General features: G+C 42.4%; 1 protein-coding gene across 1 annotated transcript; it reads right to left on the bottom strand.

Moving 5' to 3' along the window:
• Positions 1-11325: 11325 nt before the first annotated feature.
• Positions 11326-26920, bottom strand: LOC139545754 (hyaluronan and proteoglycan link protein 1-like). Its single transcript, XM_071353878.1, has 4 exons — positions 26648-26920; positions 16392-16763; positions 13649-13951; positions 11326-13021 (listed from the first exon to the last, which is right to left on the bottom strand). Exons 1-4 carry the CDS (start codon positions 26745-26747, stop codon positions 12732-12734), a joined length of 1065 nt encoding a protein of 354 aa, XP_071209979.1. The 5' UTR covers positions 26748-26920; the 3' UTR covers positions 11326-12731.
• Positions 26921-66331: the final 39411 nt, after the last annotated feature.

Below are 66331 nucleotides of genomic sequence, written 5' to 3'. Positions count from 1 at the left end.
ATTGAGACCGGTATTAATCATATTTTATCCAAGTTTATAATTGTGTGTTGTTGGCCGGGTCTTGCTCTTTAAAATACATTACACAAATCCTTGATATTTGACAATGTAACTGAATTAATTTGAAAAAGATGCCAAGATAACAGGGTGGACAGCTATAACGGGACAGAACATAAATTAAACCCTGAACACTGAATATACATCTACATAGTAATACATGTAGTAACAACATTGGAACTGCTATTTAGTTACATATTCATTGTGAAAAACAACAACACAAAAATACATTGCCGGTACAAAATCATTGGAATTAGCATTAAAACACATTCCTGTCCCTCTCTTCCTCTCCCCCTCTCTCGCTCCCCCTCTTTCCATCTCTCCCCCCTTTCACCCCAAATGCTCTTCCACATACTTCCAGGTGGATTTTTCCATCTTCACAGAGCATTTATTAACAGCATGTGGCTCTGGCATCAGACAAATTATATGTCCATCAGAGTACCAAAAAATATCTTCCTTTGGACTTGACAAGAAGAATTTGTTGATGCCATTCCGGTGCATGCACTCCACCTTAATCTTATGTTCCTCTACATCCAGAAAGTTTAGCAACTAAAAATCTTACATGCCTTATCTTAAGCTTCTTCTAACCTTGAAGGCCCAGGCTGATTTTCAGGAGTTGAGGGGAGTGTTTGGGAATGCAGCAACGCACTAGCCTTGGACTTGAGTATGCTTTTTGAATATCTCAATTTCTTCCTTTCTGCACACTGCACTCTGTCACTGAGTTCAGCTATTGTCTTCTTCATCCCTGTCTATTTATCTTTCCTCCATCTCTCCCTCTCTTTCTCGAGATACTCTCTCCTTCTTTCTGGGTCAGCATTACGTCGTTCTCTGTCGTTCTGTGTATTGCCGCTGTCACGACTTCCGCCGAAGTCGGCTCCTCTCCTTGTTCAGGCGACGTTCGGCGATCGACGTCACCGGCTTTCTAGCCATCGCCGATCCATTTTTCATATGTCCATTTGTTTTGTCTTGTTCCATACACACCTGGTTTTCATTCCCCAATCAATCTACATGTATTTAGCCCTCTGGTTCCCATCATGTCTTTGTGTGTAATTGTTTCATGTTATGTGGTGTTTTATTACACGCTTTACTTTTGTTATGTTTCGTGTTTTGAGCGCGTTTGATTTATGTAGTGCTCTCGGTTTTGGAACAAAAAATAAAAGTGCGCCTGTTTACTATACTCTGCTCTCCTGCACCTGACTTCGCCTCCCGTACACTCCCTGACAGCCGCTGTCTTTCAACTGCACTAAGAGGAAGTGCCATTCCTTCAGAAAAACATGATTCAATTGATATTTATTCTTAAAATACTATACCTGCTATGTATACTGTAATTATTTATTACAATTTATGAACAAAAACACATATTTTCCAACACATTAGTGAAAGATATCCATTTGTCCACCCTGTTGAGTGAATGTCCGCCCTGTTAAGTGTACAGTACATAGATAACAGGGTGGACATTTTGAGCTAAAATTAGCAACTATGCTCCAAGTGATCGTGACGAAGCTAGGATAATGGTATGCTAGGATAATGGCCACTTGAAAAGGAATTTGCATTGTTTCACAATAATATTTTGAAATTATGAAATTCGATTAACGTCTCTTGTATTTTTGCATAACAGTGTGGACAAGTGATGCTTTCCCACATCACCTCACCAACATATAATGATGAAAATGTAATAGTATGAAATCTAGATACTCACCAGGTTCACCACAGTTGTTTTCCCGCCAAGGAAGTGACATTATTTCCTGTTTGTGATGTCATTGTAGAAAATGTTCACAGGGTGAACAACGACTTTGAGGAAGTACAGAAAATAGTCAATATTCTCATAAAAAGTGCAGCATTTAACATAAAAAGACTAAAATAAGATAACATTTAATGAAGAAAATTTGAAAATATTTTTTTATTCATAATTATTCTTGTTGAAGATGATTGAACAGCACTTGGGACATTGAAAAATTGCCTCCTTCCACTGAAATTAAATAGTCTAAAATAGTGATGCACCGATATGACATTTTTGTCCGATACCGATATCCGATATTTTCCTTGCCCAAAAATAACGGTACCGATAACCAATATAAAAAAATGTTGCGGCCTTTTAAGCATTCTAGTACAGTTAAATAATTAACACACACACATGGACAAAGTGGTCTAAGGCACTGCATCTCAGTGTAAGAGGCGTCACTACAGTTCATATCCAGGCTGGTTCATATCCAGGCTGTGTCACATCCGGCCGTGACTGGGAGTCCCATAGGGAGGCGCATAATTGGCACAGAGTAGTCCGGGCCGTCATTGTAAATAAGAATTTGTTCTTAACTGACTTCCCTAGTTAAAAAAAAGGTTACACAAACACACACACACCACACTGAACAAAAAGTTTTTTTGTTGGCATTTACGTATGTACCCCATACCAGTAAAACATAATCAAAACCTATTTCTTTCACTTACTTGCTGTGCTGTTTCGTTGTTCATTTGTTCAGTCGTTTTATTCTCAACCAGGATTTCTATGGAACACCATTTGGGTCTTTGCGTGTCAAAAAAGATACACATCAAATTACACAATTTGACATGTCAAATAACACAACATAATCTGTTTCAGTAGCTATAGTTAGCTAGCTGATTATATAGCTAGGTGTCATCATCTAAAATCACCCTAATTTATAAGACAGTTCTTATTTGATTAATGGTGGTCGGACCCATCTATGTGAAGCTAGCCACAATAAGGATTAGCCACAATGGTGGACTTTGCAGTTAGCCTACAAAATAAAAGTACAGCATAATTCTACTATTTGTATTCATTTGCATCACTGGCAATGACACACTTTTATTTTGAAGGCAAAATGCAAATTCTACTACTGTGCCTAATCCTTATTGTGGATAGCTTCACAACACATAACCCGGTCCGGTCGAGCGTCACTAGCCAATTGACGCTAGCTGGCTGCTTAGTAGCTCGCTAGCTATTTATTTTCATGAACTGAAGTTCAATTTCAATAGGCTAACAACAAGTGGCAACCTAGCTAATACTTACTCACAAGAATTCCTAAATCATTGCTAAGAATAATGAAAATGACTGCAGTTTCTACTGGTCAATGTTTTCAGGCTGGTTGTATTGGTGTTACCTAGGTACCAAGCTAAAGCTAGCTTCCACAGAAGTTGCGGTTTAACACATTTTGCTTTATTACCAATGTGGTATTGTAAACACATTGTTTGTGACCGGTGTTTGCTTGATTGCAGACTTTTTTGTACAGCTTTGACAGTGCTACTGTATCTTTAGTATGTGCAGTTGAAGTCGGAAGTTTACATGCACTTATGTTGGAGTCATTAAAAATTGTTTTTCAACCACTCCACAAATTTCTTGTTAACAAACTATAGTTTTGGCAAGTCTGTTAAGGCACCTAGTTTGTGCATGACACTAGTGGGGGCAGCTACTGAGGCTATACCTAAGAGTTCAGGGAGGAGGAGGAGGAAAACAGTCCCATGGTGGACAGAGGAGTGTGGGGAAATGGTGAGGAGTAGGGACAGGTCATTTAGAGTACTGAAAAATATGCATAACTTCCAACATCTGTCAGGAAAAGTGTTCACAAGTGAGAAGGATGTGGCAGTAACAGATGACGAGAAGGCAGAGATGATGGCCAACGCGTTTGTAGAAGTGCATAGCTCTAGATATTTGTCAGAAGAGGGGGAGAGAGAAAATGAGAGAGAGGCATCCTGAAGTACTGGAAAGGAGGGAGGATGTAAATGATGCGTTGAATGCACCATTTACCATAGCAGAGGTGAAAAGGGCAATAGTTAAGGCTGGGTTAACTTCAACTGGTAAAGATGAGGTGTGCTATGTTATGTTGGCCCATCTTGGTGATGAGACACTGGATAAGGTTTTGGTGTTGTACATCACCGTGTGGGAGGAGGGGAAACTACCAGACAATTGGAAGGAGGCAGTAGTGGCACCAATCTGGAAGCCAGGGAAGGACCCAATGAGGCCAACAAGCTATCGGCCAATAGCTTTAACTTATTACGGAGAGGCTAACTTACTTCCTGGAGTGCAGGGGGCTAGTATCGCCACATCAGAGTGGGTTCAGGAAGGGAAGGGGAACTATGGACCTAGTGCTCTGCTTAGAAACAGAGGTCAGGAAGGCTCAGGTGAACAAGGATACTGTTCTGATACTGTAGCTGTCTTTTTTGATGTGGAGAAGGCGTATGATATGATGTGGAAGGAGGGAGTGTTAATCAAGCTTGATATTATGGGGGTAGGAGGGAGAACCTAAAAATGGATGAAGGATTTCCTGTTTGGAAGGTCTATCCACTAGAGGGTTTGGAAGGTCTATTCAGGTGAGGGTGGGGAAGTCTCTCTCAGGCAGCTACATGGTGGATAACGGTACACCACAGGGGAGCGTGATTAGTCCTTTGTTGTTCTCAATCATGATCAATGATGTTTACTCTCAGGTACAACCGGATATTGTGAGGTCGTTATTTGCAGATGATGGGGCCTTGTGGAAGAGGGGAAGAAAGGTGCCAAACAGAGTCAGGAAGGTACAGGAAGCAATTGATGAGGTAGAACGGTAGGCATTATTGTGGGGATTCAGGTTCTCTGCAGAGGAAACTCAGTGGTCTTTACCAGGATGAAGGTGGGAGATGAAGTATGCTTGAGGTTATATGGGAGAGACTAAGAGAGGGTGGGGGCCTTCAGGTTCCTTGAGGTATACTTTGACACTAGACTAACCTGGGCAGAACACATTGAGAGAGTGTTGGGAAAGTGTAAGAAGGTGCTAAATGTGATGCGCTGTCTGACGGGAAGGAGTTGGGGGCTGGGCGTTCTTCATTGAGGATCATGTATGTTGCATTGATCCGATCTGTAATAGACTATGGCAGTATAGCGTATGGTTCAGTAGCCCAGACATCCTTACCAAGCGGCAAGGACTCAGAATATGTAGTGTGGTATTTCAGACTTCCCCGGTGGCTGCACTACAGGTGGAGATGGGTGCTATGCCATTGCATATTAAGAGACAGCAGCTGGCAATTCATTATTGGGTCAACCTACAGGGACATGGGGTGTCTCATCCTGCAAAAGGGATTTTACAAGCATGCTGGGAACATAAGCAAAGACAGAACACGAGCTTTGGGTGGGTAGGTAATACCCAGGCGAAGGAGATGGGACTGTATTGAAGGGAGTTTAGTCCAACGGTAGCTGTTCCTGTAAATCCACCATGGCTCCTCCCACCTCCAGTAGTTGATCTAGAAGTGTTGGAGAGACTATAGAAAGATATGGAGGGAGGATTTTGGGGCCATTTACACAGACGGTTCAAAACATCCAAGGACACGTACTGGGTAAGCATTTGTAGTGCAGGAATGTGGGGTGGAAGTCAGGAAACGTATTACAGATCGTCTGGCTGTATATACGGCGGAACTGATGGCCGTACGGTTGGCTTTGCAGTGGGTGGAGGAAGTAAAGCCAGACAGAGTCGTTATTTGCTCTGATTCATGTGCAGTGTTAATGCGTTTCCAGTCCTTTAGGTCACGTAGCAAACAAGACCTGCTTTATGAGGTGCTACAACCCCATGGCAGGATTAGACAGATGGATATACAGATAAGATTTACTTTGGTCCCAGCCCATGTGGGGTTGGAGGGGAACGAGGCAGTTGATGTACTGGCTAAACAAGCACTTAGAAGTGGGGATGTTGATGTTATAGTTTCAATGAGCAGGGCAGAGGCAAAAAGCCTGATGTGGACAGTGATGGTGCAGAGATGGCAGGAGCAGTGGAATAGAGATACTAAGGGGAGGCATTTATTTAAAGTACAGAGGAAAGTCAAGGAGGGGAGGACGGCAGGAAGGGACAGAAGAGAGGAGGCTATTTTTACAAGATTAATGGTGGGACACAGCTAGTTTAATAAGAACTTAAATGTGATAGGAAAGCATCCAACGGGAAAGTGTGATTTTGCCAGGAAACAGAGACCGTGGAGCATGTATTGCTACAGTGTGGGCAGTATCAGAAGGAAAGAGAGAGGCTGAGTTCTAGTATGAGGGAGAAGGGATACAGGAAATTAATTTAAAGAGTATATTGAGTAGGACATCATTACATATAGTCTCAAATATTTTGTTATCCTTTTTAAGAGCAACGGGGCTGTCAGGTAGGATTATTTTTCCCCGTCTCTGGCCCACACTCCAGTACAGTAGGTGGCAGTAATGCACCATACCGTTGGATGCCAACCGCCAATAAACCCCACAGAGGAAGAAGTAGACTAATTTGCCTCATGCACACCCCCACTTCAACAAGGAAACAGCGTCGCGCTTCAGACTAACACACGAGGTAGGTTAAATTATATGATTATACTCTACCAACACTTCAATCGTTATTCGAGTAATATTTCACATCGCTAGATCATGTACGTTTAAATGGGCAGGTTTATACATGGGACTCACAGCAAACACTTGACTTTGGCGCCTTATGCCAAAGTATTGTTGGCAAACGAATGCACTACTCAATCCAACATTCTCTTTTGTTTCAGGATTCTTGGCTATACCTTGAAGAGATACAATAAAGAGTCTAAAACCAATAATTTGTTTCAGTTTCATTGTCTACAAGTCATGGACATGCGCTCCATGACAAGGTGCTTGTTAGGTTCTCATTGTGTAGACTGCTGCACTGTCATTAGAGCAGACTTGATTTGTGATTACAGGTCTCTGGCTGGGAAAGAAATCCTTCAATCTTCCTCATGAAACGCAGATGTCCCGCTGCTAAGCTCCGGAAAACAAGACTCTCACACGGTTTCTTTGGGATATCGGATGCTTTCTGGGACCTCTTCTGTTTTGGAAAGGAAATGTGCTCTGGCGTTCTCTGGTTTCCTGGTCGTCTCAGGCTCCGTCTGAGTCTAATCAAATTGTATTGGTCACATATACATATTTAGTAGATGTTATTGCGGGTGTAGCGAAATGCTTGTAAACACACAAAAAAACTAAATACTGCGAAGTTGCTTATGAACTAGAAGCAGAGCTGCCATATCTGTTGGCGCCATCTTAAGATCACCCCCGCGCCATGTACATTGTTCATTCATTTCTGTGGCATCTCCTCATCCTTAATCTGGATTTCAGTAATGAGCATGAAACATGGGCTCCCGAGTGGTGCAGCGGTGTAAGGCACTGCATCTGAATGCAAGAGGTGTCACTACAGTCCCTGGTTCGATTCCAGGCTGTATCAAATCCCGTGATTGGGAGTCCCATAGGGCAGCACACAATTAGCCCAGTGTTGTCTGGGTTTGGCTGGGGTAGGCCGTCATTGTAAATAAGAATCTGTTCTTACCTGACTTGCCTAGTTAAAAAAAAAATATATATATATTGAAAGAAATGTAACCCCCTGACACACGCACACACACACACAGTCTGCATACTCATGACTGTTTTGTAAACATCACTGTCCCTATTTACCTCTACATAGTTTTTTATGGCCTTATTAATGCTATTTCCAGCCATCTCCCTGTCGGTTGCAGTGTGTTAAGTAGTCTTGGAAGTGGCTGTCACATGACCTCTTAAAGTGGCATGTCAATCGGTTCATGGGATGGTAATTAACACCCTTAAGTTCTTCTGGGTTTTCTTTTCACTTACACAAATGTATCCCCATTCAATTTCACCACAGTTAGAACCACTTGGAGAAAAAGCTCCCTTTATTCTACTTGGTAGGCTAGGGGACACTTACACTTAGCATACCAAAGCAAAGAAAGTAGAAGTGTAGTCTGTCCTGCTTTCTCACTTGTTAGATAAGAGTAAATTGAAGCACAGCTGGCATGTCTCCCATGGAGAAGTATTAACAGCCAGAGGAGATAAAGGGGAAATACACACATTTCCTATAGGTTTGGTCTTGATAGTAAGTAGATGTCCCTGTTTATAACTTTGTATTTTTTCAAGTTTATTATGGATCTCACTATCCTCCGCCACAATTTAAGTGTTTTATGTCAAATCCATGCCAGGATTGCACAAAGTAGAGCCTTCTTTTACAGTGCCTTCAGGAAAGTATTCAGAACACTTAACTTTTCCACATTTTGATACGTTACAGCCTTTTAGAAAATGTATTAAATTGTTTTTCCCCCTCATCAATCTACACACAATAAGCCATAATGACAAAGCAAAAACAGGATTTTGTACATTTTTGCAAATGTATTACAAATAAGATGAAATATCACATTTACATAAGTATTCAGAACCTTTACTCAGCACTTTGTTGAAGCACCTTTGGCAGGGATTACATCGTCTTCTTGGTTGTGATGCTACAAGCTTGGCACACCTGTATTTGGGGAGTTTCTCCCATTCTTCTTTGCAGATCCTCTCAAGCTCTGTCAGTTTTTATGGGGAGCATTGTGCACAGCTATTTTCAGGTCTCTCCAGAGATGTTTGATCGGGTTCAAATCTGGGCTCTGGCTAGGCCACTTAACAACATTCAGAGACTTGTCCCGAAGCCACTCCTGCGGTGTCTTGGCTGTGTTCTTAGGGTAGTTGTCCTGCTGGAAGGTGAACCTTTGACCCAGTCTGAGGTCCTGATCGCTCTGGAGCAGGTTTTCATCGAGTATCTCTCTAATTTGCTCCGTTCATCTTTGCCTCGATCCTGACTAGTCTCCTAGTCCCTGCCACTGAAAAACATCCCCACAGCATGATGCTGCCACCACCATGCTTCACCGTAGGGATGGTGCCAGGTTTCCTCCAGACGTGATGCTTGGCATTCATGCCAAAGTGTTCAATCTTGATTTCATCAGACCAGAGAATCTTGCATCTCATGGTTTGAGAGTCCTTTAGGTGCATTTGGGCAAACTCCAAGCTGGCTGTCATGTGCCTTTTACTGAGAACTGGCTTTCGTCTGGCCGCTCTACCATAAAGGCCTGATTGGTGGAGTGCTGCAGATATGGTTGTCATTCTGGAAATGTCTCCTATCTCCACAGAGGAATTCTAGAGCTCTGTCAGAGTGACCATTAGGTTGTTGGTCACCTCCCTGACCAAGGACATTCTCCCCCGATTGCTCAGTTTGGCCGGGCGTCAAGCTCTAGGAAGAGTCTTGGTGGTTCCAAACTTTTTCAATTTAAGAATGATGTAGGCCACTGTGTTCTTGGGAACATTCAATGATGCAGATTTTTTTTGCTGACTCTTCCCCAGATCTGTGCCATTACACAATCCTGTCTCGGAGCTCTACGGACAATTCATTCGCCCTCATGACTTGGTTTTTGCTCTGACATGCATTGTCAACTTTGGGACCTTATATAGACAGGTGTGTGCCTTACCAAATCATGTCGAATCAATTGAGTGTACCACTGGTGGACTCCAATCAAGTTGTAGAAACATCTCAAGGATGATCAGTGGAAACAAGATGCACCTGAGCTCAATATCGAGTCTCATAGCAAAGGGTCTGAATACTTATGTAAATAAAGGATTTGTTTATTGTATTATTGTAGTGTAGAACCTATCAAAAGGTTCTACACTGTTTTCACTTTGTCATTACGGGGTAGATTACTGAGGATTTTTTTGTATTTAATCCATTTTAGAATAAGGCTGTAATGTAACAAAATGTTGAAAAAGTCATTGGGCCGGAATATTTTTCAAAGGCACTGTATATCATTCTCTTTTGTAAACTCAACTGCGTGTTTGTGTAAATATTTGTATGAACATAACATGATACAACAACAGACATACATTGAACAAGTTCCACAGACATGTGACTGGAATAACAGAAATTGAATAATGTGTCCCCGAACAATGTGTGTGGGGGGGAGGAATCAAAAGTAACAGTCAGTATCTGGTGTGGCCACCAGGTGCATTAAGTACTGCAGTGCATCTCCTCCTCCACAGGTGCATGTGTATCAGTCTATTTAACAGTGTATTTTATCTAACTGCAGTTAGTAAACCAGGTTCAACCAAAATAACCACATGCTACCTATGTCAATGCCAGATCTAGGAAAGAGAAAAAGGTAAGCCGAAATATAACACACAAAAAAAAAGAAAGATGACCACCATAAATTGTATGATCAGTTTTATTGGCAAATATTGGCTTCAATAGGCTAGTGGTTGTGATTTCAGTCAACACAGATCTCAGTTGTCGACCTCCTGCATGTCCTAGGGGCCCATTACTATTCTAATGCTAAGAGAATACCAAGCAATAACATATATAGACCACAAGTCAGATGCAATATTTCTAGTCTCTCTTTTTTCCCACTTTATATTTGTTTTGAAATACTTTGTGACTCGTTTGATCTTCGAGTCTGGACTGGACCAACCTCTTCAAGCCAGGATTTAAGTCAGACCCTGCGTTTTTATTTGTGCGTCAACGTCATTTTGCCTGAATTATACAATTGGCAGTTCTCAAAGCAGGTCTTGGGTGGCCTGGATGGATCACCCAAAATGGTCACCTGGCTTAAGGCACTGTCTTAAAGCACTGTCACACACTAGCAACGGGGTCTCAAAGGGGGTTGCATGCTCTGAGAAGTGTAATGTAAGCCCTTTGTTTGCAGCTCGTAACTTCGGTGATGATTTACAGTCAACCCAAATCCTTTGCAACAGCAGCAGTTTGTCAATATGGATCCCTATTTGGCTGCCATTCCAGTGTTACAGACATACAGCTGTTTCTGTACTGCTGTTGAATACCAATATCAGAGTACCGCTTAGTTTGCAAGGATTCACTCCAATTGTATTGCAATCCTGATATGCACTTGGCTGTGAGTGGATGGCTAGGTCATTGTGTTTAAACACTAGGCCTATAGTAGGCCTATAGTACGCTGAGATTTTTCCAACACTGACTTTTAGCTGAAATTTGGGTGAGGGGCAGGTATGTGGAGTATGTCTTTCTCTCGAAAGAGATGCAATATGCCACACATAGTGACATAAAATGATCATTAGAAAAAGATAATGAAAACAAAAAATGTATATTAGTAACACTAATTGCTCTGTATGGCTATTGATTTAAACTAGCTATGATGAGTGAGTGACAGTTCTGTCACGTTCCTGACCTTATTTTTCCTTTGTTTAACTTTGTTTAGTTGGTCAGGACGTGAGCTGGGTGGGTAGTCTATGTTTTGTGTTTCTATGTTGGGGTTAATGCGTTGCCTGATATGGTTCTCAATTAGAGGCAGGTGTTTGACGTTTCCTCTGATTGAGAACCATATTAAGGTAGGGTGTTCTCACTGTTTGTTTGTGGGTGGTTGTCTCCAGTGTCTGTATATGTCTACCACACGGGACTGTTTCGTTTTGTCGTTCGTGTCTGTTCCTGTTCGTGCGTTCTTTGTTATATGTAAGTTCTCAAGTCCAGGTCTGTCTACGTCGTTTATTGTTTTTGTAATTCTCTAGTGTTCTTCGTGTTTTCGGTTTCGTTTAATAAATCATTATGTCTACCTTCACCACTGCATTTTGGTCCGACCCTTACTCCTCTTCCTCATCCGAGGAGGAGGAATTAGACGATCGTTACAAGTTCGGCACGCATACATTCATTTTATGCCTTAAACAGAAATGTTTTCATGTCGGATCACAGTTAATAAAGTTGAAAAGCACCCCAAAGAATTGTTAGTAGAGGTGTAAGGGGGAAGTCTTTAGACACAGAGTAGAGAAAGGTATCATTAAAATAAAAGCAACAATACAAGGTGTTTTTCAGAGATTAGGGTCTGTAAATTAGTAGCAAACTTTTCTGAAATTCTGAAACTTTGGAACAATATCCTAGTTTGCTGTTTCAGGAAAGTTAGCTTGAATCTCCTTTGTGAAATGCCCCTCTGCTCAGATGAATATTCACTTCAGATTCGGATTGAAATATATATTTAAATTTTTTTGTGGTAGCATTACTGTGCAACTGTTACTGAAATAGACTTCTGCCATAGTCAAACAGTGGTCATTATGTTCATGAAATTTAGCTCATAAGCTGCTAGATAGGCCACAGTACATGTTAGTTAGGGCTCTATTCAATCAGATCTGCTTTAGCCGACATCCGCATAACGGTTGTTTTTGCGGTGTTGGGGGTGGAACTGTGTTAGAGCTGTCAAATCCACAAGTGGCTCCTGGCATTATACCTAAAGAGGATGTTGCCATTGGCTGCACGGAGTAGAATTAAGAGAAATCCCTTGTAGCCTAGTTTCCAGGTTCAAACACTGGAATGTGATCTACACCTTGATTAGGGTGATGGAAATCCTCATTTCATTGAATGATTTTCAATTAGAGCATTATTTCTATGTAGCCTACAATTTTAATGCGACTGGATGTGGCTTTGGTTGTGGCTTTGCAACAATGATCAAGACCAGCTGCTCACCGGTTTGACAGCTCTAATGCAGTTCCACCTCCAACACACCGCCAAAACAACCGCTATATGGCTAAAGCGGATCTGATTGAATCTAGCCCTTAGAAGACGTAACTCATCCAGTCCATTTCAACCATAGTGCTGTGTTATTATATGACCAACATTTTGTATAACTAAAAAATGGTATTGTTATATTATATGAGCAACATATTACATGACTGAAAATGTTAAGGAATAACGCTTGTTTCAGCTTACAAAAAAATTGAGATCATAAATGAGATTTTACAGTATTCATTAAAAAAATGTATCACAGTATTGGTAAGGTAATGAGCTGATGCTTCGACATGCATCTTCTGTTTATTGGTGTTGTTGTTGTCGTTGTTTTTCTTTGATGGGTTATATGGGTTTGGTGCTCAGGGCTAAGCCCTTTCCTCTTCACTGCTGGCCCTTGAAGCAGTAGACGCCAAAGAGCTTTTGCTTCTTGTCGGGGAATCCCACGAAGCGCACAGCCGCCTCTGTCGGGCTGCAGTTCCTGCGGGGTCTGGAGATGGGGTAGCGGACACTGCCGTCAGCCAGCCAGCCAGAGTCGCAGCGGTCATAGCCGTTCAGCTTCCATGCAGCATACATCTGGCCCACCTTGGCGATCTCAGCTCCATCATCCTGGCACGCCTGAGCAGCCTCGTTGAACGTTAGCTTGTCGGGCTGCACCAGCCAGTAGAAGCGGCCTGAGGTCAGAGAGGGGAAGACGGCCATTTTAAAGGGTTGCCTCATTTTAAAGAGAGGCCAATTGATATGCTGATGAACTCTTCCCTACTGTAATGTATGTCTATCTATTTCTACTACTTTTGTTCAAATAATAGATACTGCAGTGGTCTAGGGAACTGCATCACAGTGCTAGCTGTGCCACCAGAGACTCTGGGTTTGAGCCCAGGCACTGTCGCAGCTGGCCGCGACCGGGAGGTCCATGGGGTGACGCACAATTGGCCTATCGTCGTCCGGGTTAGGGAGGGTTTGGCCGGTAGGGATATCCTTGTCTCATTGCGCACTAGCGACTCCTGTGGCGGGCCGGGTGCAGGGCACGCTGACCAGGTCGCTAGGTGTACGGTGTTTCCTCCGACACATTGGTGCGGCTGGCTTCCGCGTTGGATGCGCTGTGTGTTAAGAAGCAGTGCGGCTTGGTTGTGTTTCGGAGGACGCATGGCTCTCTTGACCTTTGTCTCTCCCGAGCCCGTACGGGAGTTGTAGCGATGATACAAGACAGTAACTACTAATAATTGGATACCACGAAAAAGGGGGTAAAACAAATTATTAAATTTATTAAAAACAACCATATAAAGCAGACACAAACTCACCGTTGACGGCAGAGGTGAAGCAGAAGACATCGTAACGGCTCTTGGACTTGTCACGCTGGCCGTAGCTCCTCAGGCCCGCACCGGAGTTGACTCCTCCACAGGCCCGTCTGGGGTTGGTTATGGGGTACTGCACGGAGCCGTCGTTCAGCCAACCGGCATTGCACCAGTCAAGGCCACTCCTCCAGGCCTCGTAGAGCTGGTCGAAGGAGGCCACCACAGAGTCCTGGTCCAGGCAAGCCTGCTCAGCATCGTGGAAGTTGAGGTTGTATCGGCCCAGCCGTGGGGAGTAAGGGAACACCACACCTGGGAATGAGCAAGGATCTGGGGTTAATATCATAGTTAATTTGGCTCTTAGGCTAAATGGAGCACTCGTTCAGGAAAGTGCCAACTGAACTCACTATTCTATTGTAAGACAACTATTAGTGAGTCGGAATTGATTGTTATCCTTTTTATGACATGCACTTTTTTGAATGTGTCTTTACGTGAATGTTTCTTTTATGTCTTTAATTGAATCACCACAGTGGATAGAAACCCATTGCATAGTTATGCATGTTATATAAATACAGTTCATGGAAATCTACCGTAAATTAAAACATACAGATACACATAAAACACGGTATATCACAGCATACTCTAGGAGAGGAATGTTATTCTAACACAATACAGTCCGTCTGAATACAGATACATTTGGATTTATGTTTTACACACTCATCCTCCTGTGGGTTTGCAGACCCAGCCAGCCAGTAGGATGAAGAATGTGTGTGGTCCTTGGGTCTAGACTGGACCAGCCATGAGGGATTGGGGGTTTCTGACATACGATCTGATAGTATATGTTAGTGAGTGTAAGCTATTGCTGTTCTTGGTCCTGCAGCTCCTGGTGAGCTGCAGAGAGGATTGAGACTTCGCTAACTGATTAATTATGTGGTATTCTGCCCCTCAGCAGGGAAGGGAGATACATCTCATGCTGTTTATGTTTTAATTAGGCTGTAACAGCCAAGCTAGCAAATATGTTAGGCCAGAACAAGACTCCAAAGCACTATAATACAAAGCACAATCATCAACTGTGTACAGCAAATGGAACCTCTGGTGTCAATCATTTGGTGGTCCAGTTATGTGATTTTACAGCCGTAAAACAGCCCCTTAGGTGTTATGGTTATGTAATTGAATTAATTATCTTGACTCAGACTTTGCTGGTCCACTCCTCTATTGTCCTGACCAGTATTTTATGTGTGTCCGGCCTACAAACAAATGAAATTTAGTCCAGTGTGGCTCAGTTGGAAGAGCATGGCACTTGCAATGCCAGGGTTGTGGGTTAACTTCCCATGATGGGGGACCAGTATGAATATGTATGGTCTCACTACTGTGACTCACTACTGTGACTCACTCTGGATAAGAGTCTGCTAAATGCCTAAAATGTAATGTGCTGTGAGGGAAAGGTGGCTATCGTTTGGCTGTAGGGATTGTTGACATACTGTTTAAGAGATGCAATGTTCTTGGAAAGCGGCAGGTAGCCTCGCGGTTAGAGCGTTGGACTAGTAACCGAAAGGTTGCAAGATTGAATCCCAGAGCTGACAAGGTAAAAATCTGTCCTTCTTCCCCTGAACAAGACACTTAATCCACTGTTCCTAGGCCATCATTGAAAATAAGAATTTTGTTCTGAACTGACTTGCCTTGTTAAATAAAGGTAAAAATATAAAAAGCACTGAATTGGACTTCTTCATCCCTTGTTAATGTACTTTGTGCCACTGCTAGCTAACAGAGAGGGTTGCATTTGGCCCTTGGTGGTTTAGAAACAACTAAGAGCTGATAAAGCAGAAACAATCCCCTGTAACACACTAGATTGTTACATCAGCGTCGGTAGTTTCATCTTTTACACAAGCCTGCATCCCGTGGTAGCCTAGTGCTAGCTGAGTGCTTGACTGTCAGATGTATACAGCTGCACACAAGAGAACATTCAATTGGATTACTCTGAGGGAAAATCACAACCAGCACTGAGGCTTTTCATCGGGCATGACTTTGTTCCAATGTTAACAATAGACAGTCGTTCCAGCCTGTTTTCATTATGGCCAGCTAGCTAGCTGTTCTCTATTCAAGATCCCTTTTATTAACCTGGAGCAAAATCTGCTCAGGCGGTCTTGGCCCAGATGGGAACTATGACCGTGTAATAGTATTCAATAGATTCAGGCTGACTCAGTTTTATCAATAGAATGCACAAAAAAAAGGTTGTATTTGTGCCACATATTAAAAGGAAGAACAGGACTCCTTTCACGATTATGCAAATAGCACTGTATGAGCAAGGAGGATGTTAGAATCGATGCGGAGTGGGATTAGTTCAGATGGAAAATGTGTTTTCATGTACTGCAGTGTAAGGCTGTGTGAATATAATCAGCACGGACTCTGGAAAATGAACAAAAGCTGTCTTCTTTTTTGTCTTTTGTCTTTCTACACATACATCAATATAATGGTGGTGAGGTGTTGAAAATAAGGAAACAGGCTCTGGTCTTGAAACCATTATTTCCTGGTTCTGGTCTTGAAACCATTCATTTCTACCAGACAGTAGTTTATGGGTCAGGTCATGAAAACCTCCTGTCCTTATTTACAGGGTAACAAAAGTATAACAACACCATAAAGACACAACAGTGAAGAGAACATGAAATGGAGGGTGGTGACGTGATGTGCGGGGAGGATGAGATGAGATGGCCATCGCTGAGCCGGGGAAGGAAGTAAAAAGATAATGATTTACCATCGCTGTAGCCTGCACTACCTTGCACCTCCAAGGTAACCTCATGAATGACATCCTCCATGCCATCAATGACCTCACAACGGAACTTTCCCATGTCGTCCAGGGACACGTCGTTGATGAGCAGTGAGGCATCGTCATCGTCGGCCTCCAGCAGGCGGACACGGCCCAGGAAGCTGCCATAGCTCTTCTTGTGGAAGCCCATGGAAACCAGCACATCTTCCTCCAGTGACTCATCCGCGGACAGCTTGGTCCACTTGATCCTCATGCCCATGCGGCCGAAAGATGTCCCGTGCTGGCGGTGGAGCCGGCATTGTAGAGTGATGTTGGAGCCGCGACTGGCAAACACACGGTTCTGATCACCAAGTTCAGTCTCTGGGAAGGACAAGAAAAGGTGAGTAAGTCAAGATTTACTAAAGCATCAGAAGAATACAGTAGAATACGTAACAAAGTTGTATTAACTTCGTCCAAGGGACGGTTGAGCTAACATAGGCTAATGCGACTAGCATGAGGTTGTAAGTAACAAGACAATTTCCCAGGACATAGGTATATCTGATATTGGCAGAAAGCTTAAATTCTAGTTAATCTAACTGCACTGTCCAATTTACATTAGCTATTACAGTGAAATAATACAATGCTATTGTTTGAGGAGAGTGCACATGTTTTGAACATGAAAAGTTATTAATAAACAAATTATGCACATTTGGGCAGTTTGGATACAACATTTTGAACAGAAATGCAATGGTTCATTGTATCAGTCTGAAACTTTGCAGATACACTGCTGCCATCTAGTGGTCAACATTTAAATTGCATCTGGGCTGGAATAATACATTATGGCCTTTCTTTTGCATTTCAAAGATGATGGTACAAAAAAATACAAAATAACGTTTTTTTCCCCCCTTTGTATTATCTTTTACCATATCTATTGTGTTATATTCTCCTACATTCTTTTCACATTTCCACAAACTTCAAAGTGTTTGCGTATCCTTGCTTCAGGGCCTGAGTTACAGGCAGTTAGATTTGGGTATGTAATTTTAGGCGAAAATTTAAAAAAAGGGGCGGATCCTTAAAGGCGTTTAATTACTGGTGTCAGTTCAGACGTGTCACATCTTTTAATGTTTTGAGTAATGAATTGATTTTAAAGATCGCATGTGTTTGATTGGCAAGCAAAAAAGCAGTAAAAGATCTCTGAAAAATGCCCCTCTCAACATTGCCTAGAAACACACACACACACTCTCCCTCTTCCCCTCTCTGTAGTGGCCAATCAGCTATATTATCAAAGTAGCCCTTCAGTCCTAAATAGATTCAGCTTTGGGAACCAGCCAGTCTCCCACCTCCGCAAATCATCTGCACCTAGCTCTCACCAAACTATATACCATGACCAGCTCTGGCAGTTAACACATTCAACGTTACTCCACATTAACCCCCAAGATGAAATGTTTATCTTTCACCCGCCCCAGCTGACTTGTCTAAAACATGAGTTGGGCATCCTACTATTCAGGATTTACAAAAAAAGGTGACTATACGGTTTGCAAACAGACACGTTTTCCCTCACGTTATGGCCATCATCATTCTTTCCCATCCTCCCTCCCTCCTGGCCTCCCTCCTAACCAGGCCACCCTTCAGTTCAGATAGGTAGCTGCTATCAGTCACTCCACGTGAGTTCCCACAATCTCCCTGACCTCCAGGCCCTTTATGAGAGTGTTGCTTTGTTGGGACCCCACCCAGTGGTTGCCTACACACAGTCCACTGAGCCCAGGCAGGGACATGATGGATGCACTTGACCCATGACCCACTCACCACTGGTGCAGCCGCAACCAATAAAGCTGTGTGTAGAGCCCCAGGATATACAGCCCCATGGGCCGGACAGAGCAGCCAATGGCCACCACACATCAGCCTCTTCTTAAATATATGGTGCTGACACATCACACTTCAATGAACTATACAAGCATGGCTAAAAGACAAACAGTTTGTCTATATGATCGAGAGTAAGAGTAAAATAAGCATTTCCTGTAGTATATGCAGTGGTGGAAAAAGTATTCAATTGGTAAACTTGAGTAAAAGTCAAGATACCTTATTAAACAGAAAATGACTCAAGTAAAAGTGAAAGTCACCCAGTAAAATACTACTTGAGTAAAAGTTTTTGTTTTAAAATATACTTAAGTATCAAATGTAAATTTAATTGCTAAAATATACTTAAGTATCAACAGTAAAAGTAAAATATAGTATAAATCATTTCAAATTCCTTATATTAATCACACCAGACAGCACAATTACATTTTTTTTTTTAAATATATGGATATCCAAGGGCACACTTTAGTGAGTGCCCCAGAGAGGCAGTAGGATGACCAGGTATATTCTCTTGATAAGTGTGTGAATTCAACCATTTTCCTGTCCTGCTAACCAATTCCAAACATAACGAGTACTTTTGGGTGTCAGGGAAAATGTATGGAGTAAAAAGTACATTATTGTCTTTAGGAATGTACTGAATAAAAAGTAAAAGTAAAAAAAAAAAAAAAGTTAAGGACAGATTTCCCCCCAAAACTACTTTAAAGTATTTGTACTTAAGTACTTTACACCACTGCCTGTATGTTACCGTACATAACGTTCTCAAACAAAGCAGAATGTTCACATCCCCTCCCCTTTGAGCAGAGTATGCCCGTAGAAAAAAGCAGCCTTTGGTAAGAACCAAGTCCCGTTTCGAGTCATGAGCAACTGTAGGTTTCCATCCAATTGGCGACAGATTTAAATGTGAATATTCTCCATAAAAACAATATGCACATTTTCTCACCAGATATGTGTTTCCATCAAATTGACTTGTTTGTAGATAAAAGGCTTTGCGTGATGATGTAGTGCACATGAAACAACTTTTTGCAGTTAAATTCCCACGTACCATATAAAAAATACAAGTTAAAAGGGTTTCCATCTCATTTTCAACTCTACTGGTGGTTTTCTCACACATTTTTTTTGCTTTATATAGCGCGTGTGCCCACTCTGGTATTGGCACATGTTGGCCCACTAGCCAACAGCGCAGGTATAGCCTATGTCAGGGGTCTACAACCTTTTCTAGCATGAGAGCTAGTTTTTTTTAAATTACGTTGCGAGCTACTAGTTTATTTCTAGCTTTCAAAGAGGCACATTGTTCTCTTCTCCTCTCCCCTGCAATTCTTCCCCGGGTCCTTAGTGTACAAGAGAAAGTAGTGCACTATGTTTTCTGCCCCTTCAAAATCTATATAATCAGTGATTATTTTCCCAAATTATGTTTCCTCATTTTTATTTTTAATTGCTCATCTAGCGAGTGAGAAATGCTATTCATTGACTACAGCTCAGCGTTCAACACCATAGTGCCCTCAAAGCTCATGACTAAGCTAAGGACCCAGGGAATAAACACCTCCCTCTGCAACTGGATCCTGGACTTCCTGACGGGGCGTCCCCAGGTGGTAAGGGTAGGTAACAACACATCCGCCACACTGATCCTCAACACAGGGGCCTCTCAGGGGTGTGTGTTCAGCCCCCTCCTATACTTTCTGTTCACTCATGACTGCACGACCAGGCACGACTACAACACCATCATTAAATTTGCCGATGACACAACAGTGGTGGGCCTGATCACGACAACAACGAGACAGCCTACAGGGAGGTCAGAGACCTGGCCGTGTGGTGCCGGGACAACAACCTCTCCCTCAACGTGATCAAAACAAAGGAGATGATTGTGGACTACAGGAAAAAGAGGACCGAGCACTCCCCCATTCTCATCGACGGGGCTGCAGTGGAGCAGGTTGAGAACTTCAAGTTCCTTGGTGTCCACATCACCAACAAACTAACATGGTCCAAGCACACCATGACAGTTGTGAAGAAGGCACGACAAAACCTATTCCCCCTCAGGAGACTGAAAAGATTTGGCATGGGTCCTCAGATCCTCAAAGTTCTACAGCTGACCATCGAGAGCATCCTGACTGGTTTCATCACCGCCTGGTATGGCAACTGCTCGCCCTCCGACCACAAGGCACGACAGAGGGTAATGCGTATGGCCCAATACATCACTGGGGCCAAGCTTCCTGGCATCCAGGACCTCTATACCAGGCATTATCAAAGGAAGGCACTAAAAATTGTCAAACTCCAGCCACCCTAGTCATAGACTGTTCTCTCTGCTTCCGCACGGCAAGCAGTACTAGAGCACCAAGTCTAGGTCCAAAAGGCTTCTTAACTGCTTCTACCCCCAAGCCATAAGACTCCTGAACAGCTAACCGAATGGCTACCCGGCCTATTTGCTTTGACCCCCCCATTATTATACTGCTGCTACTCTGTTTATTATCTACTGTATGCATTGTCACTTTACATGTACATATTACCTCATTACCTCAACTAGCCGGTGCCCCCGCACATTCACTCAGTACCGGTACCCCCTGTATATAGCCTCGCTACTATTATTTTATTGTTGCTCTTTAATTGTTTGTTATTTTTCTATTTTCTTATTTATTTATTTTGTTTATTTAGTAAATATTTCTTAACACTTATTTTTTCTTAAAACTGCATGGTTGGTTAAGGGTTTGTAAGTAAGCATTTCACTGTAAGGTCTACACCAGTTGTATTCAGCGAAAAAATTCCATGTACATTCGGAATTGTTTGGCGAGCTACTCATAGGTGGTCTGCGAGCTACTGGTAGCTCGCGATCGACTTGTTGGAGACCCCTGGCCTATATGATGAGATTATTGTTATGGACAAAAGAGCACGATTATTTTTATTTTTCAATCTGCAGCAAAGCATCCATTATCATGTTACCAGAATAAAACCCTCAATATTTTTTGAAAAGGACAATCAAGCTCATCACCTTGTAGTTTCACCACCCTGTGAAGTTCATCATCATTTATATTGTCTGTATCCTAATAAACTGCATGCTTTTCCGACAACTCCATGTGAGTTCCCACAATCTCCCTGACCTCCAGACCCTTCACAACAATATTTGTGCGTTTCCACCGACATTTCTCGCATTCTTAATTTTACCGACACGAAAAGATGCCACCTTGTCTAGTGTATTTTGTTTCGTCGACATTTGGAAAGTTTACGGAAAAACGTTTTGTTTCCAATAGGCCTGTAATGACATGTTTTTATCTGACATGTACTTTACTCATAAAAAGGTTGGATAGATACCTGGTTAGTGATCAAATTACATCAGTAGCTACTAACTAGTGTCCGCAGTCGTCCTAGCCAGTGTGTAAGCTTAACAAAATAATATGCTTCTCTCTCTCCCGCTTTCCCTTCCTCCCTTTTGTGTCTGACTGTCTCTCCTGGTTTCTCTATTCCTCTTTCTCTCCTTCCTTTCCTCTTTTTTTGTCCTTGTCGGGTTCTCCTTGAGCCACACCAAAGCCATGACTGGAAAATGGTTCTGCCCTCTCTTCAATGGGTAAAACCTTTTCCACATGTGCCATTTACAGATGCAGGAATCGCTACCAGGTACTCCAGGTTAACAGCCTTCCGCTCTGATAATTTCTCCCCCACACCCCAATTTCCTCCACCCCTGCTTTTCACCCAACCTCTCTAAACCCCATTCTACCATGTACACAGAGCAAATAGTCGACACGTGGCTCAGCTTAATAGAGTGGCCTATACGTTATCAGTTGCACGCTATCCTGCAGAGGGGTTTAATGAGCAGAAGCTGTGCTGCCTGACAAATGTAATCTCACCCTATATCTCTAACTGCTCTTTAATTTCCTTCCTTTCCTCAGGGCTGCAACTCACTCACCACCATCCCTCCCCTCCATTCCCACCCAGACACCTCGCCTCCATGCAGGCAGGCAGGCAGGCAGGCACACCAGACGCATGCCAAAGGGTTTACGAGGCAGAATAAAAAATCACACTTCTTAAAAGAATGGGGCATGGAGAGTTTCATGGAGAGGCCCAGCATCTTTGTATGAATTCTCCCTCTGTCACTGGCTTATGACTCACAGCTTCTCTCTGCCTCATAAATTCTGGACTTGGGAAGCCGTTGAGTGAAGTTTCATTGGAAACTGAAAGCCCAGAATGACACAATCGCTCCTCATCAAACTGGGAGCGCATGACAACGTCAACGGCAGTCGGCCAGATGTGACGCCATCCAGGATTTATCCCTAAACGTTTCTGATTCTTATTCAACAGATACGAGGCAAAATAATAAAGACCTCGTTTGTCTGATTTATAGAAACATTGTTCTAGCGCTCGTAAGCCACTGGCTGAGGTTCATAATCCCTGAACATATGAGGCTGGGGATGGGGTGTACATGGTACAAATAAGAGGTCTCATAGCTACCAGGAAACACTATGCGGTTGAACATAAACTAAAAAACCCTGTACAAGGAGACCCCATACAGCACATAGACTGGCCACATGCATCTGAAACATCAAGAACAGACAGATCCTGTACAAAAAGATGCAAAGAATGCCAATGTAAAGATATATTGGTGAACAATACCCAAAAATGCCTAATTTCAGTAGAGATGTGAGTGTAAGACTGCTCTCTTACCCCTGTCCCTGCTACCTGAGTTACCAGTGGAGATATATTGCCCTTGAGTGTATGTGGCCCCAAGTAATATACACTGCACTCATAAAGCGACAGCTTTGCATGTGTATTTAAAACCACTTGGCAAGCAGCTAAATATTTTTTTCTGTCTGTCATATATCAAGTCTTAGCTTATTTATACAAGGCTATTTCTGTGGGGTCAAAGGTTCCCCCTAATTGTCAGATGTAACGTATAGAAACGGCTCATTAAACCATTACCTACCATTCCCCCCCCCCCCACATATTTTGTTAAGGGTGGGGTGAAAATGAAAGAGGAGAGAATAAGTAAATGAACACATGTGCGTGACAATTAAAAAGTACAGCAGAAGCCAAGACCTACTGCCATTTCTACGATCGTACACAATTCTCTCTCACTCCATAAAAGCTTACAGTACTGCGCTATTGGAAACAGCTGTGTCTTTGAGAGTGTAGCAACGTAGGGCAATAAATGAACAGTAACATCATAATGGAATAAATGAACAGTAACATCATAATGGTCCAACGTTGCCATGCGGCATATACTGTATGTTCGGCGTCTACAGAAGTTTAATAATGTTATCCTAACCTTATGTTAACTGGGTGTAATTGTGGTCTTTGAGATGTTGAAGGAGCAACCGAGCAAGTTGAATAGTCACTAATTAGCCTATAAGCCTACATCAGTATGTATACAGAGAGAGAGTATGTTACACAGCTGTAACTACATGTGTATCGTTGAGTGAAAAACCACACCAACCCAGGCCTGCTAGACATGCTATCCTTTACAACATCCTACAGCTCTGCACAGCTAGCCTGAATCAATAAGAAGATGGAGTTAACAGGCATAGCTGTGACCAAGGCACACACCTACACACACACCCCTGGCACGTGCCCAAAAAACGTCCACTCACTCTCACACACACACGCATGCATGTACGAGACACTGAAAAACAGCTTCTATCTCAAGGCCATCAGACTGTTAAAACAGCCATCACTAACATAGAGAGGCTGCTGCCAACATACAGACTCAAATCTCTGGCCACTTTAATAAATGGACTAAATAAAAGGTATCACTAGTCACTTTAAATAACGCCACTTTAATAATGTTTACATATCCTACATTACTCATCTCATATGTATATACGGTTCTATTCCATCTACTGCATCTTGCCTATGCCGCACGGCCATCGCTCATCTATATATTCATATGTACATATTCTTATTCATCCCTTACATTTGTGTGAATAAGGTAGTTGTTGTGAATTTGTTAGATTACTCGTTGGTTATTACTGCATTGTCGGAACTAGAAGCACAAGCATTTCGCTACACTCGTACTAACATCTGCTAACCATGTGTATGTTTTTGATTTGATTTGACAAACACTCACATGCATGCATACACACAAACGTCAACTCCCCCCACATACATGTTTATGGTGCGGGTAACAATTTCATATTTTCAGAAGTCTCTACCAACCAAGGGAAAAGGGAGCCAACCTGATCCCACCTCCACTTTTACCTTGCAATCCTATTGGACATCATTCCACCTGCCAATCAACATTGTCCATCGTGTTATGTTGTCGTATGCTTTTGACTCTACATCCATTGCTACACGGTAATATATGTATACCTACGAAAATAAGAGGGATCACCTAGTTAGTGTTGAATGTGCAACATAACGTCCACTTCATGAGCTAAACTATGTAACAAATGTTTCATTAGATTGTAACTTTCCTACAGTAGCCAGCTGACAGGAAACATATCCTTGTACAATATTTTCCCCGCTGCAGATAGGCTATAATAGCATACTGATGCGTGCATCTATCGAAATGCGATTTATACTCACTCTCCAATTTTTGGGGGGGTTAAATCAAATATGCTATTATTAGGCCAACAATTATTAATTGCCTACATTTACAAATCGGTAGACGAATGACAATCATTTACAGCATGATGCAAGATATTTCGTTTCCAAGCCAGGGCCAAATTGCCTTCTTTGAGCGAGAAAGAGAATGTGATAATTTTATAAAATAGAAAATAGAAAATAGAAAACATTTTTGCATGAAATACCCTACTTCCTGAATGTTGTGTATTGATTATATACTGTATAGTATACGTGATGAATGATTATTACTGGCAATCTACAGCTGCAGTGTTCCTCATTTGATTACCACATATAACAGGTTTCCCCAACTTGTGGTTAATTTGGCCCACGGGTGGTTTTATTTGGCTCTCAATTTTTCTGAGCAAAAAAAAAAAACACAAATCCCCCCCCAAAAAATGTTTCATTGCTTTCTTTTTTCATTGTTAGACATGAAAGCCTGTAAAAACACTAGGAAATCAACTCCAAGCATCCCCACGGATAATAGAAGGACACGTGATCATATACAAATGTAAGCAAGGTTTGAAATGATTATGTCATTGTCAATTCATATATCTGTTTGGGCTTCTTGTGGTCAATTTGCAGTCTAAAAATAATGTGTAATTGTTTTTCAGCCCCCCGACCATCTGCTCAAAAAAACAAAAAACAGAGTAAGGCTAAATGTAGTTGATGATCCCTACCATAAACTTTAACTCACGTAGCCTATTACATTATGTAGTGAACGTTTATGAAGACAGACGGACACATGGAATTATTTGACTTGGATGGATGGTTGACATGACAGAAAGGTAGGAGAGACATGTTCTTATCTAAAAGGTGGGTGCAACTTTGCTTGAATATTTCTTGAGTGCATAAAAGTTACGTGCGTTGTGTCACGCACAGCACAGCACTGGTCTACCTTTTTGAAAATCAGCGTGAAATAAAACAAATAAACACGCACAAACCTCTGACATCATCAGGCCACAGGAGGAGAACAAACGTTTACACAGACAGAAAGACAGAACAGCAGCATCTCATCTACAGGAGGCAGTGTATTTGTTTGCCTTTTGCCAGGATTTCTCTCTCTACCGTGATAGAGCTAACACGTGCTGAAACTCAAATCCCCTGAGTCAGCCTACCGGGCTGGACAAATTCATTCAAATACTCTTCACTTTGTACATTGAGACTCTAGTTTGAGCTAGAACCATATGTTTCTTAGTTGTATTATAGTATTGCATTTGGCAGTAAGATATCTCACAGTATTTGGTGTAGGCCACAGGTGCTATTTAAGTAGCTTGAGCAGGTGCAATCTGAAAATGTCCCCCTCCAATTTTCCACTTCTCACTCCCTCCTAATAAATACATTGTAAAGGAACAAAAAAGGCCAAGTGGTCCATTTGTAGACATAATAATCAATTATCTACAGTTTATCTGTAAACAATTTTGAACTGGAACCCAATTTGAGCTACAATGAAAACGGACACATTTTCCTTCTAAAACTAGTAGTTTGGTCCATATGCAGTGTAAAACCGTTAGTTTGTGATGTGTGGAAGCAAGCCATTGTGACTGACAGGCTGATTTATGCTCAGCCAGTGGCTAGCCGTAAACCGTTAGTCAGTGGTGTGTCAGACTGTGAATGGCATCCCAGAGAGGGTTCTGTTACCAACCACTATAATGACCCTGCTGTTATAGTAGTCTATGGTCCCCACTTTACTGAGGCCTCATGGCATGCACATGCACACCCCTGCACGAACACATACACACACACACACACACACACACACATGCACAAACCCACAGAGACACATCACACAGACACACACATGCACACACACACACACACACACCCACCCACCCACAGAGACACATCACACAGACACACACACTTACCTGTTGCGTAGACTGGTGCAGAAGCAGTGCTGTTGGTATCACTGTACACACTGCTGGCCAGGGTCAGAGAAAGCAAAGCGGTGCAAAGCAGAGCTATCATTTTCTCTTTTTCACACCAAGGGGCCTCTTCACTGGAAATGCAAAGAAATTCTAAATGAAATGTCTCACTAATTTGCTAGGTAGCAAATGTATCAGAATCAAGAGTTCTTTGTTTGAAGTGTGCCAGTAACCCTGGTGCAGCAGCCGCCGGTAGTGCTACTGGAAAGTTTGGGCTCCTTAGAGGTCCACACAAGTGCCTTTTATTGTAGCCCAGCATGGCTGAGACCACTCCCCCTCAGAGGGAGAGAGAGCCCATCATCCTGGCTCTCCTCCACCTCCCCACAATGTTAGGTGTCTCCACGCTGGTCTCCCCGAGGAGCAGAAAAGGTACACTATACTGTCCTCAACGTGTCCCTCAGGGGAGTCCACTGAACAAAGAAACATATTCACAAATATTTGTATTGTGTCCATTCAGGTCCAAAGCAAAAAACACCTTTATCCACTCATTTTAATTACTTTCTGCTTTTTGGTGATCGTTTTCTTCCTGTGACCACAATGCTGCTTCTTCCATGTTCTTTGTAGCGAGCCTGCAGCACAACCTAAACTATTATAGTACTTTTGCTATGGCTGTAAGTCCTGCTGTAATGTTTTACCTCTGCAACTGAAATCCAAGCACCTTTCCAGTTGAGAGGGGGGAGAGCATCATCTTAAATAGAGACTGCACCTGCCTGGGGTTTGTGTTGGGGTGTGTGAGGCCCTCCATGTGATTTTACCTGCTCTTTCTTGGCTGCCCTTGCTGATATTTCATTTATTTCTACATCCAGTGATGATACAAGAACCTAAAAACCTGCCTGGCTGCAAATCTGTACAGTGCTCCCAAAGTTCACCTCACTGCAAATCCCTCTCCTTGCCTTCACGTTCTTTATTTCCCCTAATCCCCTCCTTTCTCAGTCTAACCTTCTCTGTACAGTGAAAGCCTATTTTCATTTCCTGCCACTTAAAGTTGTTCTATGGCAGATGTGTGCAATAATAACTGACTAGATAGGAACACTATACGTAGATAGTGCCCTCTTCAATGAGGAGGACTCATTTAAACTCTAATCTGGAAACCTCTTCAGGTCTTTCTAAACTGATTCGATAGGGCTGCTTAGGCTATTCCGGGGTATGGCGGGTGAGGGGGAATGTGTGGTCTGTCTTAATCATTTTCTCAGCCGTCCGGATGGTCCTTGAGTGACGGCAGCACTAGGACGGAGGGACAAACCACAGATTGTGTCCTGGGCCCCTCGATCACAAGAGTTGTTACAGCTGGGGAAATTCAAACCTTTTTATATATTTTTTCCTCTCGGTCTCTCTCTCTCTATCTCTCTATATTTGTTTAAACACCCTGAGATGTGACAACACCCCTGTCACAGAAGACCCTATGGGCCCTTGTCGTATAGACTAAAGCCCCAGCTAATCACATCTTCCACACCTAAACCTCCATCCACCGGAGATAGTACATAAGGTTTGATGTAAGTCATAAGTTTACTATAGAGATGAGCGTGGGGGACGCATAAACACTATAAACCCTTAGTCTCATGGCAGAGATAGGAACTCGGAACGTAAGCTAGCCAGGTGCAACTTCAACCATCCACTTTAAGTTGGCAGCATTAGGATTTAGTAAAGTTTTTATCTAAAATGCAAGGGAACTCAATGTATGGTGCAATATCGCATAGATGAATACCTTTGGCTATACTTTCAACAGATTCTAGTCCTGTGGTAGTTAAAGATTGAGCAATTCCGAAGTAATTACAGGGACAATGTTTGGCAGATCGTATGAGCTCTACATACCTGCTCTAGGCTGGTAAGTAACTCTAATGAATGGCTCTGTAACCACTGGGGGATTTCACCTCAACATACAAGTCTATATAGTGTTTTCCTCTAATCAAAGCAAGCACCGCTATGATTGTGATAATTTTCACCCCCATTGAGAGAAACACTTACAGACAAACCGCAAGGGCAAATGTAGATCCAGCGAACACACCCACCATTCTGCATACAAACTTACAATGCTATTGAATCAGTTTATCTTGGATGTGTGCAGATTTGAACAGTATTGTTTTACTCGAATTTTCAACGGGAAAAATCATGTAAGTTTGTTTGGAAACACAATCAACCTTTGAGGACACAACTGATACCTGACGTTCCCCAACTATTGGCTTTCTCGGTTCCTTAAGCATTCCATGCTTTAAAAAAATAAAAAACAGATTTTCCCAAGGGTTTTCCTTTCCAATGGCAGCCTTCCGCATCTAAGATGGAAGGTGGCTGAGCTACAGCAGTGTTTGTCAGACCATGAGACATCGCAGAAACTTCTGTAGCGTACGAACGGTGCTTTACTTTCCCCCACAAGCGTCACAGGACTCGTCTGAAGTTAGTACCGCCGATCTGACAACTTCTGCCTATAGTGTCCGAACAGTTTGGGCTAGAAACTAATATGACCCCTCTATGGAAAGGGGAGACTCTTACGAACACGTACATTTTTTGATCTAGGACACCCACAAGCCTCACAAGACTCGTCAGAAAGTCGCCCGGTACCAGTTTCAAAAAAGTTCTGGAAGTGTATATATGAAAGTAGTTTAGTGCAACAAAAATAAGGGGTTAAATATGGGTAAATAATGTCCTATTCTTTCTTATATCTCTCAGATATAGGACAGACACTTTAACACAAACTTCCTTTTAATAAATGTTTTGACGATCTGTTTTTCATGTTTGAATCTGGTATTCAATGTGTCTTGAATATTTAATATGTCCTCCTCTTTAGGCTTAGATTCTTAAGGTTTAACCACGTTTCCATCCATAGTTTTATGCAAGTTCAGTCTAAACCATATAAAAAAAATCACGACAGCTGTGATGGAAACAGGAAGTGTCAGTACAATTTCAGAAATGTCGACAGACAATTTGCTTACTCGACATGGTGGGATCGTTTTGTGTCGGTAAAAGGAATTTGGTGACAAATTGCGGGGTAAACGATTTCTTGGGCAAGTATTGATAGACCCGAGATTCTACATTGTGGTGTCCTCTAACCACAACTTGAAAAAGCATGCACTGTTTTTTTAACTACAGATTAAATAAATGATGATGAACTTCACAGGGTGTTGAAAGTGCAAGGTTATGAGCTTGGTGCTCCTTTCCAATAAATATTGAGATTTTAATCTGTATGCTAGTGACATGATGATCAGTGTTTAGCTGCCAAATAACAAATAAGAATCTTATACATCTTATAATATAACCTAACCTGTCAACCTTATCAACAAACTGTTGTATGCATGAAAACCAGATTGGGCAAGTGTGCCATTTATCTCAACATTTTGCGTGACAAAACAGTAAATCGATAAATTGGAAAATGCAAATGAAAAACATTGAACTTACATTTTATATTTGGCACATAACTTTTTTTATGTGCACTACGTCATCATGCACAGCCTGTAACAAATCTGTTTTTATCGAAAATGCAAAAAAAATTAATAATGCAGATTTTATAATAATCTCATGAAAATCTGTCGCAAATTGGATGGAACCTAGCTAGTGTTTCGAACTTAATCACTGGCAATTGGCCTTTTAACACAGTTCTGTCGAAAGACTGCTTCATTTGGTATTTATTAGGATCCCCATTAGCCGCTGCAAAAGCATCAGCTACTCTTTCTAGGGTCCACATGAAAACGTGACATAATACATAGCACAGAACATTATTAGTCATGGACTGAATTACATACATTTTAAATGTCGCACACAGCCTATTGTACATATCAGTACATGCACACAATATCTATGTCTAATACAGAGTACAGTACAAATTACAAAACAATATATATAAAATGGCTGTGTCTCTTCACAGTCCCTTTTGTGTAGTAAGCTGTTCATTTATCATTTTTTTAAACTGGTTTTTGTCACATGTGCTCCCTCTCCGGCCTCTAGGTCACCAGGCTGCTCGTTATCACCATCGTTACGCACACCTGCGCGTCATCAGACTCACCTGGACTCCATCACTTCCCTGATTACCTTCCCTATATATGTCACTCCATTTGCTTCCTTCCCCAGGGCGTCATTGTTTATTTTATTAGAACACTCGCTCCCTGAACTTGCTTCCCGACTCTCAGCGCACATCGTTACAGTTTTATTGGTAGCTTGAGTTACCTGGGGTGGCAGAGAGTTCCATGTAGTCACCATGGCTCTGTTTCCCAGTGTCTGTTCTGGACCTGGGGACTGTGAAGAGACCACTGGTTGCATGTCTTCTGTTGTACGGATGAGTGTCCGAACTGTGTGCCAACTGCTTGAACAGACAGTTCGGTACCTTCAACACATCAATACCTCGCATGAAGACCAATAGTGATAGTCAATGTCTTCTCAAATTTGAGCCAGAAAAGACTGGCATGCATGTTACTGACACTTTCCCTCCGTGTATAGTGCCTTCGGAAAGTATTCAGACCCCTTGACTTTTTCCCCATTTTGATACGTTACAGCCTTATTTTAACATGGATTGAATAAATAAAAGTCCTCAGCAATCTACACACAATAGCCCATAGTGACAGAGCAAAAACAGCGTTTTAGAAACTTTTGCAAATGTATAAAAACACAAACAGAAAACTTTTGACATAAGTATTCAGACCCTTTGCTATGAGGCTTGATATTGAGCTCTGGTGCATCCTGTTTTCATTGATCATCCTTGAGACGTTTCTACAACTTGATTGGAGTCTACCTGTGGTAAATTCAATTGATTGGACATGATTTGGAAAGGCACACACCTGTCTATATAAGGTCCCACAGTTGACAGTGCATGTCAGAGCAAAAACCAAGCCATGAGGTCGAATGAATTGTCCGTTGAGCTCCGAGACAGGATTATGCTGAGGCACAGATCTGGGGAAGGATCACCAAAACAATTTTGCAGCATTGAAGGTCCCCAAGAACACAGTGGCCTACACAATTCTTAAGTGGAATAAGTTTTGAACCACCAAGACTATTCCTAGAGCTGGCCGCCCCAGCAAACTGAGCAATTGGGGGAAAAGGACATTGGTCAGGGAGGTGACCAAGAACCCAATCGTAACTCTGACAGAGCTCTAGAGTTCCTCTGTGGAGATGGGAGAACATTCCAGAAGGACAACCATCTTTGTAGCTCCCTACCAATCAGGCCTTTATGGTAGAGTGGCCAGACGGAATCTACTCCTGAGTTAAAGGCACATGACAGCCCGCTTGGAGTTTACTAAAAGGCACCTAAAGACTCTCAGACCATGAGAAACAAGATTCTCTGGTCTAAACCAAGATTGAACTCTTTGGCATGAACTCAAAGAGTCATGTCTGAAGGAAACCTGGCACCATCCCTATGGCAAAGCATGGTGGTGGCAGCATCTTGCTGTGGGGGATGTTTTCAGCGGCAGGGACTGGGAGACTAGTCAGGATCAAGGCAAAGATTAACAGAGCAAAGTACAGAGAGATCCTTTATGAAAACCTGCTCCACAGCGCTCAGGACCTCAGACTGGGGCAAAGGTTCACCTCCTAACAGGACAACGACCATAAGCACACATCCAAGACAACGCAGGAGTTGCTTCGGAACAAGTCTCTGAATGACTTTGAGTGACCCAGCCAGAGCCCGGATTTGAACCCAATCTAATATCTTTGGAGAGACCTGAAAATAGCTGTGCAGCAATGCTCACCATACAACCTGACAGAGCTTGAGAGGATCTGCAGATAAGAATGGGAGAAACTCCGTAAATACAGGTGTGCCAAGCTTGTAGCATCATGCCAAGAAGACTTGAGGCTGTAATCGCTGCCTAAGGTGCTTCAACAAAAGTACTGATTAATGGGTCTGAATAATTATGTAAATATGATATTTCAGAGTTAAACTAGGAAACATTTCTAGAAACCCGTTTTTGCCTTGTCATTATGGGGTATTGTGTGTAGATTGATGAGAAGAAAAAAATACAATTTAATCAATTTTCTAATAAGGCTGTAGCCACATTTTTTTTTGGGGGGGGGAAAGTCAAGTGGTCTGGATACTTTCCAAAGGCACTGTAAGTGCAATAAGTGATGCTTTGTTCTGGACCAACTGCAATTTACGTACCTATGCCCTTCTTTGCAGCACATGACCACACAGCTGGGCAGTAGTCCAGGTGCGACAATACTAGAGCCTTTAGGACCTGTCTGGTCGACTGAGATGTCAAGAAGGCAGAGCAACATCCAGCAGTTAAGTCGCCTCAACTTGCTCAATAACCACAGTATTCAATAATAGATCTAAACGAGGTTTAGCGCTGAGCGAGTGATTTGTCCCAAAAATTATGCTTTTAGTTTTTGAGATATTTAGCCCCAGCCTGTTGCTAGTTACCCATTATAAATCTGTCTGGAGCTCTTTGTTAAGTTTCTCAGTTATTTATTTTACTGTTGCGGCCGATGTGTATACTGTTTGAGTCGTCACCGTACATAGACACACAGGCTTTATTCAAGTCAGTGGTAGGTCATTTGTAAAAACAGAAAACAATAATGGCCCTACACCACACTGAGGTACACCACACTTAACTAAATTTGCATGAGAGAGGCTTCCGTTACCTCTATGAGATAGGCAACTGTCAATCCATTATAAGACATAGGATGCAAATCCATAATACCTAAGTTTCTTCAGCAGTAGGTTATGATCAATGACATCAAAAGCTGCCTCAATGAAAGATGGAGCCAAGTTTTGATTTCTTACTTAGAATTTAATTTAAAGTACTGCAGAGCATTTTACTATCATTCTTTATTTCATGTATCTTTGTTTCATAGTATAGTTTCTTCTTTTTGTTTAGTGTAGTTATGTAATTTCTCAATTTATGTCATGTCTACTCCTGCTCGCCCTCGCTGGCGCTCGTCGTTGCCGGTCTACTAACCACTGGTCCTGGCAACCCATCATTATACACACCTGGCAACCTTCACCTTTAATAATGTGTTCTTAATAACTGACTTGTGTAGTTAAATAAAGATTAACTTTAAACTGTAACTTCATTACGCACACCTGTGCCTCATCATTACGCACACCTGTGCCTCATCATCACTTCCCTGATTGCTTCCCTTTATTTAGCCCTCTGTTGTCATCAGTCCTAACATGTTTTTGGTTTCTCTCTCATGCTCAGTACACTTCCCATGTTTGTTCTTTTGTATCTGTTCAGTATTATAACTCACCTTCTGCACCTTCTTTCTGACTCCCGGCGTCTACGAATAACATTTCACAATATGGAAGCAGCAGAAGATTCAACCGAGACGGTTAATTAACAAAGTAATCTACTCCAACACGACGACCAGCTAGAAAAATGGTTACGGCCATGGAGGAGGTCCTCCGTGTTCTCCATCGCCTCGACATCACCAGTGATGTTCTCCATACCCCTATCAGAGGGCCTCATACCACGGGTCGTCACAGTGAGCCAGCCCCCGGCCTACCCTGCCATCTACCCAGGTCAGCAATGCCCAACTGTCCCTTCTGGAGAAATAGAGAAACATGATGGTTCATATTTCTCGAGTGGTTCCGACGTGCAGAGGAGGTTTGTGACGCTGCCCACGTGAGGCACTGTCCGCCGCCAGAAGGAGCAGGCTGACCGCCACCGTAGTGAGGTACCCATATTCCATCCCGGTGACCAGGTCTGGCTCTCCACTAGGAACCTTTCGCTCTGCCTGCCCTGCCCAAAGCTGAGCCCCTGGTTTGTGGGGGCAATGAGGTAACTTACCAATTACAGCTCCCCATTAACTACCGGATCTCACCCTCTTTTTACGTTTTCCTCCTCAGACCGGTGGTTCCTGGTCTCCTGGCTGATGCCGTCCCTCACGACACCCCTATGTCTCCCCTGGACATCGAGAGAAGTCCCACCTCTGACATCAGTTCCATCCCGGACTCCCGACGTTGTGGGGTTTCAGCTCCAGTACCTGGTGGCCTGGGAGGGGGTACAGTCCAGAGGACGACATCCTAGATCCCAATTTCATCCGAGAGTTCCACCTTCCCGTCAGGACCGGCCCGCTCCTCTCCCTCAGGGCCGTCCTACTGGCTGACGTCGTCCTGCCAGCAGGACGTGTGTCAAGTGGGAGGTGCAGTCATGTCTACTCCCGCTCCGGCGCTCAACGTTGACGTCTACTAACCACTGTTCCTGGCAACCCAGCATTACTCACACCTGGCAACCTTCATTACGCACACCTGGCAACCTTCATTACGCACACCTGCACTTCGTCATTAGGCACTCCTGGATTTTATTTAGCACTCCGTCATCAGTCCTTAGTCGTTATTGGTTTTTCTCTCACGTTCAGTACACTTCCCATGTTTGTTCTTTTGTATCTGTTCAGTATTATAACTCACCTTCTGCACCAGTCTTTGCAACGTAGTTTTTTCTAAATATGGCTATTATATTATGATCACTACATCCGATGGGTGTGGACACTGCTTTAAAGCAGATTTCTGCAACATCAGTGAAGATGTGATCATTACACATGGATGATTTCGTTCTTGTTTGTAAATACCCTGGTAGGTTGACTGATGACTTGAACCAGATTGCAGGCACAGGTTACAGCTTGGAGCTTCTTTTTGAGTGGACAGCTTGATGACAACACGTCTTTTTAGGTCAACCAGAAAATAAACCTCTCTTTTGGTATCACATACATTATCCAACTTTTCACACACACACAATTCAAATACTGACTTTTAGCACTTTGTGGTCGACAACAACTTCCTACGAGAATAGGCATTAGGTGAGGCAAATTAACCTGTAGCCATATTGCTTCCAAATCTGACATCAGATCCTCTCTCAGCCAAACAGGAATATGATTCTGGACATACACGGCAACACCACCTCCATTTGCATTTCTATCTTTCCTAAATATTCTATAACCATGTATAAATGCTACTTCATCATTAAAATATAAACTCATAGCTAGGGCATTATGACAACAGCACAAGTAATTAAAATGTCATACCATGTCCAGGTGACATGACGTGACCCAAATTATCATCAACACAGAATATGTATGGGACTGCAGAGGAGAAAACTATACGTCAGAGGGTTAATGCATTAATTTGGCTGGATGAATAATGGGGAATGGCCCTGATTTGAATATACAGTGATTTCAGAAAATATTCAGACCCCTTGACTTTTTCCACATTTTGTTATGTTGCAGCCTTATTCTAAAATGTATTAAATCGTTTTTTTACCTCACCAATCTACTCCCAATACCCCATAATGACAAAGAAAAAACAGGTTTTCAGGAGTTTTTACAAGTACAAAACTGAAATACCACATTTACATAAGTATTAAGACCCTTTACTTAGTACCTTTGGCAGCGATTACAGCCTTGAGTTGTCTTTGGTCTGACACTACACATTTGGCACACCTGTATTTTGGGAGTTTCTGCCATTCTTCTCTACAGATCCTCTCTCAAGCTCTGTCAGGTTGGATGGGGAGCGTTGCTGCACAGCTATTTACTGGTATCTGCCGAGATGTTCGATTGGGTTCAAGTCTGGGCTCTGGCTGGGCCACTTAAGAACATTCAGGGACTGAAGCCACTCCTGCGTTGTCTTGGCTGTGTGTTTAGGGTCTTAGTCCTGTTGGGAGGTGAACCTTTGCCCCAGTCTGAGGTCCTGAGCGCTCTGGAGCAGGTTGTTCTGGCTGTTCTTCTGGAAGGTTCTCCCATCTCCACAGAGGAACTCTGGAGCTCTGTCAGAGTGAACATCGTGTTCTTGGTTCCACACTTCTTCCATTTAAGAAGATGGAGGCCACTGTGTTCTTGGGAACCTTCAATGCTGCAGAAATGTTTTGGTACCCTTCCCCAGGTCTGTGCCTTGACATAATCCTGTCTTGGAGCTCTACGGACAATTCCTTCGACCTCATGGCTTGGTTTTTGAACTGTCAACTGTGGGACCTAATATAGGCAGGTGTGTTCTTTTCCAAATCATGTCCAATCAATTGAATTTACCACAGGTGGACTGCAAAATTATAGAAACATCTCAAGTATGATCAGTAGAAACAGGATATTTCTCAGCTCAATTTAGAGTCTCACTGCAAATTGTCTGAATACTTATATAAATAAGGTATGTCTGTAAAAATGCATACACTACCGTTCAAAAGTTTGGGATCACTTAGAAATGTCTTTGTTTTTTAAAGAAAAGCATCATTTTTGTCCATTAAAATAACATAAAATTGATCAGAAATAGACATTGTGTAGACATTGTTGTAAATGACCCCAACATTAGAAAAAGTGAAACATCGTCTTTGTTCATATTTCCATGAAGGCTGTACACCACCAGGGTACAAATATTGTCTTTGGTTAATTTTTGACCCGGCAGTTATAAAATCATTTACACACCACAAAAACCACAACGACACACACACACAATGAGAAATCGAGATTATGTGTGTTACTGATTGAATTCAGCAGCTCTTGAAGAAGAAGATCACCATGGCACAGTTAGAAAGAACTAGCCTGAGCTGCCACCTGCACTCCTCGCAACAAAAGGGAGAGAAGCCTTCTCATCAAAGTTTACCTTCACCCCCACCACCACTCTAGTTTCTTACCTCCCAAAGAGGAACAATAATGTGGTCCTCCTGAGCACACTGCACAAAACGGCTGATATCAGTGATCGTGAGGACAGGAAGCCAGCCATCATCCTGGACTACAACCACAACAAAGGAGGCGTGGACAACCTGGACAAGGTGATTGGAACTTACAGCTGCATGAGGATGACTGCCCACTGGCCCCTGATCATCTTCCATAACATCATTGATGTGTCCTCATACAATGAGTTTGTGATATGGAACAAGATCAACTCTACCTGGATGCCTGATAAGCAGAACATGAGGGTTTTCTTGGAGCAGCTGGGAAAGGCACTTGTAACCCCACACATTCAAAGAAGGGAGCGCCTCCCCTGCACAGCAGCCTCTGCAGCACTTGTGAAAGCTTTTTCAGGGGGCTGAATCTTGTCCTGATACACCTGAAGCTGCAGCTGGGGAAGGGAAGAGGATATGCCAATTCTGCCCCCCAAAGAAGGTCTGTAAAACAAATACTATGTGCTGCACATGTGAGAAATGCATCTGTAAAGTCCATGCACACACACTTGCATACTGTCATACATGTGCTATTTATAGTTGATTGATTTAGGTTCTTCACATTTTTTCTAATATCTTATTTTATTTATTTGTTGTGAGAAGACTAGTATTTTGTAGTTGAATTCCTCATTGTACAGTATATAAGAATATATCACTATGTTGCCAAAAAAGTTCAAGACTGTTATTGTTTCCCTTCAATAAAATGCATTCAAAACTACTTTTTGCACATTTCTGCTACTTTCTTAGGCTATACAAGTGCTTTGTCTTGCTAAAAAAAAAGGTTTACACCTATGCAGTACCTTTAGCCATAATAATAAACCTCTACTTGGTGTGGGGTGGCATTTCTTTGTGGGGCCGCACAGCCCTCCATGTGCTCGCCAGAGGTAGCCTGACTGCCATTAGGTACCGAGATGAGATCCTCAGACCCCTTGTGAGACCATATGCTGACACATGCACATTTGTGGCCTGCTGGAGGTCATTTTGCAGGGCTCTGGCAGTGCTCCTCCTTGCACAAAGGCGGAGGTAGAGGTACTGCTGCTGGGTTGTTGCCCTCCTACGGCCTCCTACACGTCTCCTGATGTACTGGCCTGTCTCCTGGTAGCGCCTCCATGCTCTGGACACTACACTGACAGACACAGCAAACCTTCTTGCCACAGCTCGCATTGATGTGCCATCCTGGATGAGCTGCACTACCTGAGCCACTTGTGTGGGTTGTAGACTCCGTCTCATGCTACCACTAGAGTGAAAGCACCGCCAGCATTCAAAAGTGACCAAAACATCAGCCAGGAAGCATAGGAACTGAGAAGTGGTCTGTGGTCACCACCTGCAGGACCACTCCTTTATTGGGGGTGTCTTGCTAATTGCCTATAATTTCCACCTTTTGTCTATTCCATTTGCACAACAGCATGTGAAATTTATTGTCAATCAGTGTTGCTTCCTAAGTGGACAGTTTGATTTCACAGAAGTGTGATTGACTTGGAGTTACATTGTGTTGTTTAAGTGTTCCCTTTATTTTTTTGAGCAGTGTATATAGCAGCTCCCTGGGCTCCCGCCATCGGTGGCCACGGGACAAGGGCCATCTGACTGCAGGCATCCGGAGGGCCATCTGGGACCCCTCGGGCCCCATTTCGTAAATCTCCACAAAGGCCTGAGGAGAGCAGGTCAAGGCTGAACAGGGAGAGGGTATCAATGTTTGCCACATTAAACACCACCAAACGTGTTTCTAATCATCTTCACAGGCACAGCATGTGATATGGGGCAGGAATATTGCTGGTTAATGTCACACAGACAACATTCTGCTTATATTAACATTAAAATGTGGTTGGCACAAAGATGGGAAAATGAGCTAGGTGCGTTTGGAAAGGGATGGACTCATGCGTGATAAGAAGTAATGAGACACCACACCGCCGTTGCATAATGGTTTCAGCCTCGCATAAGATCAGAGAGGAACAAAAACTATGTGATTTGTTAAGCTATCTTATTATGGACGTACTTTGTCATCTGATCCTGATCAAAGATAGCTAGACTTATGGTACAGTTCCTTTAGCACTGCATCCCCATTTATATGCTATCTGTGTGCAATGCGTGGCGTCCAGGGTGGTAATAGCAGGATTGTCCTTTGCCCATGCAAGGTCCTAATCACTGCACAGCATATCAAAAACATCAAATGCTAAGGATTAGCATTTGGCCCATCTGTTTGATTTTAGATGGAAACACACAATGCTACATTAGAGTTATAAAAGCACCACTCCATGAACAAAGAGAGGTTCAAATGAGAATATGTCTGCACTGTGCCGCCATGAAGCATCTGTGTGAGGAACACAGCAAATGCACATATTTGGAGCATGAGTACCCACAACCCCCTCCAAAAACCACCCAGATCAGTCTTTGCAACTTTACACAGCTTGTGATATACACTCCACACACAAGAGGGCATAAAACACACATTGGATCAGTTTATGACTGCAAGGCAGGTTAAGAGAATTATAAGACCCCTGTGTCAATTGCATATATTTTTCTCTAAATCTCCCAACCTTCTCTGTGCATTCTCTTTGGGGGGCAAGGAAGTACAGTTGAAACGAGTCCTATATTGACATCATTTGAAAGGCTTCTCAATAAGGAAGAAGCCACTGCTTCAAAACCACCATAAAAAAGCCAGACTACGGTTTGCAAATGCACAGGAGGACAAAGTTAGAACTTTTTGGAGAAATGTCCTCTGGTCTGATGAAACAAAAATAGAACTGATTGGCCATAATGACTATCGTTATGTTTGGAGGAAAAAGGGGGAGGCTTGCAAGCCGGAGAACACCATCCCATCCATGAACCACCGGGGTGGCAACATCATGTTGTGGGGGTGCTTTGCTGCAGGAGGGACTGTTGCACTTAACAAAATAGATGGCATCTTGAGGTAGGAAAATGATGTGGATATATTGAAGCAATATCTCAAGACATCAGTAAGGAAATTAAAGCTTCTTTCAAATGGACAATGCCGCCAATCATACTTCCAAAGTTGTGGCAAAATGGCTTAAGGACAACAAAGTCAAGGTATTGGAGTGGCCATCACAAAGCCCTGACCTCAATCCTATAGAAAATTTGTGGGCAGAACTGAAAAAGCGTGTGCGAGCAAGGAGGCCTACAAACCTGACTCAGTTACACCAGCTCTGTCAGGAGGAATGGGCCAAAATTCACCCAACTTATTGTGGGAAGCTTGTGGAAGGGTACCCAAAATATTTGACCCAAGTTAAACAATTTAACGGCAATGCTACCAAATACTAATGGAAACTTAGTGTATGTAAACTTCTGACCCTCTGGGAATGTGATGTTAGAAGTGAAAGCTGAAATATAAATCATTCTCTCTACTATTATTCTGACATTTCACATTCTTAAAATAAAGTGGCGATCCTAACTGACCTAAGACAGGGAATTTATACTATGATTAAATGTCAGGAATTGTGAAAAACTGAGTTTAATTGTATTTGGCTAATGTGTACGTAAACTTCAGACTTCAACTGTAGATACTTTTGTACCTGTTTCCTCCAGCATCTTCACAAGGTCCTTTGCTGTAGTTCGGGTTTTGATTTGCACTTTTCCCACCAAAGTACGTTCATCTCTAGGAGACAGAACGCGTCTCCTTCCTGAGCGATATGATGGCTGCGTGGTCCCATGGTGTTTATACTTGCGTACTATTGTTTGTATAGATGAACGTGGTACCTTCAGGCGTTTGGAAATTGCTCCCAAGGATGAACCAGTCTTGTGGAGGTCTACAATTTATTTCTGAGGTCTTGGTTGATTTCTTTTGATTTTCCCATTATGTCAAGCAAAGAGTCACTGAGTTTGAAGGTAGGTCTTGAAATACATCCACAGGTACACCTCCAATTGACTCAAATTATGTCAATTAGCCTATCAGAAGCTTCTAAAGCCATGACATCATGTTCTGTAATTTTCCAAGCAGTTTTATGCACAGTCAACTTAGTGTATGTAAACTTCAGACCCACTGGAATTGTGATACAGTAAATTATAAGTGAAATAATCGGTCTGTAAACATTTGTTGGAAAAATTACTTGTGTCTTGCAAAAAGTAGATGTCCTAACAGATTTGCCAAAACTATAGTTTGTTAACAAAAAATTTGTGGAGTGGTTGAAAAACAAGTTTTAATGACTCCAACCTAAGTGTACGTAAACTTCCAACTTCAGCTGTATATGGCTCCACTTTGGCTGCAGATGTCAACCATTCCGGCCAAGGATGGCGGGATCATCACCATAATTGGTAAGAGCCCAAGATTAGTTTTTAGACTTCTTATGACTGCTTATAATAGTAAATCATGATGCACACTACTGGGCGTTCGGCTATTGGCAAGGGCAACTTATTGTCTGTGGTGTGCATTTAGTTTTTGCCAGAGTTCATCATATAAAGACATTGGATAAACAGGTAGGGCTCATAATGAAAAAAATCTGATCTTTTCATTTTCTTGTAACCCTTTGATTGTTTAAAAAGCCCAACTTCAATTATTAAACCTCTTATGACTGCTACATACAGTATAACAGTAAATTATGTCATCGTTGGATGGAGACACCACTGGGCGCTCAGCTATTGGCAAGGGTCACTCTGTTGCTCTCTCTTTTGTTGTTGCTAGAGTTAATGAAACAAATGTTTTATAAATATGTGGGGCTTATTGACATGTTCTTGAGATGTCCTTTGTTGCAAAGCCTTGGTTATTTGTGGTGGCGCTATAGCTGGCAGTCAGGGGACAGTGCACTTTCTTTCATGCCAGCTAATTGCTGGCTGTAACCCCACAGCTGGCGTAGAATAGAGACATTGAGAGTGCTTAGAGGGCCATGACTCTATGGAACAGCATATATCTGAATCAGTGACGTGTCATAAAACAAATGACCCTGAATGCATAGCAGGGAATAATTAGGGTTGTAATAGGATTCATGTGACCTCTGTGTGAGACTACAGCTAATGGGCTCTGCATATGGAGTCAGCCATATTGGATTGGGACACAGGGTGAGGCTCTGAAGTGGGCACACACTCCCCATCATTTTTAGTCAGGCTCTGGTAGAACCAGTATGGGGAGAAGGAAGTGGTGGTCTGTAGCCTTTGCATAAGTGCTGGCATGCTTCCCAAAGTGTGTCAGGATGGAGACAGACATGTCTATGTTCCAGGGAATTCACTGGAGAGGAACATTCAACAATCAAACACTATGTGTTTCTCTTCATCTGTTTCAGTTTGCTTTTATAAAGGAGAGCTAAGCATTGGACAATTATGTCTCATTATGGGTTCTGAATGTATGCTGTTTGAAAGGGAAACATTCAAACCCAAAACAATACTTCTTCGTAAAATATCTCTGAAGATAAAGAAAGTGTACGCTCCATAGAACCCAGATGTGATTACAGTACTTTGTCAGTCTCATAGCTTGCTGTTTAAGTTCACTGGTTGCCATCACTGAGCACACTGGTGTTGTTAAAGCACATTTTTGGGGGGTTTCCTCGAGTGGTACAGCGCTGTACATTCACCATTTACGAGAAACCGAGCTACAATAGTTACTGTTATATTCCTGTACGTGATCATACGTTTAACAAGTCAGCTGCACGAATGTGTCACTAATCAGTGGAGGGGGTGGTCTATCCTTCTTTACGGTGGCCTGTAAGCCTCACTCTCACTCTCACCCTCCCACCCAAACCATTTAGTGACGTCTGCTGAAATATCAGACCCTTTGACAAAATTATATGCAAACGTTCACTCCTCAAGGGACAAATTACAGGAATAAGTCCTTTGTACAGTATTTTCTGTACTTAGAATGAAACAAGGCCTCTTAGGCCTCTCTGAGGTCCAGAAGCAGATGCTAAGGTGGCACCATGAAGACACGTGGCTCTGGGAGATGTCTGACAGATAACATATTAAGGTCCCTGATGATTGTGGAGAAACAACCACCCCTCTTCCTCATAATGAACCCTGGCACTAAGTCACAGAAGCAACCCAACCCAAACGACAATATTATAATAATAGTGGTGAATCATTAGCTTTGTGGTCTAGGCATGGTTTGGTCCAAGTAAAAGGACAGGAGAAGATGAAAGACAGGGTGGCTTTGAGTGCTGGACACAGTGCCATTACTCACACTGCAAGCCTTAGGGTGACGGGTTCCTCCCTTCAATGTTTCTTTGCAATCCAAGAGAGTTCTATCTCATCCAAGCAGCATTTTATGATCCCTATGGAAATGAATTGATTAGTCTGGGAGTGCCTTCACAGAGTGTTAGTAAGTATGGAGGCCATATGTAGCTGAAGACAGCATCTATGGATGGGAAAAAGCTGAAACCGAAGACAATGGGAATTTTAAGGAGGTTCGTCATAGGGTAGTGGGTAGGGAGGTGGATTCATAACAATCACTGTTCTCTTGCAGATTTAATGAATGACCCAAGAGATTGGACAGGGACAGGTTTACAGCCACGTGTTTTATATTCGTAATTGATTTAGGGGGTCGTAAAAAGTCACACAGTCCAAGATCGCAACTGGAGTCCAGGATCCCAACTGAAGTCCTCGCCAAGGACAAGGGTGGGGCTTTGCAGATCCACCTGGCATTGCAAAGCTTCAAATGTCTTCCGCGCGTCATGTCAGTTGTTGAATGTTTGTTTTTAATTTGAGTTTAATCAACATCATATTTTATTGTAAGCAAATAGGTAATACCACATGGATGTAGCTCTAGTTCGAATCGTTAAAGAGGGCTTGCAGATTGAAAACATATGGCCAGTTAACAGTGTTGGAGTTTCATCAGAACTGTATCAATTGATAAAAGGAACATGTAAAGGCACTGGAGGGATCACAGTGGATTACAGTATACACCAGAAGCCATACACTTTGTCAATGTCAATGATCCTATAGATCTCCTTTAGATTAAGAAGAACCATGTCATAGCACAGCTGGAGAAGACCAGGGAATGGATGTAGAACACAGCTACAGACTGAGTGTGTGTGTGTGGCTCAGAGGGATCCGTTTCCTAATCTAGTAGCCTACATTGTACCCTGGTGGAGAGCCAATGTCTCTCCTATGTGAGTACCTCATAGAAATAAAAAACATCTGTCCGATGAAAGGATAACAGAAATGGATAACTGGGGAAATGAACTTCTTACCATGTTGGTTATGAGATAGGAAAGGAAAATAATGAAATGACAAGCAGTCATAACAAAGCCTGTGTTTAGTAAAGATGTGTCAGTAGTTTCCCACACAGCTGTCAATCTTCTTTCCCCGTCACATTTAATTATGTATCTGTACAGTATGGAAAGCCACATATGAAGAAGAACTGATCGGTAGAGTCAACCCTGTTCTAGGCTGTTTCTGCTCATATTTGAATACCACTCCAGATCTCTCACTCATTGGTGTTTGACCATGACCAAACCGAGTGTGAGTGTCAAGCCAAGTGGACTCTATTGTTTGTTGCGCGCGACCTGGAGCTCGCTCCACGTTGATTTTATCTGCTATTGAACATAGTATATTCCGTCTTCAATTTTATCGATTATTTACGTTTTAGGATACCTAAAGTTGGATTAGGAAAGTTGTTTGAAATGTTTGGAACAAGTTTACAGGTAACTTATTAGATCGTTTTTAGTCATGTTGGGGGAGTTGGAACCGGTGTATTTCTGAATCAAACACGCCAAATAAATAAAGAAGGAATTTATCGAACAAAAAGACCATTTGTGATGTTTCTGGGACATTTTCGAGTGCCAGCAGAAGAAGATCTTCAAAGGTAAGGCATGAATTATATCGTTATTTCGGACTTTCCTGTCGCACCTGCCTGGTTGAAATATTATTTTCATGTGTTTGTATGATGGGGCTGTCCTCAGATAATTGCATGGTTTCCTTTCACCGTAAAGACTTTTTGAAATCTGACACGGCGGCTGGATTAACAAGAAGTTAAGCTTTATTTTGGTGTATTGCACTTGTGATTTTATGAAAGTTAAATATTTCTCATAATTTAATTTGAATTTCGCACTCTGCAATTTCACAGGATGTTGTCGAGACGTTACACTAGCGGAACGTCTAGCCGTATTTTGCTGGAAAACAAGAATAGTAGCTGCTGCCTTGGTGGCAATGGATCCATAATAAATACAAATACAAAACACGGGGGTCTAGGCCCTGAGGGGTGCATGCTGAGTCCTTTCCTGTACTCTCCGTTCACCCACGACTGCGTGGCCGTGCACTACTCCAACACAATCAATGAAGCCTCAATATGTGACTTTTTGGGCGACCCGACCAAATTCACATAGAAGCATGTGTTATAGATCTGTTCTGAAAGGTCCCAGAGTCTGCAACACCACTAAGCAAGGGCACCACCAAGCAAGCGGCACCATGAAGACCAAGGGACTCTCCAAACAGATCATGGTTGGGTTATAAAAAAATATCAGAAACTTTGAACATCTCATAGAGCACCATAATTAAAACATATAAATAATATGGCACCACAGCAAACCTGCCAAGAGAGCGCCACCCACCAAAACTCACGGACCAGGCAAGGAGGGCATTAATCAGAGTGGCAACAAAGAGACCAAATATAACCCTGAAGGAGCTGCAAAGCTCCACAGCGGAGATTGGAGTGTCTGTCCATAGGACCATTGCCATATACTCCACAGAGCTGTGCTTTACGGAAGAGTGGCCAGAATTAAAGCCATTTCTTAAAGAAGAAAATAAGCAAACACGTTTGGTGTTCGCCAAATAGCATGTGGGAGACTCCACAAACATATGGAAGAAGGTACTCTGGTGAGATGAGGCTAAAATTGAGCTATTTGGCCATCAAGGAAAACGCTATGTCTGGCGCAAACCCAACACCTCTCATCACCCCGAGAACACAATCCCCACAGTGAAGCATGGTGGTGGCAGCATCATGCTGTGTGTATGTTTTTCATCAGATAGGGACTGGGAAACTGGTCAGAATTGAAGGAATGATGGATGTCGCTAAATACAGGGAAATTCTTGAGGGAAACCTGTTTCAGTCTTCAAGAGATTTGAGTCTGGGACAGAGGTTCACCTTCCAGCAGGACAATGACCCTAAGCATACTGCTAAAGCAACACTTGAGTGGTTGAATGGGTAACATTTAAATGTCTTGGAATGGCCTAGTCAAAGCCCAGACCTCAATCCAATTGAGAATCTGTGGTATGACTTAAAGATTGCTGTGCACCAGCGGAACCCCATCCAACTTGAAGGAGGTGTAGACATTGTTAATGTTGTAAATGAATATTGTAGTTGTAAATGGCAACTTTTGTATGGAATATCTACATAGGCGTGCAGAGGCCCATTATCAGCAACCATCACTCCTGTGTTCCAATGGCACGTTGTGTTAGCTAATCCAAGTTAATAATTTTAAAAGGCTGATTGATCAATTGAAAACTGTTGTTCTGATTAAAGAATCAATAAAACTGGCCTTCCTTAAACTAGTTGAGTATCTGGAGCATCAGCGTTTGTGGGTTCGATTACAGGCTCAAAATTGCCAGAAACATTGACTTTCTTCTGTCAGTCTATTATTATTGTTCTGAGAAATTAAGGCTATTCTATGCGAGAAATTACGAAGAAACTGAAGATCTTGTACAACGCTGTGTACTACTCCCTTCTCAGAACAGTGCAAACTGGCTCTTACGAGAATTGAAAGAGGAGTGCGAGGCCCCGGTGCACAACTGAGCAAGAGAACAAGTACATTAGAGTGTCTAGTTTGAGAAACCGACGCCTCACAAGTCCTCAACTGGCAGCTTCATTAAATAGTACCCACAAAACACCAGTCTCAACGTCAACAGTGAAGAGGCGACTCCAGGATGCTGGCCTTCTATGCAGAGTTTCTCTGTCCAGTGTCCTTGCTCTTTTGCCCATCTTAATCTTTTCTTTTTATTGGCCAGTCTGAGAAATGGCTTGTTCTTTGCAACTCTGCCAAGAAGGCCAGCATCCCGGAATCGCCTCTTCACTGTTGACGTTGAGACTGGTATTTTAAGGGTACTATTTAATGAAGCTGCCAGTTGAGGATGTATGTATAGAGCCACGTTATCGTTATTCATTGTGCATGTATTCCTTGTGTTATAATTTTCTATGATTTCTCTATTTTTCTCTCTGCTTTGTTGGGAATGTCCCATCAGTAAGCATTTTATTGTTCTTCTACACCACGTCTACACCATGTGACAAATACAACTTGATTGATTGATCCTGTTGGTTCAAGACTTGGTGTATCGGTACCACTTGCGATGCAGTAGCAAAGAGAACAGTTTATGACTTGGGTGGCTGGAGTCTTTGACAATTTTTATGGCCTTCTTCTGACACGGCCTGGTATAGAAATCCTATATAGCAGAAGCCTCGGGCCCAGTGATGTACTGAGCAATATGCACTACCCTCTGTAGCGCCTTGTGGTTGGATGCCAAGCAGATGCCGTACCAAGCGATGATGCAGCCAGTCAAAATTCTCTCAACGGTGAAGATGTAGAACCTTTTGAGGTTCTGAGAGCCCATGTCAAATCTTTTCAGCCTCCTGAGGTCGAAGAGACATTCTCGTGCCTTCTTTACGACTCTGTTGGTGTTTGTGGACCATGTTAATTCCTTAGTGATGTGGACACCAAGGAACTTGAAGATCTCGACCCGCTCCACTACAGCCCCATTGATGTGGATGGGGGTGTGCTCGGCTCTCCATTTCCCGAAGTCCACAATCAGTTCCTTAGTCTTGCTGACGTTGAAGGGAAGGTTGTTGTCCTGGCACCACACTCCTTCTTATATCCTGTCGCACCATTGCTGGTTATCAGGCCTACCCGTGTTGTGTCATCAGCGAACTTAATGATGGTGTTGGAGTCATGCGAGGCCACACAGTCGTGGGTGAAAAGGGAGTACAGGAGGGTACAAAGCATGCTTCCATGAAGGGCCCCCGTGTCGAAGGTCAGCGTGGCGGATGTGTTGTTACCTACCCTCAACAACAGGGGGCAGCCCATCAGGAAGTCCAGGATCCAGTTACAGAGGGAGGTGTTCAGTCCCAGGGTCCTGAGCTTAGTGACGAGCTTGGAGGGCACTATGGTGTTGAACGCTGAGCTGTTGTCATTGAACAACATTCTCACATAGGTGTTCTGCTTTACCAGGTGGAAGAGGGCAGTGTGGAGTGCAGTAGAGATTGCATCATCTATGGATCTGTTGGGGTGGTATGTAAATTGAGTGGCACCCTGATGTGAGCCATGACCAGCCTTTGAAAGCATTTCATGGCTACAGATGTGAGTGCTACGTGGCGATAGTCATTTAGACAGGTTACCTTGGTGTTCTCAGGCACAGGGACTATGGTGGTCTGCTTGAAACATGTAGGTATTACAGACAGGGTCAGGGAGAGGTTGATGTCAGTGAAGACTCTTGTCATCTGCCCCGGCGGCCTTGTGAATGTTGACCTGTTTAAATGTCTTATTCACACCGGCTACGTAGAGTGAGATCACACAGTCATCTGGAACAGCTGGTGCTCTCATGCATGGTTCAGTGTTGCTTGTCTCGATGCGAGCATAGAAGGAATGTAGCTCGTCTGATCGTCTCGCATCACTGGGCAGCTCAGGGCTGGGTTTCCCTTTGTAATCCGGGATAGTTTACAACCCCTGCCACATCCTGCTCCTTTGAAAGTGGCAGCTCTAGTCTTTAGCTCAGTGTGGAAGTTGCCTGTAATCTATGACTTCTGGTTGGGATATGTAATTTATATATGATCATTGTGGGGATGACGTCGTCGATGCACTTATTAACCTCTAATTCCTCCCAAACCCGGATCCGGGAGCACCCCCCACAGTAAAAAAGCTGACTAGCATAGCCTAGCATAGCGTCACAAGTAAATACTAGCATCTAAATATCATTAAATCACAAGTCCAAGACACCAGATGAAAGATACACATCTTGTGAATCCAGCCATCATTTCTGATTTTTAAAATGTTTTACAGGGAAGACACAATATGTAAATCTATTAGCTAACCACGTTAGCAAAAGACACCACTTTTTTTACTCCACCAGTTTTTTACTCCATCAGTAGCAATCACTAATTCGACAAAATAAAGATATAAATAGCCACTAACCAAGAAACAACTTCATAAGATGACAGTCTGATAACATATTTATTGTATAGCATATGTTTTTTTAGAAGAATTTGCATATTTCAGGTATAAATCACAGTTCTACATTGCAGCTGCAATCTGAAATAGTGCCGAAGCTGCCAGAATAATTACAGAGACCAACGTCAAATACCTAATTACTCATCTTAAAACATTTCTGAAAAATACACAGCGTACAGCAAATGAAAGCCCAACATCTTGTGAATCCAGCCAATATGTCAGATTTTTTAAAGGTTTTACAGCGAAAACACAATATAGCATTATATTAGCTTAGCACAATAGCCAGAAACACAAGCAATTTACCAGCAGCACAGGTTAGCGATCGTAACAATACAGCAAAAGATATATAATTTTTGACTAACCTTGATATACTTCGTCAGATGACAGTCCTGTAACATCATATTACACAATGCATATAGGTTTTGTTCGAAAATGTGCATATTTAGCAGCACAAATCGTGGTTATACAATGTGATCAGTGGCAACAGGTCATGCATTCTGGCCGGCGCCATCTTGGAAAGGCACCTAATCTAATCAATAAATAATCGTAAACTTGACTAAAAAATACAGGTTGGACAGCAAATGAAAGATGCATTAGTTATTAATGCAACCGCTGAGTTAGATTTTTAAAATTAACGTTACTAGACATACAGTGTGCGTTACAGCCAGACTAGTGCCGCAATAATGGCGGACAAATGCGTTTACATTTTTCCACATAAATACGGAATAACATCATAAATAGCTCTTACTTTTGGACGAGCTTCCATCAGAATCTTGGGCAAGTGGTCCTTTGTCCAAAAGAATCGTTGCTTGGTTGTAAAACGTCAACTTCAACTTCGGAATTAGCAGATAACATTAGCTATGTGGCCACAACATGCCCAAATGTTCAAAGTGCAATACTAAGGAAATTCCGAAAATAGCAATATACTCGCATAAACTGATATAACTCGGTTTAAAATAACTTCGTTATGATGTTTCTAACACCTATATCGAATTAAATTACAGACGGATATAGCTAAGGCCGATAACTGAGCGTTTCAAAATGCCATCCTGAGGTCTTGCTTTGCGCAATGACGAACGTCGAAAAGAGAGCTCCCTTCGTTCCTTGGCCTTTTATAAGCTCTGAGAACTACGTAGAAACTCCATTCCACTTCTCATTGGTTACTGACATCCAGGGGAAGGCGGGTGCAGTTCATGTCGACCCATAGGATACATACAGAGCTTTAAACTGATCTGAGAACAGAGCCTCGTTTTCAGACCTTCGCAGTTCCTGTCATGAATTTCGCTGCAGAAAGAGTTCTGGTTCACCCACAGACATAATTCAAACGGTTTTAGAAACTAGAGATTGTTTTCTATCCAATAGTAATAATAATATGCATATTGTACGAGCAAGAATTGAGTATGAGGCAGTTTAATTTGGGAACGATAAATGTCCAAGTTGAAACAGCACCCCCTGTAGTGTCAAGAAGCCGGTAACTGATGCAGTAAACTTCTCAATATTATCGAATAAATCCCAGAACATATTCAAGTCTGTGCTAGCAAAACAGTCCTATAGCTTAGCATCCGCTTTGTCGGTCCACTTCCGTATTGAGCCTGTTACTGGTGCTTCCTGTTTGAGTTTTCGTAAACAGGAATAAGGAGGATAGAGTTGTGGTCAGATTTGCCAAATGGACGGTGTGGTAAAGCATTGCATGTGTCTGTGTGGAGCGAAGGTGATCTAGAGCTTTTTCACCTCTAGTTACACAGGTGAAATGCCTGGTAAAAATGAAGTAAAACAGATTTCAGTTTCCTGCATTAAAATATCCGGTCACGAGAACTCCACATCTGGATACACATTTTCTTGTCTACTTATGGTCCTATACAGCTCCTTGAGTGCTGTTTTAGTGTCAGCATTGGTTTGTGGTGGTAAATAGACACCTATGAAAATGACAGATTAAAACTCTCTTGGTAGCTTATCATGAGGTATTCATACTCAGGCGAGCAAAAACTTGTGACTTCCATAATATTAGAGATTGCACACCAGCGGTTGTTATTAATAAATAGACACACCCCTCCCCTAGGATAGGATAGTCTCGAACGGAGTTCATCCAGTCTGTTCTCCAGTGACTGTGAATTCGCCAACAGAACAGAGGGCAATGGTGGTCTATTTGTTCGCTGAAGTAATTTTGTTAGGAGGCTGCCTCGCCTGCCTCTTTTTCATGTCTGCTTCCTCTTTTGAGTCCTTAAAGATTTTAACGTACAAAAGCTAAGATCAGCATAAAAAAACATACAAAATAATTGGTCAGGAGCCCATAAAATGCCAGACTAGAAGGGAAGAGGGTGCCAATGCTTAGACATTGGCTTACCAGGCTAATGCACCCTTCTGGCATGTCGAATACCTGCATATGAACCCCGTCATTCACATTAATGCTATGACTCGATTGGGTCTCTACGAGAAGGAGGTCAAAGGGGGAGGAAGTGTAAAAGTGGTGCTTCGGTGACTACAGTCGTGTGATGAGTAAACCATGCCTTAGGAGTTCCATTGGCTTATGTAGTTCATTGGTATTATGTCTATATCTAGGCTTTAGCTTTGTGGGCTAATGGGCTTTCCTTGTACATCAAAGATCTAGGTTTGAATCCCATGACTTATATGTATAATTCTGGCAAAGGAATTGTTTTTTCGCAATAATTTGGCTGGGAAATTGTGATTAGCTTTATTGTCCAGAGGGCGTAGTCTAAACAATTTTGGACCAAGATATATTTATGTTGCTAATAGATGGTTAATTTGCCTGAAAAAAATTAGCACTGGTTACAACACATTTCTCTTTGCTAAGAAGCAATTTTTGTTTCTTTTTGACCATTCTCAGTAAGGTACGAAATTTTTACTCATAAATTATTTGATATTGAGATAAAAATGGCTGCATTGGACCTTTAATAACATTAAGGCACTTATTTCACTCATCCGCATCATGCTGGCTGAAGCGTAGGGCATCAACAAATTTGAACTTACTTCACATTTACCTTAATCTCTACAGGATTGGTGGGTTCCACGCAGGATGGTTGAGCTAACGTAGGCTAATGCGAGTAGCATGAGGTTGTAAGTAACAAGAACATTTCCCAGGACATAGAAATATCTGATATGGCAGAATGCTTACATTCTTGTTAATCTAACTACACTGTCCAATTTACAGTACCATGCTATTGTTTGGGGAGAGTGCACAGTTATGAACTTGAAAAGTTATTAATAAACCAAATAGGGACATTTGGGCAGTCTTGATACAACATTTTGAACAACAATGCAGTGGTTCATTGGATCAGTCTAAACCTTTGCACATACACTGCTGCAATCTAGTGGCCAAAATATAAATCGCACCTGGGCTGGAATAATACTTTATGGCCTTTCTCTTGCATTTCAAAGATGGTACAAAAAAACGTATTTTTCTTTTTATTATCTTTTACCAGATCTAATGTGTTGGATTCTTCTACATTCATTTCACATTTCCACAAACGTCAAAGTGTTTCCTTTCAAATGGTGTCAAGAATATGCTTATCCTTGCTTCAGGGCCTGAGCTACAGGCAGTTAGATTTGGGTATGTCATTTTAGGCTATTATTGAAAAAAAGGGTCCAATCCGTAAGAGGATTGTTCAAGTGTTTAATTCCTTTTTTTATGAGGCGGAATCTAAGAACAATCATATTAGCATGTGGTCTTTTAACAGAGGTCCATTGGAAATGTAAATATTAAAATGTCGATCCACAACATGTTACTGACTGTGTGTAACCAATGCATGGTTAACTAATGTGTTATGACTCCAGCCCTGTCTTTACCACATCCTAAACATAACCCCTCTTTTGATAGGGGTCCCGTTGTGTACCTGGAATGATCCATTTGAACAAGGGCAGAAAAGACTGTATCCATTCCTCTTTCCCCATTCTCCCCTTCCTTCTTTCCTGGTCCCCTGAACGGACCCCTGTTTGAAGTGGAGTGGTCATGGGTCTTGAACTGGTCATTACAAACTCAACCAATCCCTCAACATCAGTGCCCCAGTAATTACAGCCAGGCTCCCAGAACCCCCCACTCCCCTTCCCTTCAGATGTGGCTTCACATGCAGAGCTCCAGGGCAACATGGAGACACCCTGCTCTCCTCCTCCCAACACAATCTGCCTCTTTCCTCCCTTTTGAAAGAGCACAAATGGAAATGACGACACATTCACGAAAAACAGTCTATTAAAAATAACAGGGAAGGAGAGGAAGAAGAGGATTTTTACATTTTTATTATAAACACTCTCGCTCCAAATTTCTGGTCCAAACTTGCTTTCTCTCATTATTGGTTTTATAGCTAAGCTGGATCGTTTCCCGGCATCTGAACAGTTTTAGGGGCCAGGGGGGCGTATGTTCCAGGCCTTTAGAAGTATGTTTCACCCAGACAGAGTGGCTATCATCACACTCAGAGGTTAGTCTTGGCGGTTTAGGGTCAGTGACTCAGAATCCCACTGACGTGCATTAGCCCTACATGAGTTTCACCGCTTGCCACCGACTACACAAACGAATGGGGTGGTGATATAAACTTTTAGAAGGATTAGCGCTAACGTGATTCAACAAAAATAATCATTGTGTTTTACTGTGAGTCCCTCGGCGAGGTTGGAGCTTTTTAAACTTCCCAAATGCCACCTTCCAATGTAAAGTCAAACAGGAAGTGAGTCTGATTATTTTTTCTGGACTTTTAACCCCTCGATTTCCATTCTGCTCTGTAAACTCAATGTCCATATGTTTACAAAACAATCAATTAGACAGTGCGTCTCTCTCACCGTCCCGCTTTCATTATCACAGCCGCAGAAGGAAGTGCGGTTGAGCACTGTTGAGACGGGAAGCAGACCACCCTAAAACTCCCAAACACCACCAGGGCTAGAGACCACCCCCAGTGTTGAGGTACAGTCCCCAGATGTTGGCGTCCTGTGCCAGGCATTTCGTTAGAGGTCCAGTGGATTAATCTCAACAACTGAAGAAACTTGTGCGTTTAATGGGAACTTTTTGCTTGAATTGTGTCTCGTTATCTGTTCCCCTGTGCCTTATCGCAGTGCCATCATTCACAACGTTCCTGCCTCTCAGATACAATGTAACACATCCAAGAACCCTGACTGATGAAAGGACTTTGCTCGCGATTAATAGACCCGCCAACTTCGGGAAAATGGAATTGGACAAACCTATATACATGTATGAGTCTCCACATGCATTGAAACAATTTAGTTTAACACATAGAGAATGGATCATGCTACTTCTAGTCCCACACCCAAGGAACTTTACTTCCAAAGTGGGTGTAATAACATTTTAAATGAATGATTTCCTTTGTATACAACCACATCTATATTTCTACTCTGACAACCAGACATGGAGACTTGACTTCTTATTTCAGATATACTGGGATACGGTCACTTATTTGAATACAATGTTTTGCTAATGTTCAGATTTTTTTGTCATTTAGCAGATGCTCTTATTCAGAGCAATTAGGGTGAAGTGCCTTGCTCAAGGGAACATCAAAAATGTTTTTACATAGTCGGCTCAGGGATTCGAACCGGCGACCTTCCAGTTACTGGCCCAACACTCTTAACCGCTAGGATACCTGCCGCCCGCCCGTATGTTCTTCTTTGTTGTTCTTTGTCCCACAGAGTATTGTTTTGTATTGTTAGGTATTACTGCACTGTCAGAGATAGGAACATAAGCTTTTCGCTACACCTGCGTTAACATCTGGCCTTAATAGCCATGTACTCTTGTAATCTCCATCCGGCACAGCCTGAAGAGGACTGGCCACCCTCCAGAGCATGGTTCCTCTCTAGGTTTCTTCCTACGTTCATGCCTGTCTAGGAAGTTTTTCTGTGCCAACATGCTTCAAAATCTGCAATGCTTGATCTTTGGGGTTTTACGCTCGGTTCCTGTAAAGCACTTTGTGACAACTGCTGATGTAAAAAGGGCTTCATAACACATTTGATTGATATGCCAAATATGTGAACGCGACCAATAAAATTGTATTTATTTTGATTTGACATGTCACTCAAATCCCTGCAATCTTTCTTTCTATCTCCCTCCCTTTTCCTGTTAATATCCCTCTCTCACTGCCTCCTTCCCTCCTTTCATCGATCCTCTCCTCTCCCTTTCTCTTCAGCCCTTTAAAGCAACGCCTATGGATTTCACACTTTTCCAAAGGCTGAGTCTTCCATTCACACGAGCAGACATCAATTTACAAAAATCCCTATGGAAGACAAGAAAGAGAACACAAGCGAGAGTTAAAGTGGAAAACGAATAGGAAATTATAGTATGGGAATACAAAAATCCCTGTCCTCTCCACTCTTGTCCTAGTGGTAAGTTGTACAGCATGGGTCTCAGCCTGTTTTAAATCAGCTGTCTGACTGGTTGATTGTGCTGCCAATACAACAGAGCTGCAGCTGCCTCACTCTCCCTGTCTGCGTTCTGTCCCTTTCCTATCTAACCAAGGGTCCCCGCTGCAACATGTAAATGGATTCCACATGTCCTCACACAAGAGGAGTAGGGGGTGAAGGGGAAAAGGCGGGTTGAGGCCTGAACTGTGCTCGGCAAGTTCATCTTAAAAAGCTTTCATCAGTCGTATAATGAACCAGATGCTGAAACGGGCAAACACTGTTGCACTGTCAATGGGGGCAGCTACAGTATAGGGATGAGGTTACTTTATGGAATCCATTACGTACGTGTCCCATATGCACGTACACTGTGTTTAGGCCATGCCATGAAAGGAAAACAAATGACCAAAGGCTGCAAGTTATATCATTATTTTCCACTATGCAGCCTATAGCATACAATTCCCCTGGACTGAGTGCACTACCCCTTCCTGATGGGCAGTAAAAATTCATTGGCTACCTCACGTCAAGCTGTTTCTCAACCATCACGATGTCTTTCCCACCAGCAGGCAGTAATGGAATTAAAGGCATAAAAAAGTAGGGAGAATTGTATGGAAGCATTGTTAGAAACCTTACAGAGAGAGAGAGAGCGAGAGAGAGAGCGAGAGAGAGAGAGAGAGAGAGAGAGAGAGAGAGAGAGAGAGAGAGAGAGAGAGAGAGAGAGAGAGAGAAAGAAATGAGACCCCTGCATCAGCCATATACAGTACATTCTCCATCCCTCCTCACTCTTGCTATAAGTAGACAGTCATCCCCCAGCTGCACAGATGTGCTGAATGCATTTTTCCACGGGCATTTAAAGATGGAATCTGCAGTAGGGGGAACAGCGCCACTGGCCTCCCCACCACCATTGATATTGTTTTTGTTGCCAAGCTGAGGGGCTTTGCTCAGCATTTAAAAAAAAAATGCAGTACATACTGTGCACTTCTATCGCATGTGCAATAATATCAGAGGCAAACTGACGTTGCTGTTTCACCATTAAGGATTCCAGCTTTAAAAACGGCTGAGATCCCGTTAACGGGATCGACTTGACAACAGCCAGTGAAAGTGCAGGGCGCCAAATTCAAACAACAGAAATCTCATAATTAAAATTCCTCAAACATTTTACACCATTTTAAAGATAAACTTGTTGTTAATCCCACCACAGTGTCTGATTTCAAAAAGGCTTTACGATGAAAGCACACCATCTGATTATGTTAGGTCAATACCTAGTCACAGAAAAACACAGCCATTTTTCCAGCCAAAGAGAGGAGTCACAAACAGCAGAAATAGAGATAAAATGAATCACTAACCTTTGATGATCTTCATCAGATGACACTCATAGGACTTCATGTTACACAATACATGTATGTTTTGTTCGATGAAGTTCATTTATATCCAAAAATCTTAGTTTACATTGGCGCGTTATGTTCATTAATGTTTTGCCTCCAAAACATCCGGTGATTTTGCAGAGAGCCACATAAATTTACAGAAATACTCATAATAAACACTGATAAAAGATACAAGTGTTTTACATGGAACTTTAGATAAACTTCTCCTTAATGCAACCGCTGTGTCAGATTTTAAAAAACTTTACGGAAAAAGCACACCATGCAATATTCTGAGATTCTGAGATGGCTAACGGGTTCGGATTCGTGACCATGCTCAAGTGGATAAAAAGTATTGGCTCAGTGCATGCTCTGGCTGCCCTCAATTGAATCAGTTCTTGTGTGGGACTAGGGGACAGTGTCACTAACATTGGCATGACCGCAGCTGGCACTGTTCTTCTACTCCACGGTGTAGGTTCCCTTGACAATTGTGTAGCATTCTTGAAGGGGCTTGCTGTTTTAAGATAGTGAATTCCTCTCCCGGGTGCCCGTACCTTGGCAGAGTCTGAGTTACGGGACGCAGAGATGGACTGGGTCTTTGGTCGGGGCAAATGTCTTATCTGCCTAGGCGTGGGGTATGCGGTAGCTGCCCAAGCTTAACCCGGCTTCTATACGTTCTGTCGCCAATTACGAGAGCGTACTCAAAGAGAGAGGGCGGCAAGGTTTGGTGGGTACGCCCCGCTGCTTGTCTCTACCTCGGTCAAGCACTGCTTGTCTCTCTTCCCAGACTTGTCGATGAAGGGTGCAGTCCCACCTCGCTGGTCCGGTCCTCGAGACCAGGCTAGCTAGCTCTAGCCAGGTTTGTTAACTCGCAGAGGCTAGCTAGCTACTTCTGCCTCCCCACTGTGGAGTTGCTTGGATAGCTCTCTTGTTAAGTACATTAAGTCGCTTGGTTATTCTAAACGTACTGTTGTGCGGTCGAAGGGGATTGCTAGCCTAGCTTGTACTAAAAGCCTCCTGGCAAACGTCGGTTAGCATACATACTCGTACCTACTGATGAGCCTGGTCCTTTACTGGACAGTTGGATATGTAATGTCCTGGAGTACCACAACACAGACAATTTTAGGACTCATCATTGTAGTCTGTATAAAAATGTGGGATGGACCTTAAGAAGAGAACTGCATTCTGTTTGTTTTTTTGTTTTTGTTTTTTTAATCTTACAGAAACTTCCTTCATATGTAACTTCATTAATTAAGTTAAGAATCATAAGCACCAAACCGTTCACAGGAATGGACAACACGAAAGATTCCTTCAGTATCCACAGATTTGGGAAAATCTGTTTTGATTTATTGATTTATTGGCTCTAATTTGTGGAACAGAGTTCACTGCAGTTAGATGTACTGGTGCCACTCAGGCAGTTTACATTATTGATTGAGTACCTCTATGTAGTTGAATGAGATTACTTTTATTAAATATGTTTATTTTATTATATTGCTTTATGCACATACGGGTATGTTGTTTTATTATGCTGTTTTAATTGTAAAATAATGTTTCATCCCCAATCTAAACGGCCAGTCAGAGCAGGCCAACCAAGACCTGGAGACGATGCTTTGTTGCCTCGTCTCTGCCAACCCCACCACCTGGAGCCAGCAACTTGTGTGGGTGGAGTACGCCCGCAACAACCTTCCCTGCTCGGCCACTGGTCTCTGGCCCATCGCGTGTTCCTTGGGTTACCAGCCTCCACTCTTCCCCGAGGAAGAGGTCAGCATACCCTCGGCCCAGATGTTCGTCCGCCGCTGTCGTCGTACCTGGAAGAGAGCCTGGTCCGCTCTTCTTAAGACAACCTCCAGGTATTGGTGACAGGCGGACCACAACCGGGCCCCGGCTCCAAGTGGACCACCACTGGACCCCGGCTCCACGCTATCGTCTTGGGCAGAGGGTATGGCTCACCACTCGGGACCTGCCTTCCCGGGTGGAGTCCCGTAAACTTTCCCCCCACTTTATCGGCCCTTTCCCCATCTCTAAAGTCCTTAGCCCACTGCTGTTCGTCTTCTGTTGCCCCACACCCTCCGTATACATCCCACTTTCCATGTGCCTAGGATTAAACCTCTGTCTCACAGCCCTTTTGTGAGACTGTTTCCAGTTTCTGTGAACTGAACTATCCACCTCCTGTGTCTGCATCAGGGTCATGATTGGTGGTCCCATTCTGTGAGCTTGTGTGGTCGACCACTTTGCGGCTGAGCTGTTGTTGCTCATAGACATTTCAACTTCACAATTACAGCACTTACAGTTGACCGGGGCAGCTCCAGCAGAGCAGAAATTTGACGAACTGACTTGTTGGAAAGGTTTCATCCTATGACTGCCCCATGTTGAAAGTCACTGAGCTCTTCAATAAGGCCATTCTACTGCCAATGTTTGTCTATGGAGATTGCATGGCTGTGTGCTCGATTTTATACACCTGCCAGCAATGGGTTTGGCTGAAATAGCCGATAGTGTATGTTGGAAGCTTGTCCATATTTAATGCCCTGTCTGTTACCTCACATTCCATTTTGTTCTCTGGGTTCAGGAGGTATATACATTATCCCAGGGTGAGAGAAATAAGTTGGCATATAAATATATTTTTGTACTGATGGAACATAAATGTCTTAAACTTTAATCCTCAATTTTACCTTTTAATATAAAATATAAATGCAAACTTCATCATCCAAGCATCACACGAAACACATCCACAGCCAAACTCATCCCATAAATCAGTCTAAATAACAGGTTGCGCTGACAAAAATCAAAACATAAGTTAGCGACCTAACAGCTAAACTAGTTTACAACGTACCACATTTCTGGTGAGTACAAGAGACAAAGGAAATGTTGTTTTGAAATGAAAAGCGTGTCAGCTAAGCTAACAGCAGCTAAATTCTTTGATGGCAGCCATGTTTGTTTACGTTTGACAAGCGAAAACTCTCTAATCCTAGAATACCATTCACTGTAGTGTCGCATTCAAAACAACTGGGAACTCGGAAATCTCAGACTTCAGTAACTGGGAACTCTGAAAATAATGAGAAGAATAGTCTGGAATGTCATGATTTTACCTTGTATTTTTCAGAGTGCCCAGTTGTTTTGAATGCAGCATAAGACACAAATAAACAAAGTCAAAGATGGCTGCTCCCATTGCCTGGAAAATATTAACTTAGTTTGGCCACTTTTCAGAATATGGGGGAGGGGGTTCATTTCCTTTTTGGGAGGTTTTCAGGTGCATGGGGGGTGAAAATGGGGGAGGTATCGTAGGGGGATATGATGTAGGAAATATTACTGTGATGGGGGATTTATTAATAAATGGGGGGCAAACACAGGAGAAGTTAATAAACTGAATTTTAAAAAAACCTGGATGGGGGTCTGAGCTAGCAACCCAGAGTAACCATAGTTACAATCTAAGTCAGTCCTGAAAGAAAAACGTAACTCTTGACAGACACTGATAGCCATTGAGTATAAAGATAATGTCCAATTTCAAAAGGAATGCCTCACTGATGAGGAGAAACAGGAAATATTTAGTCATTCTGATGAAGAATCTGTGAATGAGTGTGAGTCGGATCAATCAGACAGGGGCAAGGAATATCTGCCCCACAAACTTCTGGACTGTGAGGGTGAGGAAAATGGTGCCCACCTCAACCTTGCAGGCAATGAACATCATTCACCTCCCGAAGATGCTGGTCCTGCTGTCAATCTTGTAGGCTGTGAGGGGAAAGAGATTGAAAATGAGAAGGGTGGTCCCCGCAGCTGGAGATCCTGTCACTTCACACCATCAGAGATAGACTTCAATGACACCCTGTCTGGTACACAAAGCACCCTGCCTACCCCCAACAGAGTCATAATGTTTTAAACTGTTCATTCATGAGGAATTGGTGGAGAGCGTGGTGCAGGAAATCAACAGGTATACCCATTATCATATCACAGAAAAACCCAAGGCTTTCTTCAAATATATCAAAAAATTCAGAATTCCTTTAGCCTACTAAATATGCATATTTGTTTGCAGGTATTCTCATGAACTGAGTTTGGCGTAAAAGGGAAGCTCTCAAAATGGGTGAACACCACCTTCCTTCCTGGTCACGGTGCTGCTGATGGGGCTAGTGAAGAAGGGCTCTGTGAGGGACTATTGGACCACTGACCTCATGCTGCAGATCCCCTTTTTTTCCCACCCCTTTGCTCCCAGGACCACTTCCTTGTTTTGCTGAGAGCACTCCACTTTGTGAACAATGCCACTGCCAACCTCGCCCGTCACAAAATTTGGAATGTCCTGGGCAGCTTCATCATGGCATTTGGAAGTGTTGGTTCCTCACAAGGACTTGTGCATTGATGAGTCTCTCATAGCTTGGAAAGGAAGGCTTTGCATTCCACCAATACTTCCCATCAAAGCGCCACATATTTGGAGTCAAGTTCTTTGTTTTATGTGACTGTCTGACAGGATATGTACAGGACCTGATCATCTACACCGGCACCACCACAGATATTAGGCAATTTGAGCGTCTTGGCATATCTGGATCAGTGCTGATCACCATGCTGCAGCCTTACCTCAGAAAGGGGCACACTGTATTTGTGGACAACTGGTACAGTAGCCATACCCTTTTCCAGTACCTTTTGAGGGAGAACACAGGGACCTGTGGCACAGTGAGATCCAACAAGAAGGGGATGCCAATTTTCAAAAAGAAAATGAGTAAGGGGGAGGTGGAGTTCCAAACAAACGTGAGATAATGGCAGTGAAATGGCATGACAAACACGATGTCCATGTTCTGTCCACTGTGCACACCTCCAAAATATCAGACACAGGAAAACTGGATTATGTCACCAGAGAGAGGAAAATGAAGCCAGACTGTGTCTTGGAGTACAACAAGAAGATGGGAGCAGGTGACAAAGTGGACATGCAGAACAGTTTTGTTGAATGTGCCAGAAAGTACCTTTTTAAAATAGGCGTCCCGCTAGCGGCACACCTCGACAACATCCGGTGAAATTGCAGAGCGCCAAATTCAATTTACAGATATAGTAATATTTAACATTCATGAAAATACAAAGTTTCATACACCAAAATAAAGCTTAACTTCTTGTTAATTCAGCCGCAGTGTCAGATTTAAAAAAGGCTTCACAGGGCGAAAGCATACCATGCGATTATCTGAGGACAGCGCCCCGCTTACAAAAGCATACAAACATTTTCAAGCCAAGTAGAGGAGTCACAAAAGTCAGAAATAGCGATAAAATAATCACTTACCTTTGATGATCTTCTTCTGGTTGCACTCAAAAGAGTCCCTGTTACACAATAAATGTTTGTTTTGTTCGATAAAGTACCTCTTTATGTCCCAAAAACTCAGTTTTGTTCAGTAATCCACTGGCTCAAAGGCGGTCACAACAGGCAGACGAATACATCCTAATTGTACCGGTAAAGTTTGTCGAAACATGTCAAACGATTTTTATAATTAATCCTCAGGTTGTCTATTGTCTAAATAATCGATAATATTTCAACTGGACAATAGCGTATTCAATAGAAAGGAAAAACAACGAACGGCGTGCAATCGGTCACGCGTGCAAAACAGCTCTGGTTCATTCTACAGTCCACTTAGAAAAGGGTCTCATTCATCCTCATTTTTCAGAATACAAGCCTGAAACAATGTCTAAAGACTGTTGACATCTAGTGGAAGCCATAGGAACTGCAATCTGGGTCCTAACCCATAACATACTATATAGGCAGGCAGTTGAAAACTACACACATCAAAAATATCCCACTTCCTGGATGGATTGTGCTCAGGTTTCCGCCTGCCATATCAGTTCTGTTATTCTCACAGACATTGTTGTAACAGTTTTGGAAACTCCAGAGTGTTTTCTATCCAAATCTACAATTTATATGCATATCCTAGCTGCTGAGCCTGAGTAACAGGCAGTTTACTTTGGGCACCTCAGTCATCCATACTTCCAAATACTGCCCCCTATCCTAAAAAAAATTGTACAAAAAGCTACTTTTTCACCTAATAGACATAGCTCTCCTCAACGACCACATTGTCCATTGGCAGGTCACAGGACACGTGATCTCGTACAAGCAGTACAGGATAAACCTGATGCGGCAGCTCTTTGAGGACCACCATTCTCCTCGTCCTGCTGGGGGCCGGCCTGCCTCTGACAATCCTCTACGCCTCACTAGACGCCACTTTCTAAGTGAAGTCCATCAGACCACCGTACAAGGAAAAAGCGCAAGGAGGCATTTCAATGTCTGTCTACAATCTACCTGAAGACAGAAACAAAGGAAGTTGACAATGTACATGTCTGAGCCATGTGACACAGCCTTGTGTGCAATTCCTTGCTTGGGCGAGTACCACACCCTGAAGCACTACTAAGTGGAACGTTGGCTTATTGTGGCTGATACAATTTTTGCTTTCTGCTGATTGTAACGCAAATTCTGGGAGTCGAGAAGCAAGTACAGGGGGTGAAATTAACAGTACAATAAACATGGAACAATACAAAACAAGAGTAGTGTCTTGAGATGAAAGATATAGGGGTGGTAATCATGGAAGTGATGGAGTCCAGGTGAGTCTCATGAGGCGCAGGTGAGCGTAACGATGGTGGCAGGTGTGCGTAATGATAAGTAAACTGGCGACGTCGAGTGCCGGAGAGGGGGAGCGGGAGTAAACATGACACTGATATTAAAAAAGTATTGAAATGTATGAGTTGAGGTGTTTGATGGGGGGATTGGACAAATGTTCCCCAAAAAATAGATGTAACATGTTTGTTTCCCTGAAATTAAATACTTTGTTTGACTCCTGGGTACTATTTTTGAAATACAACAGAACAAGAAAAGTATGTAATCAACAACTGTAAAATGTATTGAAATGTATGACTTGATATGGGTGAGGGGGGATTGGAGAAATGTTCTTTGGCCTTGGCTAAACACATAGAGGATCTCCACGCGTTATCCCAACACACATCCTGTACTCAGTTTGCCCCTGGCGACTCTAAGGAGACATTGCGCCCTAATGCGGCCTTCATCCCAAAGGTCATGACTATGTCCTATATGTCTCTAGCTTTGAGCTATTTCCATTTTCACCTTCTCCATTTGCTTCTGAGAAGCAATGGCAGTTACATGCCCTGTGTACATTACGATCTTAACGCAAGTACATTGAGCGGATCCGGGATATCCGGTTATGTGACCAGCTTTTTGTCTGTGTTGCTAATCCAGCTCGCGGCAGGGTACTCTTTAAACTGTCTCTGGATTGTTCCGGCTATCTCCCAGGCATATACGGTACCTTCTGAAAGTATTCACACCCCTTGACTTTTTCACATTTGTTCTTGTATTACAGTCTGAATTTAAAATGGACAGTATTACTACAACCTCATTTCGATAGTAGATTCTCTACAGATGTTCATACTACCAACAAACTATCAGTTGATAAGCAATGGCTTGCTAAGGTTATGGTTAGGGTTCATTTTACGGTTATAGGTAGTAGATATTTCGTTGAAATGTTACTGAGATAGTCAGTAGAGCATCTAAATAAAGTGTTACCTAGTGTGGAAATGTTACAGCCTGAATTCAAAGTGGATTAAATGTAGATGTTGTGTCTGATCTACACACAATATCCCATCATGTCAAAGTGGAATTATGTTTTTAGAAATGTATAAAAAACGAAAAAATTAAACGTATTGAGTCAATAAGTATTCAACCCTTTTATTAGGCAAACAAATATATCCAGGAGTAAAAATGTGCTTAACAAGTCACATAATACGTGTGTGCAATAATAGAGTTTACCATGCTTTTTGAATGACTACCCCTTCTTTGTACACCACACATACAGTATTATCTGTAGGGTCCCAACGTCGAGCAGTGAATTTCAAACACAGATTCAACCACAAAAACCAGGAAGGTGTTCCAATGGTTCGCAAATAAGGGCACCAATTGGTAGATGGGTAAAAAAATCTGAGATTTAATATCTCTTTGAGCATGGTGCAGTTATTAATTACAATTGGGATGGTGTATCAATACACCCATTCACTACAAATATACAGGTGCCCTTCCTAACTCAGTTGCTGGAGAGGAAGGAAACCACTCATGGATTTCATCATAAGGCCAATGGTTATTTTGAAAAAGATACAGAGGATAATGGCTGTCATGGATCAAAAACATTATAGTTTCTCCACAATACTAACATAATTGACAGAGTGAATAGAAGGAAACTTGTACAGAAGTTGCTTACCAAGATGACATTGAATGTTCCTGAGTGGCCTAGTAATTTGTTTTTGCACTTTGACAGAGTATTTTGTGTAAATCATTGACAAAGCTAAGCTATATGGACATGTTTTAAGAAGGTCATAACAAGGAGCATTTAGATATTTGATTTTTAATTTTAAGACCCCTTGAAGTATCCCCAAAAATATATCCCAAAATTATTTGATGAAAAACAAAAATGGCCTTACTGTACTAGCCCTTACAAACTACAAGGGCAATGAATAACAGATGCACTACATGGAACAACAGATAGTCCCCCAAAAAAGGGAGTTTGTTCTGAAGTGTCTGTCCTATAGCTTAGTGAGATATGAAAGATAAGGAGAGATATGAGAGATTTAGTTTCTAAGATGTTGTGGGGGTGCGCAAAACAGACTTATGGAAATATATTTCTATCTTTATTTAACTAGGCAAGTCAGTTAAGAAGACATTCTTATTTTCAATGACAGCAGGTTAACTGCCTTATTCAGGGGCCGAACAACAGGTTTTTACCTTGTCAGCTCAGGGATTCGATCTTGCAACCTTTTGGTTACTAGTTCAACGTTCTAACCACTAGGCTACCTGCCGGCCCACGTATTGTTTTAAGATGGTCATTCTATGGAACATTTAGTTATTTGATTTTGAATTTTAGGACCCCTTTAGGTATACCCCAAAAAATCTGAAAAAAAGATTTGATAAAATATTGATTTCGGCCTTTACTACTAAAGCCCAAATAAATGCATTGAACAACACATTTATGAATGGAAAAAATGACAATCAAATACAAAATCACAAGAAACAAGGTTTTGAAGTGGCTGTCCTAAATCTAGGAGTTATTTAAAAAAAATCATGATATATATATATATATATATATATATACACATACAAATACTAGCGTTCAAAAGTTTGGGGCCACTTAGAAATGTCCTTGTTTTTTAAAGAAAAGCGCATTTTTTGTCCATTACAATTACATAAAATTGATCAGAAATACAGTGTAGACATTGTTAATGTCGTAAATGACTATTGTAGCTGGA

Source organism: Salvelinus alpinus, chromosome 19, assembly GCF_045679555.1.
Source record: "Salvelinus alpinus chromosome 19, SLU_Salpinus.1, whole genome shotgun sequence".
Lineage (NCBI taxonomy): Eukaryota > Metazoa > Chordata > Actinopteri > Salmoniformes > Salmonidae > Salvelinus > Salvelinus alpinus.
This window is presented reverse-complemented; position numbering and strand designations above follow the sequence as displayed.

Excerpts from the sequence above, each read along its gene's own strand:
- LOC139545754 (XM_071353878.1), bottom strand. The coding sequence starts at position 26,747 with ATGATAGCTCTGCTTTGCACCGCTTTGCTTTCTCTGACCCTGGCCAGC. Across the intron at positions 13,952-16,391 it reads TAGTGCAGGCTACAGCGATG|GTGTGGTGTTCCCTTACTCC; the intron begins GTAAATCATTAT and ends GCTCATTCCCAG. Across the intron at positions 13,022-13,648 it reads CTTCACCTCTGCCGTCAACG|GCCGCTTCTACTGGCTGGTG; the intron begins GTGAGTTTGTGT and ends CTCTGACCTCAG.